We start from the raw sequence: 71,801 nt of genomic DNA, 5'->3' as shown, positions 1-71,801 counted from the left end.
CCCTTAGATGTCTTGCTCCCCCTGAATCTAGCATGGGATACTGGGAGAAGATAGGGAACAGAAATCAGGGCAAAATGCAAAATCAGAGCTCAAAGAAACAAATGAACAGAGCAAATGCAAATAAGCAAATATGAACATGTCTTTCCCCTCAAGTAGACATGTGGCATCTCTCCTCTTGGACACCAAGCATCTAGGATCCTTGAAGATTACTCTCTTCTTGAATATTCTCTCCCCCTGGAGATATCTCTCTCCCCCTGTTGAAGTGATAAGCTTTGATGTGATCTCTCTCTCCCCCTTTGACATCAATTTCCAAGAAGGGCCTTCTGGAATTTGTCATAAATGGGGTTGGTCCTTGAGTCACAGCATAAACCAGTGATATGTGATGCTTGTAGAGGATGAGATTCATTGAGTGGAGCTGGATCAAAAGTAGTGCAGGAATAAATGGCAAAATGTTTTTCCTGTTGTGAAATCGGTGGCACCGAGTTGTATGCTTCGGTTGCACCGAAAGGATTTAGTTGGACTGAGAACAACAAACTGGTGAGACCGAGTTCATCCCAGAGAAAACACTTGTCACCTCAGCTCACTAGACAAGTAAGATCTCACAAGGATTTGCAAGGAATTAACTGAAAGATTTGCAATGAATTGGATGCAGGGAATGCAAAACAAATAGAAAAGAAAAGAAAAGAAATCTAGATGAAGTTTTTTTGAAAGGGAAAACAAATATGCATGAGACAAGTGCAAGAGCACAGAAAAGAACACGAGAGAACTTCATCTAGAATTGGTCGGCGACAAAATCACCTATGTTAGAGTATATTGACTTAGGAGTCAAGTGAGATCACTTGATCATAGGTCATACTCATCGTTTAAGCTCAAAATGGGGTTACCATTTTCTGTTTTAGCATTTTGATGTATTCTCATCTTGTCGAGTTGCTTTGACTCATGACTTGGAGTAAAGCTTCTCTAAGATGGAATAACATACCTTGGGTGGTGGTGTTGATCATGATCATGTAGTTGAACTTGTGTGGTTGCTCAAGGTTGATGTAGCTCATCAAGAGTTGGGAGCACCATTCGGAATTTGAGTTCATCTACCTACATGGGTTAGTTCTTGCAAGGAAGAGCACTTGTGTATCCATAGTGACAATCATGAAACTTAACATAGAATTTGTCAAAGGATATGTTTGAATGGTTTCGTGCTTCCTTGTCTTCAACCACCATTGTGTAGAGACTTGGTGATGTAGAGATTGCTCAAGATGTGAGTGAGTTGAAATCTCATAGACTTAGATTCATCCAAGTACCTACATGGGTTAGATAACATGCAAGGTGCAAATATATCCAAGACATAAGATTATCATCATAAGAGAAATATCAAGGGTTAGTCATAAGCTCATATCTTGCATGTATCCAATGGAGTTCCTACTCCAAGTTTGAAGCATCAATGATGTTCAATTCTCCTCTTAACCTGAAAAACACTCTCTCATCAAGTGGTTTAGTAAATATGTCCGCTAATTGCTTTTCGGTGCGAGCATGCTTAAGATTAATGTCACCCTTAGCAACATGATCTCGAATGAAATGATGACAAACTTCAATATGCTTAGTTCGAGAGTGTTGCACGGGATTGTGAGCAATCTTGATAGCACTTTCATTGTCACAAAGTAATGGAACATGTTTCACATATATCCCATGATCTTTAAGAGTTTGGGTCATCCAAAGTAATTGAGCACAACATGAACCAGCGGCAATGTATTCCGCTTCGACGGTGGATAAGGATACCGAGTTTTGTTTCTTAGAAGACCAAGACACAAGAGATCTACCAAGAAATTGACAAGTACCCGAAGTGGATTTTCTATCAACCTTGTCACTGGCATAGTCCGAGTCGGAGTAGCCAACAAGATCGAAAGAGGCCCTCTTAGGATACCAAATACCAAAATTTGGTGTATGGATTAAGTATCTCACTATCCTTTTCACGGCCTTAAGATGACATTCTTTAGGAGTGGCTTGATATCGTGCACACATGCACACACTTAGCATGATATCGGGACGTGAAGCACATAGATATAACAATGAACCAATCATAGAGCGATAAACCTTTTGATCAACCGGTTCACCATCTTTGGTCAAATCAAGATGTCCACTAGTAGGCATGGGTGTAGTCATACCTTTGCATTCTTGCATATTGAACTTCTTGAATAAGTCCTTGGTGTACTTTGTTTGAGAGACAAAGGTACCTTCCTTAGTTTGCTTGATTTGCAAACCAAGAAAGAATTTGAGTTCACTCATCATAGACATCTCAAACTTCTCCGACATTAGCTTCCAAACTTTTCACTAAAATGAGGGTTAGTAGAACCAAATATAATATCATCAACATAGATTTGGCATACAAATAGTTCTCCATTGACCCTTTTAGTAAAAAGAGTAGAAACTATTTTTCCAATTTCAAAGCCTTTTTCAATAAGGAACTTGGTCAAGCATTTATACCACGCTCTAGGAGCTCGTTTAAGACCATAAAGAGCTTTGTGAAGTTTGTAAACATGATCAGGTTTCTCAGGATTAACAAAGCCGGGAGGTTGTTTAACATAAACTTCCTCCTCTATTTCACCATTTAGGAAAGCACTTTTAATGTCCATTTGGTATAAGGTGATATCATGGTGATTAGCATAGGCAAGTAAGGTGCGAATGGACTCAAGTCTAGCAACGGGAGCATAAGTCTCACCATAGTCCATACCTTCGACTTGTGTGTAGCCTTGGGCGACGAGACATGCTTTGTTGCGAACTACTTGTCCATCTTCATCTTGCTTGTTGTGAAACACCCATTTGGTACCAATGATGTTGTGGTTGTTGTCGGGCTTCTCAACCAATGTCCAAACTTGATTTCTCTCAAAGTTGTGTAGATCTTCATGCATGGCATTTATCCAATCCGGATCTTCCAATGCTTCTTCAACATTCATAGGTTCAATGCTAGAGATGAATGAATAGTGTTCATAAAAGTTAGCCAAACGAGTTTTAGAGCGAGTGATTCTCCCGGTTTGGATGTCGTTGTAGATTTGCTCGACGGGATGGTGTTTAGCAATTCTTGCTCGAACTCGTGTCAGCTTTTGCTTGGGTCTTTGTTGAACATCTTCTTCATCTTGTTCTTCTTCTTGGCCTTCTTCATTGTTGGCGTTGTCGTTCTCTTGCCATTGTGGAGAAGGAGGTTGTTGACGTTTGTCTTGGCGCACTTCCTCGTTTTCTTCATCTTGGTGTGTCCCACTTGTGGATGCTTCCGTATCAACCCTTGGTTCACCTTGTCATGAGGTAGAAGCTTCCACTTGGACTGACGAGTTACTCTCCTTCACTTCCGTTGGATGAATCTTTCCAATAGACAAGTCTTGGATTGCTTCTGAGGGATCTTTGTCTCCTACATCAATTGGCAATTGCTCTACTTGCGAGCCGTTAGATTCAGCAAACTTCACATCTACCATTTCTTCAACCTTTCGGGTGAAATTGTTATAGACACGGTATGTGTGAGAGTTTGAGCCATAACCGAGTAGGAAACCCTCATGAGACTTAGGAGCAAATTTAGAACGACGATGCTTATCAAGAATGTAGCACTTTGAGCCAAATACTCAAAAGTATCCAACTTGGGGTTTGTTACCGGTGAGGAGCTCGTATGCCGTCTTGCTGAGTAGCTTGTGAAGATACAAGCGATTTGTTGCATGACAAGCTGTCTCAACCGCTTCCTCCCAAAAGTGCTTCGGTGTCTTGTACTCATCAAGCATTGTTCTCGCCATTTCGATGAGCGTCCGGTTCTTCCTCTCAACAACTCCATTTTGTTGAGGTGTGTACGTAGCCGAGAACTCATGTGAAATCCCTTCTTCGTCAAGAAAGGTGTCCACATTTGCGTTCTTGAACTCCGTTCCGTTGTCGCTGCGAACCTTCTTGATCTTCACTTCAAATTGATTTTGGGCCTTCTTACGGAAATTTTTGAAGATCTTTTGAACCTGCAATTTATCATCGAGAAAGAACACCCACATAAATCTTGAAAAATCATCAACTATAACTAGACCAAAAAAATTTCCACCGAGACTTTTGTAAGCATTGGGACCAAAAAGATCCATGTGAAGTAGCTCGAGTGGCCTCCTTGTGGTCATGATGTTCTTCACTGGATGCCTTCCTCCAACCTGTTTACCTTCCTGACAAGCGCTGCAAAGTCTATCCTTATCAAATATGACATTGTTAACTCCGAGGATATGATTTCCTTTAATAAGCTTGTCAAGGTTTCGCATACCAACATGACCTAATCGTCTATGTCATAACCAACCTTTAGAGGATTTAGCAATAAAGCAAGTTCTAGGTTGAGCCTTTTTAGTGAAATCAACAATGTATAGATCACCTCTACGTACACCGGTAAAGACCATTTTATGATTATCTCTACAAAACACTTGGCAATCTACTTCAGTAAATAGGACATTGAAACCGAAATCAGCAAGTCTAGATACTGAAAGTAAGTTGTAGCCAAGAGATTCAATGAGCATGACATTTTGTATGGAGCTATCATGTGATATGGCCACCTTACCGAGGCCAACCACCTTACCCTTTGAGTTGTCACCGAAAGTGACATACTTTCGAGGTCCATCGTTTTCAGCAAGCTCACGAAACATATCTTTATCTCCGGTCATGTGATCGGTACATCCACTATCAAGAATCCATTCCTTTCCTCCTGCCATATATCCCCGAATATTTGCCATAAGACCAAAGTGTCTCATTGCATCATCAAGATCGAAGTCACTATCCCCATCCTCATCATAGTATCCATGTTCAATATCGTCATGTGGTGGATCAAATCCTAGAGAGGGTAGTTCGTTAGAGTGATTTTGACAAAGATCTTGTTTATGAATATTTATAGCTTCGGAAATAATATCACTTATAATTCCAACATCTCCTTTGGCACGCATAAGGTTTGTAAGCTCAAATAGACAATCACCAAACATAGGATCACTAGAATTCATCTTACTCAAGGCAATAGACTTACGGAGAATTTCATCAAGATTTTTCAAGGAATAATTTGGAAAACGTTCCTCAAGAAATTTCCATATGGTGTAGGCACACTTAAGAGTAGGCAAACATCCTATCAAGTTTCTAGGCAAGCCTCTAATGATAAGTTCGGCAGTTCTAAGATTGCGGATCATGTCAATTGACTCATCAAGGGTAGGATGCATAGGATCAACATGAGGTGCACAAGGGCTAACAATGTACTTGTTCAAATGATATTGACTGAAAATCACAAGTATCTCATTTTTTCACTCATGAAAGTACTCTCCATCAAGTATAGGTACTCTATGTCTAAGACTCCCAATAGTAGACTTATCCATCTTCCTCCAATTGTGTTTAGACCAAAGCAATGGAGACCAAAGCTCTGATACCAAATGAAAGGGATCGAGAAGAGGTGTCTAGAGGGGGGGTGATTAGAAACTAAGTATCAAAAGTTGCAGTTTTTAACTTCTTTAAGTTCAAGTGGAGTTTTGGCACAAGTTTAACAATCACAACACATATCAAGCAAGCATGCAAAGAGTATATGAGCAGCGGAAAGTAAAGCGTGCAACTTGCGAGAATGTAAAGGGAAGGATTGGAGGATTCAAACGCAATTTGGAGTCACGGTGATTTTTGAGCCATGGTTCCGATAGGTGGTGCTATCGTACATCCACGTTGATGGAGACTTTAACCCACGAAGGGTAACGGTTGCGCGAGTCCACGGAGGGCTCCACCCACGAAGGGTCCACAAAGAAGCAACCTTGTCTATCCCACCATGGTCGTCGCCCACGAAGGACTTGCCTCACTAGCGGTAGATCTTCACGAAGTAGGCGATCTCCTGGCCCTTACAAACTCCTTGGTTCAACTCCACAATCTTGTTGGAGGCTCCCAAGTGACACCTAGCCAATCTAGGAGACACCACTCTCCAAGAAGTAACAAATGGTGTGTTGATGATGAACTCCTTGCTCTTGTGCTTCAAATGATAGTCTCCCCAACACTCAACTCTCTCTCACAGGATTTGTATTTGGTGGAAAGATGATTTGAGTGGAAACCAACTTGGGGAAGGCTAGAGATCAAGATTCATATGGTAGGAATGGAATATCTTGGTCTCAACACATGAGTAGGTGGTTCTCTCTCAGAAAATGGATGCTGGAAGTGTAGATTCGTTCTGATGGCTCTCTCCATGAATGAAGAGGAGGTGGAGGGGTATATATAGCCTCCACACAAAATCTAACCGTTACACACAACTTGCGAAACTCAGTGAGACCGAATTGGTAAACTCGGTCAGACCGATTTAGCAAATCTAGTGACTGTTAGGATTTTCGGTGGGACCGACATGCAACTCGGTAGGACCGATATGGTTAGGGTTATGGCATAACGTAATCTCGGTGAGACCGATTACACAAACTCGGTGAGACCAATTTTGGTAATAAGCTAACCAGAGAGTTGGTCAGGCAAACTCGGTTTGACCGATTACACAAACTCGGTAGGACCGATTTTGGTAATAAGTTAACTAGAGAGTTTGCATTGTAATCTCGGTAGCACCGATTACTCAAACTCGGTGAGACCGATTTTGGTAATGGACATACAAAGAGAGATTACAATCCCATCGAGATCCCTATCGGTGAGACCGATTTGCCTAGGGTTTGTGGCAGTGGCTATGATATCTGAACTCGGTGGCGCCGGATAGAAATAATCGGTGGGGCCGAGTTAGACTTTTGGTTTAGGACATATGTGGATGTGAGAAAGTAGTTAAGGGCTTTGGAGCATATTACTAAGCACTTTGAGCAAGCAAGCCATTAAGCAACACCTCATCCCCTCTTGATAGTATTGGCTTTTCCTATAGACTCAATGTGATCACTAAAATAGAAAATGTAGAGTCTTGATCTTGGAGCTTGAGCCAATCCTTTGTCCTTAGCATCTTGAAGGGGTTCCACATCCTTTAGTCCATGCCACTCCATTGTTGAACTTGTCTGAAACATACTAGGTAAAAGTGTTAGTCCAACAAGAGATATGTTGACATTAATTACCAAAACCACCCAGGGAGCACTTGTGCTTTCAGTCACTAGAGATGCCCCTGCCTCCCTTGCCACCACTGCCTCCCTCGCCACCATCAGAGCCATCCTTTGTAAGCCCCCCCCCTCTCTCTCATGCATAGGTTAGCTAGTTTAATTAGGTTAATTATCTAGGTTAGGGTAAAAATTATTTAGGGCTTTGACAGAGAAGTAGTTAGGTTAACTAGTTTAATTATGTTAATTATCTAGGTTAGTGCAAAATTTTAGTTAGGGCTTTGACAGAGAACTAGTCAGGTTAACTAGTTTAATTAGGTTAATTATCTAGGTTAATTAGTGCAAAATTTTATTTAGGGCTTTGAGAGAGAACTAGTTGCGTTAACTAGTTTAATTAGGTTAATTATCTAGGTAAACTAGATTGACTAACTAGGTTAAATAGGTCGGTTAATTAGGTTCATTGGATTAACAAGCTAGGTTAAGTAGGTTGGCTAGGTTAGAGGAGAATTTTATTTTAGAGCATTAGGTCAGAAGGGTTAGAGAAATGGAGTTCCTTTGCAATTTAATTGGGTTCTGTCCTAGGCAGAGAAGGGTTAGAGATAATAATGTGTGTTTGTTTGGGAGAGAGGAATAGCTAGATCAACATAATTTGGGTTCTGTCCTAGGCAGAGAAGTGTTTAGTGAGGTCATTTTGCAAAGGTTTTTGATTTTTGAAAAGACCACTATTTTTCAAGGAAAAGAATTTAGGCAAATTTTATTTTAAAGATGATCCCTTCCTAGACTTTTATTGTTGATTATATCTTTTCATTGAAGTGGTCATGTTATATATTTTCATTGAAGTTGTTCGATTGTGCCCAAGTGGCTTTGTTGTTTCTAGGGAATGATGTTGAGTGGCCTATGTTTTGCCGGAATGTTGATTCATTTCTATTCCGGCAAATTTCAGGTTCTCGATTTGTCCACTTTTTAGCAAAGGTCATGCCAAAATTTTCCGTGAATTTCGGCATGACTTGTGCTATAAACTAGGACATATCGAGTGCTCGGAATTTGCCGCACCAGGAAGGAGTCAACGTTCCTGCAAAACAATAGGCCTTTTTATGTCATTATTCATTTTATTAGGTCTAGAATTAATTGACTAGATTTAATCATAGGAAACATGGCTAGCAACGATGAAGGACAGGGTTCTGGTGATTGCGACGACGTTTACCAGGCGGCAGACGAATTTTTTAGCCTTGCCGACGATCAACCAATGTTGTTGCTGGGCCCACTGGTGGCATCGTGGATTGAGACCGACACGCAGACCGGTGCTGAGACTGAGACCGGCATCGAGACCAGCGCTGAGACTGAGACCGGTGTTGCCTCGGGGAGCGGAGCTGGTGTAGAACCGAAAGCAAAGAGGCAACAACTTCCTAACAAACTCAGGACTACTAGACTGGTGGTCACGGAGGTGGACGACGGCAATTTTGAGCCAAAGGCGCCCGAGGAAGCACATGCGTGCTACGACAATCAAATAGGCTGCATCGTACGGACAACCACCACCATCAACGATGAGAAACTATAGAAGATAGAAATATGAGGAGCTCCCTCCTAAAGAAGTTTCACCAGATATTCTTGTTCCCGGGCCGGAATGAGAAGGATTATGAAGATCCATATGAGGACCCGGCAATGAAGAAGATGAACAAACACGCCATGACCAAGTTTAGCGACGCGTTGGCTGCCTGGAAAAATCGAGTGAAAGCAAAGATCATCGACAAGGAACCCTACTCCGAGATTGTAATGGATAATCCGACAATCACGGAAGAGCAGTTTCAAATATTCAAGGAGGCTTGCGAGGCCGAAGCTGCCAAAAAAAGTCTAAGTACATGAAGGGGCTTCAAGAGAGGAACATTGGGAGCCACCACCTCGAAAGCCGTGGTTACGGCGGAAAGAGGTCTAAATGGGCCAAGGAGGACGCGGAAGCCGCGAGTCTAGGCATCCCAGACCCCTTGGCGGAGTTCACCGTCCCGCAGGAGCGTGACGTCCTCAGGGCCCGGCACCGTTGGACCCAATGAAGAAGGTTTACCAGAAAAAACCAGTCATTACGGAGTTCATGAGACTGCTGGTAATTTTAGTTTCTCATCAATTCGACTGCACACGTTAGTCATATTTGTAAACGATCCTTGTGCCTTTTGCAAAGAGAGCAGCACCGGATTGCGGCCGAAAGCGACTCGCCGTCTGAGGCATTGGCGAGGCCCAAGTGGGACACTCCATTCAACCAGGTGTTGAACATATTGAAACGACAACCGGTGGATACTCGACCGTCGTATGGACGTGTGCACGGTGTTGAAGACGGCGCCACGTGGAAGAAGTACTACCGTGAGACCACGGAGGAGAGAAAGGAAAGACGGAGGTTAACTGAAGAAAACATCGACAAGAAGGTTGAGATTGCGGTTGAGAAGAAATCATCTCAGACAGTCGCAACAGTGTAGCTGCCTCGAAACAGGTGGTTGCAGATTTGTCTACTTCCTTGGTGACGGGCGTTTTCACTTGGACAAGGCAAAATCCAGAAAAAAATGCAGAGGACTTTCCCCTTGCTGACTTCTTGGGGAGAAGCTCGATTAGCGTTGCACCAGCACCTGCTCCCGCACTGGCTCCCGCACCTGCTCCCGCATCGGCTCCCGCACCGGACGTGCTCGGTGGTGCTTCGTCTTTGGCTGAGCACGACGCCCTCACGGTATCTGTCACACCGCCCCCCTTCAATATAAATGTATAATCTCCCATTTTCATTGCCTTTCGGATGTCTCACGTCGCAGACTTTTCTTTGCAGGCCGACGAAACCCCATGCACTATATTGTACACCATCAGCGACCAGAAGGTGGACGTGGGGAAGGTGACGATAATGGAGCCGAAGGAACCATTGTTCCACAGTCGGCCGATCCCCCCGAACGTCTTCAAGGTTTCCGTGGCCAGTGTCAAACCGGGCCACGAGAATTTGCCTCCTCTAATACTAGTGGGGGATGACGACGAGACCCCGCGGCGGCTTGGTGATTGTTGCAATGGGTGGGTCCTATTGTGGCCAAAGAGTCTGCTTCATCTAGAGGCGGCCGGGAGCACACCCACGAGCACGCAGCCTCAGCAAGGTATGAACATCAACACCCCACCTACCCAATTAGCGTCGGGTGTCTGGTTGGGTGATAGCGGACGGGGTAAGGAAGAGACTCCATTAGTCGCTAATGACGTCGCCATGGATGAGGATGAGGATGACGATGGCGCTGAACAGTATGTCTATAATGGCGCCTCCTCAGGGTTTGAGCATCATGAGTCGGTGCCTGAATTGCCGTCTCAACGTATTATGGACGACCTTCCGGTAGTAAAGAAGTCTAGGAAGAGAGCGGGGAAAGGCAAAAAAGCTGATTCTATGATCCATCCACCTCAGCAGCCTCGGCTTCAGGATCGTATAGATATCCCCGATGCGGATAAATGGCATATCCCCGGTCAACCAATCCTACCTGCAACAGCGCTATGGGCCAGATTCGGTGATCTAAGGAGACTTCATGATGATGTGCTGCGGGTAGAGAAAGGCCTCATCGCCTCGAAAGATCCAGGATACCCAATCTACGTGGTTAACATTTCGCGTACGTCGACAGCTTCCCCGCGGATAAGTTCTTCCTCTGATTAAATTACATATTCGACATGTTTCACATGAAGAAGCTGGATTTTACGTTTGTCCGCCTTTATGCCTTGCACATGAACTACATCATCGGGGTTGAGCAGATATCTCATATCTGTGTCGCTGACCCGTACTACATGCACGAGGGCTTCTTGGGAGTCTGTGCAAAGCACGGTGAATACACGAGGGATTACATCGTCAGTTTCATGCTCGCTAATAAGGACAACGAGGCGATTCTCGTGCCTTATCATCCCGTGTAAGTCATCTGCGCTGCTATCCTTCCTTCGATTTCAATCATTCATTTGCACGGTGGAGGCTAATTAATTTGAGGTGTACTTATTTTGCGCAGCGGCGGGCGCGCCGTCCTCATCATCCTCTACCCCCGATTCTCCCACGCTCTTTACTTGGACTCGTCGAAGAACATTCACAATAAGGATTACACCCAAGGATGTTCTTGACAGTGCTATGTTTTACTACCAAGCAAGGGGTGGAGAGGTCGGGGACAAGAAGAGAAGGGGCAGCAGGGTCGCCTTCAGCCATAAGACTGACTTCTGCTGCATCCAGCAACCGAACGATTCTCTTAATGATGGATTCTATGTCCTACACCACATGCTGGAGTACAGACGGGATCACCAGAACCTTCGCATGTCACCTAGATCCAGCGATGCCCATATTCTGCAATGGGCAAAGGGCATAGGAGATATCGAGGATCATCGACTTCGAGCTGAGTTCTATAACATCCAGCGCGAACTTGCCCAAATCATCATGAAGGAGGTCATCGGAAAAACAGGGATGTTCTACGGAGAAGGACAAATGTCGCAGGAAGACGTCCGAACATGGATAGCCTCTCAACGTTTTGACATGAAGCCTTTCACTAAGCTCGAGGACTATCTCCCTAACATGGATGGATGGCACGACATGGTGGAGTGATTGTCGATATATGACAATGTGTCAGTTTAGTCCATACTTTCTGTATGACAAAACTTTGAGTTATGCACGGTGAAACTTTATTTGTGATGTAATTAAACCGTCCTCCTCCTCGACTAGCAAAAATCACTCTAGTTAGGGCATTTTGGGTACGATGAACTTTGTTATTTAGGCTTATGATATGTTGTTTCTATTTTTGCCAAGTCTGTCTCTTTCTGTTGCTCAACTATATATGTTGCATATCATCGACTCATGTGACGATGCATGTGCATAGATCATAGATGGCGAAGAAGTGCTACGCCAGGAGTATATATACAACAAGTGGCCGGAGTGTCAGGCCCAGGTGTACCGGTTTCCGGTTTCCGAGCGACAGGCAGTAGTTAGTTTAGGTTCGCGCTAATGCGAGAGAGGGATACGAACTCATGTACTCAAAGTGATAGCTCTTCTCACGTATATCATTGTTTAGATGGATGACGATGTATTTGCAAGTAATCGAGACTTGTATCGCTATTTTCGAGATGATGATGAGAGACCACTTTGTGTTGGATGATGATTATGATGGTGACATGATTTGATGAGACTAATTGTATGTATATGCTATGATTACATTTGTATGTGTATGATATGCTAAAGATTATTGTATAAAGCCTATTCAAATACAAAACAAATACAAAACAAATATGTAGGGAAAAAACTAATAAAACTAGTAGTAGCGAGGGGGGGGGAAATCTAGCAGTAGCGCCGCCTTACCAGTAGCGCTTCCCTGTAAACAGCACTGCAGATAATATCAGCAGCGCCCTTTTCTAAAGAGCGCTACAGCTATTCATGTATAGCAGTAGCATGGGACAACAGGTGCTACTACTATACGTTAGCTATAGCGCCTTATTAGTAGCGCCGGTCCCCGCGCTATTGAGAGGCCCAAAACCCGCGCTGCTGCTAGGCTTTTCGCTAGTAGTGTAGGGCACTCAGAGCTCTATTGTGCTACCCCGGGCTCTCACGATGCCAAGGGTGAGCTTCCGTTTGGCTCCAAGCTTCGTGCTTCAGATGATGCAAAGAAGCAGCCAACCAGCGACAACTCCACCAGGGAACCAAAGACTCACAACAAGCAAACCACAAGAAATTCGAGTACTAATAAGGAACCAGGGGAGGAAGTGATTTCTCTGTTGAAGAACAAGCAGCAGCCGAAGCGCAAAGAAGGCCCAAATCAAGTTTATAAACCAGTGGCAAAAACCTTGTTCATCACAGATGGGAGGTCGAACGATCCTATCAGGGAGACGAGTGCAAGCATTAAGGACCCAACCACATCTAGTAATGAAACAGAAGGAGATGACTTTGCTCGTGAACCAAAGAAGAAGAAGCCTACACCAGAGAACTCGGCAGAGACCGCGGCGTGGTCCTACCCGTCATAATGAGTGTTTTGAGCTGGAACTGCCAAGGGCTTGGGAACCCCGAGGCAGTTCGGGAGCTTCGCAGTATCGTGAAGCTTGAAGGACCCTCCCTTCTCTTTGTAATAGAAACAAAAATTAAGGCAAAAGTAGTTGAGGATTTGAAGTATACGCTTGGTTTTGCAGGCAGTTTTGCTGTTGATACTGTCGGCCTTAGTGGCGGCATAGGTCTTTTTTGGTCCAAAGATGTGATCGTTGATTTGAAAAAATTCAGTAAGAACAATATTGATGCAATACTTCAAAATAACAACCAGAACGCTTATGTTTGGCATTTCACGGATTTTTATGGAGCACCACGAGCGGAAGAAAGACATCACAGTTGGCGGTTCTTGCATACTTTGTATAACATACCCCATAGTGCATGGATGTGTGTGGGAGATTTCAATGAAACTTTGTTTGCTTGTGAGCATTTCAGCAGAGCGGGGCGGTCTGAAACTCACATGAGGGCATTTCGGGGGGTTGTGGATGAGATCTCCTTCCAAGACATGGGCTGGTCTGGCACGGCCTACACATGGGACAATCATCAAACAGGAGTGTCAAATGTCAAGGCACGGTTAGACAGAGCCTTCGCCAATGAGGAATTCCGGCAAATTTTTCGTCACGTACGGGTTAGGCATATACCATCAGTTGAGTCTGATCATTGTTTTCTGACAGCAGAAATAAAAGAGGTTCTGACAGATCGGCCTAGGGCAAAGAAACAATTTCGGTATGAGAATGTATGGCAGACCCATACAGATTATGATCGCCTTGTTGCTGAGACTTGGCGAGGCATACATCGGACTCCAGGTCTCCAAGGCATTGCATCAACACTTGGTACATTGCATTCAACCTTAGAGCCATGGAGTTTGAAGGAGTTTCGGTGTTTGACACGTACTGTCAGACAACTTCAAAAGCGTCTGAACCGTGTTCGGTGTCAGGCCATTGGGACGGGGCCGTCAGATGAGGAGAAAACCATTGTTAAAAAACTAAAAGAGGCCTTGCACCAAGAGGAAGTATGGACTCGACAGCAGTCAAGAGTTCCGTGGCTCCGCGAGGGGGATCGCAATACATCCTACTTTCAGGCACAAGCAGCGCAACGCCAACGAATGAATAAAATCTCAGAGTTGAGACGAGCTGATGGCACTGTGCGTGCTAGTGGAGATGAGGACAAAGTGGAGGTGCAGACCTTTTACCAACAACTATATGAATCACAAGGTTTTGCCGATCCTCGGTTTCTGTTATTGCATGTGCCGATCAAGGTGACACAGGCGATGAACACTGCGCTTTCCAAACCCTATACTCTGGAGGAAGTCAAGATGGCGCTGTTTCAAATGGCTCCGTCGAAGGCGCCTAGTGTTGATGGGTTTACTGCAGGTTTTTATCAGCGTCATTGGGATTTACTTGGTAATGACATAACCCAGGTAGTGCTTGATTTTCTTAATGGGGGCGAGCTACCATCGGGTCTGAAGGACACTTCCATTACTCTTATACCCAAGGTCAGACACCCTCAATCAATAACTCAATACCGTCCTATTGCTTTGTGCCCTGTTCTGTACAAGATTGCAGCTAAGGCAATCACGAATCGTTTGAGATGCATTATGGACGAGGTAATCAGTGAAGAGCAAAGTGCTTTTGTCCCCCGTCGCCTCATTACTGACAATGTTCTAGTGGCGTATGAAAGCGTACACACGATGAGGAGGAGGAAGAAGGGCAAGGATTACTCATGCGCGGTCAAGATTGACATGATGAAAGCATATGATCGCGTTGAGTGGCATTATCTGGAAGCTATACTTGTTCGGCTAGGTTTCTGCATGAGCTTTGTCAGATTGATAATGAAGTGTGTCTCCTCGGTGCGTGTCAACAGTGAGCTGTTACCATACTTCACACCAACCAGAGGATCTCGACAAGGAGACCCAGTTTCACCATACCTTTTCCTGCTTTATGCAGAAGGTTTCTCCTCATTGTTAAAATACTACAATGGGATAACTATAGATAGAGGTTTGAGGGTGAGTTATATACCACCATGGGTCACACATTTATTGTTTGCAGATGATAGTTTGATCTTCATCAATGCATGCAACCCAAGTGCTCTCAGACTTAATGAGATCCTTAGGATCTATGGAGAGGCCTCGGGCCAATGTGTTAATCGTGACAAAAGTTCCATATATTTCAGCACTAACACTCCTGATTCGCTGAGACAGGTTATGCAAGCAACACTGAATATCCATGTGCAAGCATTCAGTGGGAAATACCTGGGGCTACCTAATGTTGTGGGTCGGATAACAAGTGGAACATTTGATCATATCAGCGAAAGAGCTCGTGGGAAAATACAGGGTTGGTCGGAGAAATTGTTGGCATGTGCAGGCCGGGAGACTCTTCTCAAATCGTTCGTCCAATCTATACCTACTTATCCAATGAGCACTTTTCTTCTGACCAAGAAAGTTTGTAAGAGTCTCACTTCTCCAATGGCTAAATACTTTTGGAGTAGCTCTCTTGACAAGAAATCATTGCATTGGGTGTCATGGAAGGAGCTAGCTACACCTAAGTGCAAGGGTGGTATGGGTTTTCGAGATCCTCATATGTTCAATCTTGCCATGTTGGGCAAACACGGGTGGCGGTTCATCACCAATCCCAATTCCCTTTGTGCAAGAGTTTTAAAAGGCCTCTACTTTCCCGACACTGACTTCATGCAGGCTACTATACCTAATTCGGCGCCAGCCACTTGGAGGGCGATCATGGCCGGGAGGGAGGCCCTACGATCTGGACTAATTTCCGCGTGGGCGATGGCTCCTCCATATCGGTTTGGAATGACAAGTGGATTCCAGGTACTATATCCATGTCTCCTATTTTTCGACCACAACATTCAACTGTTGAGCGTGTGTCAGAGCTTATTGATCCATCTAACTGGTCGTGGAGACAAGAACTTGTTCGTCATACTTTCATTGTTCCGGATGCTGAAGCAATATTGAATATACCTATTCGGCAAGGAGGAGGAGATGATTTTCTTGCATGGGCATTTGAAAGATCGGGGAACTACACTGTGAAGTCGGCGTACCGAGCTCTTGTGACTCAGAAAGAGCGTGCTGCTCTAGAGGAAGGGACGGCTACCGGAACCTCAGAGGAAGATACACAGTTGTGGAAATCCCTATGGAAATTTAATGTCATCCCGAAGGTTAGAGTGTTCTGGTGGAGGGTTCTTCGTGGTATTCTCCCAGATGAAGCCACTCTTAACTAACGACATATTGCAGAGATTCGTCGATGCAAAGTTTGTTTGGCTATGGACGAGAATTTGGAGCATGCACTCATACATTGCTCACATGCAAAATGCTTCTAGGAAGAAGCGTACGCTTGGTTTGGCCTCAGATTGCCTCGTCTTCGTCCAGACTCATGGGCGCGAGATATCACATGTGATCCTCGGTTTACTGATGATGACCGCGCCAAGATCACAACAATAATGTGGTCCATCTGGCACTCCAGGAACCGGATCAAGCACGGCAAAGAGGGAAAGAATCCTACGGCGAAGATCAGGGCTACCAAGGAGGCGATTGCCCTTCTTCATCTTCCACGTCGAGATGCGATGATCTTGCCTGGTTTCGATTGGAGACCACCTGATGAGGGACTCGTCAAGATATCCACAGACGGTGCCTTAAACATAGCAGATGGCAGAGGAGGTGCAGGAGGGGTGGCCAGATCCTCTTCGGCGCTCCTAGGAGCATGGTGCAAACCATATTTGGGTATTTTTGATCCCTTGATTATGGAGGGATTATCACTACGAGATGGAGCTCGATTCGCTTCACTTCGAGGATTCTCGCATGTGGTCATGGAAACTGATTGTTTGGAGATGGTGACGCTCTGAAATGCTCGCCACAATTCTCGGTCAATTATGGCTCCTTTATTGTTAGAGATAGGAGAGTTATGTAATAATTTTACTTCATTTGATATTCAGCATGTATCCAAGTCAGCTAATGTCCCGGCGCATCTGTGTGCAAAGCGTGTTTGCACTCTGAATGTGACCGATAGCTGGCTTGATGAGACTTCGGACTTTTTGATGACCAGCCTATTGGCTGACTGTCCCAAGAATGCCTTTATATGAATAAAGCTCTCTGATTTCCCAGCAAAAAAAAGAGCTCCTATGCGCCGCTTGTTGCGGCAAACAGTCGGCCGCTCGCATAGGAGTGCCCCGACTGGGTCGGCCCATGTATAGCGTAGAAAAAAATCCCAAAAAGAAGTAACAGTGCATGTATCCAAGTCAGCTAATGTCCCGGCGCATCTGTGTGCAAAGCGTGTTTGCACTCTGAATGTGACCGATAGCTGGCTTGATGAGACTCCGGATTTTTTGATGACCAGCCTATTGGCTGACTGTCCCAAGAATGCCTTTATATGAATAAAGCTCTCTGATTTCCCAGAAAAAAAAGAGCTCCTATGCGCCGCTTGTTGCGGCAAACAGTCGGCCGCTCGCACAGGAGTGCCCCGACTGGGTCGGCCCATGTATAGCGTAGAAAAAAATCCCAAAAAGAAGTTACAGTGCAGCGGCCAGGGATCGAACTCGCGCCAGCCAGTTCATTACGCGCGATGCTAGCCACTGCAACTAGGAGCTCATGGTAACTAACTGCGCGCATCACTTTTAAAGGCGAATATACTGTGATAGTATAACGTACAGATTTGCAGGATCATATTTGCTGCAGCGTACAGATTTTTCAATTGTTACACACATTTTAGAAAACATGAACGATTTTTTGGAAAATTTCAGATTTCGAAATATTTTTTGAATTATATAAAACAATTAGAATTACAAGCAGTTTTTGAAAATTTCAGAAGATTTTTGAGAAACAAGAACAAATTTGTAAACATGTTTTTTTTATAATTACAAAATTTTATGAAATGTTTCAAACATTTTCGGAAAAACTGAACAGATTTTGAAATACATAATGTGTGTTGAAAGAGTGAACAAATATGTGAAATGTTTTTGAATATTTGCACAAATTTTGAAAAAGTGAACATTTTTCAAAATTCCAAGCAATTTTTAAAAATGCTGATTTTTTTGAAAAAGTGAATAATTTCAATATACCGAACATTTTTCTAAAACACAAACAAAAGTCAATAATACTGAATTTATTTTGGTAAAAAAAATAATATTCAAAATTCCGTACATGTTTGTAGAAACGAAGAATATTGAAATTCCGAAATTTAATTAAAATCATTTTTTCTAAAACTATGAACAATTTTTAAAAACGTGAACAAAATTTGGAATCGCCGAAACAGAAGAGATCAAATTTAAATTCTGAATAAATTTTCAAAATGTGAACAAATTTTGGAATTACGAACATCTTTTGAACACGCGAACAAATTTTGCAAAATGAGAACAAAACATTAACGAACAATTTTTGTAAGCATGATTTTTTTGAAACTCTGAACTTTTTTTTAAAACGTGAACAAATTTTGAAATCACAAACAAATTTTGGAATTACAAACATTTTTTGAACACACAACCATTTTTTGAAAAATGAGAATTTTTTTGAGAAAATTGAGAACACGTGAACATTTTTGGAATTTCCGAACAATTTTTTTAAGATGAGAACGTTTTCCAAAACAAATAGTATTTGGTTTGTGAACAAAACTTTAAAAGGTGAACATTTTTTGAAATAAGGCAAACAAATTTTGCAAGTTTTGTAGAAAATTTGAAAACAGGAACATTTTTCGTAAGAAAAGATTTTTTTTTGTAAAATACGGCATTTTTTGAAAAATAAAAAATCTGAGAAAGAAAAATGAAAATGAAAAGAAAATAAAATCGGAGAAAAATAAACAAAAAAGAAATAAGTGAAGAAAATAAATAGAAAAGAAAAAAAGAACAGGAAAAAAGAAAACGAAAAGAAAAACAGAAAAGAAAAAAATTCCAGTTCAGGAACCTTCTAGAAGGTTCCCAAAACCGCAAAACCCGGCTGGAACCTCTAGAAGGTTTCCAAAACCAGGAACGCTGAAAACCGAGGCCGGCCCAAATACGACCTATCTATCGACCGTGCCTGTGCCAACCCGCGACATCTTAGCGCACAGAGCGGCGAATAGGAAATTCCAGGGTTTTCCTCTTAACTAGTGATTTTCCTCTTTTCTCTACTCTTAATAAAGCAGTTGGTGAATAGTTCGTGCGGTTTTATTTTCGCTGGTTTATTTTCGTCATCCCTATCACCGATTTTTTTTCGTCATCATCCCCTCTCTCTACTCCCACACACCGAACCGGTGGAAAAAAAATCCAGAAAAAACAACGCACATGCCCCGCTCCCTCAATCCCTAGCTAGCCATCGCTCCTCTCCTCTTCTCCACCCGCCGCCGCCGCCGCCACCGCACCTCAATCCCGAGCCATTTCCTTCCCTCCCTCTATACGCGCGTAGAGGTGTGGTGTATCTCGTGCAGGCGAGCTCGTCGCAGTGTGCGGGAGGGCATGGCGTCGTGGCTGTGTGGTGGAGGGCGCCGTGGAGCAGGGCGTTGATCTGGAGGGCGTGGGCCGGAGCGCCCGTGCTCCGGGCCGCAAGGAGGCTCGCGGGCGCGTCATCGGCGTGCGGCGCAGGGCGCCAGAGTTGATGCGGCCTCGGCCGTTGGTCTAGCGGCGCCCTACAGCTCGAGTGGGCAGGCGGGCCGGCCAGATCTGGCCTGTCTGTGGAGGCGGGTGTCCCTGCTGATGGCGCTGCTGGCCTCAAGAGGGCGGGCATTCTTGGACGTGCTCCTTGGCGCGGCTGGTGCAGGGCGTGCGGCTGCTGCGGCTGCACGTGAGGGTTGGCGCGGATCTGGGCATGGCAGCGCGTCGTGGCCGTTTCTCTGGCTCGATCTGCTACTACGGTGTCCAGGCGGCCGGAAGGAGATGGTCGGTGGTTGGAGGGGCTGTAGGCGCGCTGGTCTTACACGCAGGGGCGGAGCCAGGATTCGGACATAGGGGGGGCCAAGCAAGGTTGGTAAAAAAATGTCTAATGACAAAAACTAAGTACCATAACGATGTTTCATTTTGCCGCAATTAACACATATATTTTAGTTTAAATTTGCCCTTACAATTGTTAATAAGGTCAAAAATATTAATAATTTTATCATATGAGAACTTTTTTTTGTGATTGATCATTTGAGAACTTCACTGGTAATTCCTTTTGAATGTAGAATATCATGCAATTCAGAAACAAGTCATCTCTCATTGGAACGGGGTCGGTGCACATTAGTCTTGTTAACAATGTCACTAGGTCGAGAGCATTAAGCAACAAACACAAAATTCAAATAGATTTTTACGGTGTTTGGCGGCGCTTTTGTATTCATAACAGCGTGGCACATCACACAATCAAAAGACATGAAAATCAAATCGGCGTCATTGATCACACAATTAATTAAAAATTGAATGACAATTTCAACCACATAAGATAGTTTGAGGTGATTCGTAGATAATATAGCTGAGGGTGATTCGTAGATTATTTTCATTGGTGCTAAAAAGTAGTGCTAACCTCCGCTAGTTGGCTGGACGGCTTAAGAACTGATGAGTGCAGCTGCGGAATTGCCGCCTGATTCAATATAACTCGAATCCATTTGAATGCGAGCAGGAGAGCAGGAGGCAGGCAGCCGCCAGCGCTAATCAGCTCTCATCACATGTTAATCACACCAGGAGGGCAGGAGCGGAGGACGGGAAGAGGCCTAGACAATGAATGGGCTTCCTTTCTCACATGTTTATGGGCCTGTTTCCCTTTTCAGTTTTACTCTACGTTTAGGTTAGGGGGGGGGGGGCGGTACGTATAATTCCCTATATCTTGTCGCTAATTTCTGCTAGGTCTCGAGACTTCTGTCGATCATTAGGGGGGGCCAGGCCCCTGCTCGCCCCCCTTGTCTCCGCCACTGCTTACACGGTGAGGGTTGTCGAGGTGGGCTACTCGGGTCCACTGGTTGGATGGTTATGGTTGCCGGCGAAAGCTGAACTCCGGCAGTGGCTGGAGTTTTTCGATGGCGGCACCGGCAGGCCGTTTCCTTGCTGAAGGTATCAATGTTGCAGTCCTCACCTTCCACTGCCCCATGCCTCCCCCTGTAGTTCACTGAAAACCTGATTCGATCCAGCTTGCTTGCTTTGTACTGTATTGCGCAGCAGCCAGACATGCCCATCCGGCCCGAAAGGAATCGGCAAGCTGCAGATTGATCAAGCTAAGTAATTTTCTTATCTTTGTTTGCACGGCCAGATAGCACGCCTTCTTGCTGATTACTTCTTCCCGTACACTCACCTGAAACAACATAGATTCACTAATTGATTTCGGCCGGATGCGCTGATATAGAAAGTTAGCTTGATTAGTTAATCTTCAGCTATATGAGCGCACACATGTAACGCACAGAACGTGCAAACACGGGAAAATCTATTGGATGGCAATAGGTGTGTGACGCACCTATGTTTTTATTGTTTTGATCTGGTCAAGTTCACAGGGGTTCTTATTTTCATAAGGCCAAATGGTGTTCATCAATGCTTTGGATATGTTTCCCCTTTTTGCTATGTATGTTTTCATGATATTTCTCTTGTCCTTTACATAAAATATCTTTTCATTGCCCCTCCGATGACTACCAAATGTTGTAGTTCATCTGTCAAAAAAGGTGCTTTGCCTGATAATATATTTTTTGTTATGTTTGTTCAACAGTACACAACAACATTGATTGTGCTAGGCGTGATGGAAACGTGATGCTCGCAGACACTTGTCAAGATGTGGAAGGATGGGGACACAATGGTGAGGAACTTGGGTATATGATTGATAGACATGATCAGAATATGCATGCCACATTAGGTTGACATGTAGTGGAGAGGAGCCAAGGTAGGGGTAGTGAAGGGAGGCATTGGAAGAACAAAGAAGAAGGTTTTTGGCAGGAAATAAGGCTAAAAATTCAGTTGGACACATAGCTTTAGCAAAAATGAGCTCACCATTTTCGAGTGTTTACTACATCCTGGTCATCTACAAGTACTACAAGACATCATATGTAACTACAACCTTTCTCTTCAACATGTCGTTTATTTTGCGGGTGTCATGTCTTTCATTTTTGCGGGTAGCATTTATGTTGAAGACAATTCTTTATTCCTTTGTATGGTGAAATACAAGCATGTTAATTATTGTATGATATAGATTTTGTTTATATATACTTATATAGTATTTAAACTCAACATGTCGTTTATGTGTGTATGTGTGTGTGTGTGTGTGTGAGAGAGAGAGAGAGAGAGAGATAACCACTCAAATTAGTATTTAATGTAATGAAGGTCAGACTCTTGCCTGGTTTGCAGGAGAGAGGGAGGTGTTGGCCGGGTCATGGTTCAGTTTACTGTGGATTTTCAGTTCTTTTCACCTCATAATTATCTTTATTTATGTGTTAAGCTTTTTTTCCTTTTGGTCCTTCCCAATTGAGGCTTCTTGTGCACCTTGATTTAGTTCTGTTCTTTATTTGGTGCCAATGTCTTAGGACAATACTTTCATTCATGTATTATTTCCAGCATTCAAATTTGAGACCTTTGTTCCACTAGGTTCGTTGCATTCACCTTATTGAAGATAATAAACACTTATTGAGGAACATGCTAAGGATGGAGGAACGGACGTCAAGTTCCAGTATGCAGCTTGTTTCATTGCTCAGGATAATTCAGAATCTAAAATTTGAAGGTGAGGTAGAGGAATATTGCCATACCTGAGGGCGTCGCTATCCGGTTTATTTTTGCTGTTCGGATCGCCGCAAGGTGAGTCGAATCAATCTCGTACGCCTTAGGCTATGCCCCAACTTTCTTGATATTCGTCGACATCTTCATAGTAGGATCAGATTTGCTGATTGTTTTTCAGACTGCAAAAATCATTGTATTTCATAAATACTCCATGTGACTACCCATTTTTTGTTGGATAAAAAATAGACAGTTGGTTTTTGGGTTATTCGTGTTTGTTCTCAATTTCTCATGTCGCTCACTTCTCTGTCCAGGGATACGGGTGCCAGGACAACACCATCTTCTGCGACGTCTTGGACGGGCACGACCAGTGGGGCCACTACGCCGCCAAGGTCGTCCGGGAGTCGCTGTCGCAGTCGCTTCTGTGCCGTTGGCAGGAGGCTGTCGCGCTGGCGTCGCTCATCGACGGCGAGAAGAGGCTTAGCAACTGCCAGTTCGACCTCTTGAGGCAGTCCTACCTGGCCGCCGCCGCCGTCGTGGACGAGGAGCTCCCCGGAGCCGGCTCCTCGACGCCGTCAACAGCGGCTGCACGGCTCTTTCCATGGTGAAGCAGGGCGACCTGATGGTGGTCGCGAACGTGGTGACTCGCGGGCCGTCCGTGCGACCACGTCGGACGACGGGGACGTCACGACCGTCCAGCTCACCGTCGACTTCAAGCCTGACTTACCCCGTAAGTCGTCGTGAGAAGACTAGAAGACGGACAGTCCATTCCTGACACGGCCATTGCTCACCCACGTTCGAATCTGAATCGGAGAGGAGAAGGCGCGCATCATGCAATGCGAGGGCCGCGTGCACTGCCTCGACGACGAGCCCGGCGTGCACCGGGTGTGGATGCCCCACCGGGAGGCGCCGGGTCTGGCCATGTCGCGCGCGTTTAGCGACTACTGCATTAAGGACTACGGCGTCATCTCGGCACCGGAGGTGACACAGAGGAGGATCACCGTGCGGGACCAGTTCATCATCCTGGCCACCGACGGGGTAAGCGACAGATTCTCACACAGTCACAAAGTATTTTTATGATGTGCCCAAATGATTATGGACCGTACATTGATAACGATCTAATGGTTAGGATGATGCATCATTTGATAATTCAAGAAAAGGTCATGTCTTTACAGAAATGTTCAATTCCCCCTCAGTTTGAACTTGTAAGGTGTACTAATTTTTTTAAAATTCAAACTTACCTAATTTTGACCAAGTTTGTAGAATAAAACATAAATATCTACTATAGAAAATTAGTATCATTAGATTCATGATGAAGTATATTTCCATATTTGATTTATTTAGGGGTTGTTCAGAAAGCCTCCACGCCCTCGCCATGGAGCGGATCAGACGGAGCGACCTTCTGACCACTTCGTAGATTATAGTTGCATGCCACTCCGCTCCGGAGCGGAGCTGTGGAGTGGGAGTGAGTCCGAACAAGCCTTTAGTATTGTAGGTGTTGGATGTATTTTGCTACAGATTTGATCGAACATAGGAAACTTTTACTTTTGGAAATTTAATTCACCTTATATTTTGACAGATATGGAGTAGTAATTGCTGGGACCAGATCCATGCACCATCATCTGAAACCCATGTATTCATGAGGTGTGGTACATCTGTCATGTGATTTATGAATGTGCAACGCGTGGATTTAAATTGTTTGACCATGCCTTTCTTGTTTACCTTACTAGTAAGCGTGCACGTGCAAATGCACGTCTCGACTAATATACAAGTATATGTGAGAATAACATGCATACAAAGATAGTTTGATTGTACCAGAAAATATTACAAATCAATACTGGTACAATTTGCATATATAGCCTTTTTTTTATTTAGAGATAGAAGACAAACACATCAATTTTTGTGGCCATTCCCTTGTGAACACTAAAGGAGGTGTTTATCTTTAACAAACAAAGCAGTGTGCTCTTTTTCTGTTATGAAATAGAATTGTAATGGAACTAACAGTAGGTGATTGCATTGATCTTGAGTCTGGGACAACCAAATAACCAACTGCAGGCTATCAAAAGCGCATCTAAATGATAGCTCTATTCAATTTTAAATTCAGTAGCACAAGCATAACCTCTACAGACGTTATGCCAAAAAACTGGTGTGTAGGAAATAAATTCAGACAAACATCACAATGTTTCCTTCTTGTGTTTTTACCTGCAGTGTTCTTTTTGCTAAACAATGCTTTGACGAGGTCACCTTTAAATCTTTTGAATCACGAGCACCCAGCTATGACAAGACATAGCCAACAAACTAATTGTTCCCAGGTTTTCATCCATGCATGATGTCCACAAACATTTGATGTATATGCTACTTTCAAGACCTGAAAGTTGGACTCGGAGATTGTTAAAATGTTTAGGATTAAATGCTAATCTTGATCAGAGGCAAAATACAAACAAAGAAATAGAAATACAATTTAGAGTATGAACTAACCTCCTCCCATCAGGATTAAATGCTAATTCATTGATTGGTCCAAAATGTCCTTTAACACCACCAATCTCTTCTTCTAAAATCTGAAATTCACAACAAAATCCTGTCACAGAAATTGACAATACCTTGATGCATTCAAATTCAAATTAGAAGAATCACGACAAAATTGTTAGACCACAGTTCTATATTATTTTCTCTGTTTATCACAACCAAAATGGGTTTTAGTTTATATAAACAACAATATATTCTCTGAAGTGTTAGTTGTTTTCTTTTATTTCTTTGAAACTCTCTCAAGTTGTACTCACAACATATTACAAAGAGGTTTGTATGGTGGCTCCTGTACAGGAGTATTTATTTGAATTACATGGAGTATTTTATTTGAATAATTTGGTGTGTTACCAGGAGATACCAGCTAGCGCCATGTTTTTGTTCATTTATGAATTGGATCTTGTTTTGGTTCAAAATTCAGGAGATACCAGCAAGCAGCTATGTTTCCTAGACCATTTGTTGATCTGTTAATTTATTCTTGGTGTGTTGCTGTTCCAAGAAGCAAGTATTGAGATGTCTACTGTTTGTGAAAACCTACAGTTGACAAGGGCCAGCCCTATATCCCAAAATGCCTACAATAGTGTCTGCGAACAATAATCCCTTGGAGATAAACTGAGGCTGCTACCTATGAAAAGTCCAGCCCTACTGCAATTTGTTAAATCTGCACATCAACCGAATTCAGAAACAGAATATAAGCCAGCCCTAGTTCATCATTGTAGGCCAGCATGAAACACACTCTAAAAAAAGCCTAAAAAGCCACTATTATTGTCTTACTGCTATTGTTTGAAGTTGAAGTCTACCCTGTTTTACTCCAAAGTCAATTCAGGTTTATTTAAATTGACAGCAGCGTAGTCATCTCAACAGCACCTTAGTCAACCTGTAAAATTTACAACAAATCCAATTCGTATTGAACAGCGCCGTACTGTAATTTGCTGCAATTTATTCCAAAGAATCGACTAAATCAGCTTGTACCAGCACTTGAAGATGACTACAGTACATCAACTTCTACTCCGAGGAGTACCATCTTGTCTACAACAAAGAATTGACTACTCCGAGGGGACAAATCTGGAGAATCACTTGGAATAAATCTTTGGAAATTTTAGATTATCACAACAAAGAAGCATTTTTATTCCGTGACTCTGAATTTATGCATAAACGCAGTTTGAAGGCGAAACTGAATCCAATGGTGGACAGCGGGTGGGTTACCTGATGTGCTGGTCGACGACAGGTGTGTGGCGGTCAGAGACTTCTTCTTCTGAATACATTTAACCCAGCCATGAGCCCGTGACTAACTGGGTGATCATTTTATCCTGCAGCTAAGCAAAACCAAAAGAGCACTGCTGCCCAGCATGCCAGCTCTTTTGGAAAAAGAGAAGTGCTACCAACTTATTTTCTCCTAGCATTTCATTTGATAATGGGGTTGGATTTGATCAAAGCAAAAAGCCATGCCTTACTCTATCAGTTACATGCTTACAACTAATGAAAACCATTTGCGATTCATGAAAACTACGGCCAAGGAATAAAAGGAAAAGAAACACGGTGGTCATGGGCGCCTGAGTTTCATCACCATCGAAAAACACCATGGGAAAAGTACTATAGGGATTGAAAGGGGAAGAGATGACATGGTCGCTACTTACCAACGGATGGAGCAGAACGTTGTCTTGGAGATAGGGCGGAGAAGGGCGGGGCTGGTAGCAGGAAGACCAACGACGGCAGGCAGGAGAGCAATGGGGGATCTCGAACCGGCATGGAACTGGCGGCGTAGGGCCCCGCGCCACCGTGCCGCAGGCTCAGGCGCGACCTCGTACGCCGACAGTAGGCCCATATGCGTCCACGCCCCTGGCAGCGGCGGCGGCGGCAGCTCCCGCGTACCTCTCGCCGCCGAGGATGAGGGGCGGCGCGTAGAGCAGGTTCGCGTGAGGGAGGCGAGGCAGGCACTGGAGAGGCGGGGGGGTGCCGGGTTCCTGCGGCGGGGCTCCCCTGGCGCGCGACGGGCGGCGGCTCCGATGGGGCGGCTCCCGGGGCGATGGGCGCGGCGACCGACGGCGGCTGCAGGAGGCGGCGAAGGGCGCAGCGGGGCGGCTCCGGTGGCTGGGGAGGCGACGACCCGCAGCGGGACGGCTCCCGCGGCGGGGGCGTGCTCCCGTGGCTGGGTAGGCGGCAACCCGCGGCGGGGGCGGGCCCCCGCGGCTGGGGAGGCGGCGAACGGCGCGGCGGGGGCGGGCTCCCGGCGACCTGCGGCGGCTTCCCGTGGCTCCGGCGGCGCGAGGCGGCGGTGAAGGGCGCGGCTTCCCGTGGCTCGGCGCGAGGCTGCGGGAGGCGAACTGCGCGGGAGGAGGAGGAGGTCGTGTGGGAGGAGAAGGTGGAGGTCGTGCGGGCGACCGGTTTTGTTAATGCGGGGCGATTAGCGGTCGATTGTGGCTTGTTGCGTGGTTGATAGCGTTAAACACAGAATGATTAAGGGCCATTAGATTTTGATGATGGATGGGTGGGATTGTTTGGATCTGCCTCTCTTTTTCTTTTATAGTGGTAGTAGATAAAGCCTGGAGAACCGCTAGGCAGGTGGAAGGTGCCCACGTCGCCTTTAAATCGCGAATGCCATCGCCTGTTAATTCGGTGCCCCGCAGGGGGCATTTTCGTCATTTCACACGTTGGAGTATAAAAGGGAGCCGCTCCTGTGGAGAAGACCTAGCCGCTGCTCCCCCGCACCCGCACCGCCCCCTCTCCCCTTCCTCCTGCCTCACCTCTCTCCCCCCCTCGACCCGCGCCCGCCTCCCTGCCCCGCCGCCATCCAGATCGCTTCCGCTCGCCCTCGCATCGCCGCGTCATCTCCCCCTCCCTGCCCTCTCGGTGCTAGGCAGGACGAGCGCAGCTCGTTGGACCTAGCCCGCATCTCCCCCGCGAATTAGCCCCCACGACCGTTGTCTCGCCGCGGCCGCCGCCCTCCTGCCTCCTGCCTCCAAGCCCTAAGCCCCTGCCGGATCCGCCGCCCTCCAGGCGCCCAGAGCGAGCTGCGCGCGGAGCCCCGCGTCCTCCGCCTCGAGGCGGACGATGCGGGACGCGAGCGCGATGGAGGTGATCTTGCGCGCCTTCCTGCTCGTCCGGATAGCCGCCGGCCGCTGCAGCCCTTCTCCCCTTCCTCCTCCTTCCTCACTCTGCTCTCTTCCCCGATCCCCTTCCACGAACCCTAGCCTCCTGGTGCCGCCACCCCTTCCTTCCGCATTCGTCCTCCCCTCCCCCCCCCCCCCCCCCCCCCCCCCCCCCTCCCGCGTGCCGCGAGCCCCTCGCTCCTCTTTGTGCCACTGGTGCGGGCGTGGAGGCGAGCTTCTCCGGCGGCGGCTGCGACCTGCAGGAAAAGTACGACCGCGACAGGGCTCGATTCAATCTGTAGGAGAGAGAGAAGATGAGAGGGAGAGAGAGAAGGAAGGAGAGGAGGAAGAAAGAGAGAGGAAAGAGGAGAGGGAGGTGTGGCGACAGACGGGAGAGCGTCACAGGAAGGAGCGCCGCTGGCTCGTCGTCGTGCACACCACACTGTAGTAGAGGCGCCCCTGTACATCCCTCACGCCCGCAGGTTGCTGTGGAAGAAGACGGGCATGGCCGTGGGCTCCATGCGGCTCGAGCTCCGCGACGGCCAGCGCCATGGTTGCTGACCTCGACTGCGACGCCGCGCCCCTTGCCGCCTACTCCCCCTACGACGGGTACGTCTGCCCACCGCGCGCATCTCCTCTTGCTACCTACTGGCTGCTGCTGTTGTTGGACTGATAGTGGATTGCTTTGCAGGTACCGGCTGCACGTCATCAACCTTGACCCCTCGTCGGTGACCTCCGGTGGGTGGCTGGAGGGCACCTCGCTCGTTGAGAAGTACACCATATCGGACGATGCATACGACGAGCTCGGCAGTAAGCTCAGGACACATTCTGTTTTCAGTTTACAAGATGAATCTGGCACCCAGTAGAATTCTTATCATTTGCAAGCAACTCTGACATCTAAAATTTTGTGCAATTGTGCAGCAAACATCCGGAAGTTCAAAGAGAAGATGGTGTCGAAAAACCCTGTATCGGATGATAAGCAAGTAAGTTGCCCATGCTCTGGACTTGTTTGTTCCTTTCAAGGCTTCAACAGGCCTGTTTACTCTGTTTCTTGTCCTCTTTGGCAGTCAGACAATCAGATGGAGGAATTGTGTGCTAACATCAAGGACAGTTCATTTGCTTTACACATGTTTATCAGATTGAGTTTTTCCATATGAAGTGGGATATTGCCAACTAGCCTGCTGATGTTAGCAAGATTTAATAGTTTAGCTTGTTAAGTATTGATGATGTAGCACCGCTGGTCGAGCTACTGTTTCCCCTATATTTAGCGTCTGGTATGGCAACCTTGCTGGATATAATATAGTAGCTGGTAATTCTACCTTAAATTTGTGTTGTTTGCCGGCTAGCATATTGGCTGCGGTAATTTCTACCTATAGAAATAACCCTGATTAGTATGTATGAACCTGTGACTAAATGGGCTTGAGAAACTGCTACCATTGGCTGGGTATTAAAATATTATTTTCACAGTGCATTCTGTTAACTTTGAAGGAATATGTGGACATCCTTACAATGAAAATAAGAAATTAGTTGTGTGTGTTCCTTGATTTTTGCCAACTGGAGCATCAGTTTGGAGTGTTGCAGTGTATATTTCCTTCTATCAGTGACCTGGTTTGACTAGCAGTTTTTTGGATAGAGCACAGTGGCAATTCTTGTCGTAAAATTATGACTATTGAGCAGAGTGTAATTGACTAAGTTTATGAGGAACACGGAGTTGTGCAAAGAAAATTGGTGACTTATTAACTGGGTATTCTGCTTTCAGAGGCATGTGATGTACTTCTTCTGTAACTTAATAAGATGTTTTTTGACACAGTAGGATCCTCTTGATTTCTTCCTCCCTAAATTAATTTTTATTTTGCACCTAGGGTTTGGGATCAGATTCTTGCGAGGACAGCAACAGCAGCCGGCCAGCGTTTGTATTCGCAGAGTTCATGAACGCGCTTCTTCTGTAACTTAATAAGATGTTTTTTGACACTGTATTCGCAGAGTTCATGAACGCTGCAGGTATGCTCATCCTCCCCCATCTCTCTTTCCATCTATCTCTTCATCTACCTTTCCTCTCTCTCTCAACTAGGTGCTTCTGCTTGAATCTCTTCAGTGGGGTTTCCAGCGCAGCGACAACATGACGACTAAGTTCAACAGCCTCATATCACACTGCATCAGGTGATTCCCTCTCAATTCTGATGTATAAATCTCTTTAGGGTGAACCATTCATGGTTTTTATGGGCGGTTGCTACTATAATGCCAAGCTGATCAAGTGGTGTAAGATTATGACCCAACTAATTAGGCGGTAGTTCTCTGCGGCATCTCACATCGGTTATCTTGCATTTTTTATCTCACAGAAATTGATTGCCCAAATTTCTTGACTTCTTTCTGCAATTGGGGTAACTTTTTTCTTCAAATCCTTGCAGAAGTTAGCCGCGTAATATGGTCGCCGGATGGAAGTACAAGTTCGCACTTACAAAAGTAAAGTACATTTTTAGCGCCACTGTTGTTTCTTGCTTCACTATGTTGTTCCAGGCGGTTCTTGATGGTACGTGCTCTTGTCTGATTTGTAAAAGTGATGTTTGAAAGAGCAAATGGTTTTGGTTTTGTTATTACAAGCAAAACAAACAATAAGAAGTATATTATTTGATTATTGAGTCAATGCATTTGCCATACATTTGTAGGTATTTTCTTGCATCCTCTCTTTTCTCCAGGAATGTTGTGTAGTTTATTGATGCGCCTACATAAGCCTTTAGGTCACTGTTTATCTTCATACATGTGTTCCTTGTTCACCTTTCTATCTACTATAGAATAGCTGCTGACTGGGAATAATACTTAACAGGGTAGCAACATGAATGTTTATGTTTCCTGTACTGTTGTTTGTGATTGAGTTAGAACATGTATGTCCTCATATTCTCGCGTTGCTGTCTAAAAACTGTTTACATGGAAATAACTGAAGAGCAGTGGTTTTATTTCCCTGTATGTGTGTGTGTGTGTGTGTGTGTGTGTGTATGCGCACGGTTTGTTGCCGATGTTTTTAATGGTTTATTTGCAGGACAAGCCCGAGCCTCCTCCAGAAAGGTTGTCTTCCTGACTCCACCCAAGGTACTATTGTGTAGCGTCTTTTATATCAACACAGCCACATAACTTCTATTTGATAAACATGGTTGATTGTGCTGTTATTTTTGGCACCAGTTAAGTGACAGAATGCTTGTAGAAGGTGTTAGCATATCATCGTTTAGGCATTTCGCAATTCATAGTGGTGTCCAAGTGTGTTAATTATGTAACCATGTTGTAGTTGGCATAGTTTTTGAGAGAACACAATTAAACTTGTTGAGTAATTATTTGATTTTTTTGATAGTCCAAATCGAATTCCATAACTTGCATGATTCTCTAAGTTTGGGTGTACCTACAAAATTCTTAAATTCTGTCTCGGTCTATGTGATGCATCCTATCAATGCTAGACCATTCCCTTATTTGCGCTGCTTCTATAGGCATGGTTTAACGGAGCATGCTTGTCTGTATTTTATTCTGTGGATTTTATGGTGTGTACATTGGATTTTACTAGGCTGACATGATGAACTTACTGTTGTATAAGGATCTGACCATCTTAGTTAGGTGTTCTCCACCCAGATTGGTTTGAGTGACAAGGACATTGATACTCTTTCTGGTGGTCACACCCTGGTATGTCCAACTGATCAGTTGTCCACCAGTTTGGTGAGATTGATGTTCATATTTGTTATAGATAAAGTGCTGAAAGTGTTAAACACCCATTTAACTTTTGTGCATAGGTGTGCATGTCTTATGTTTGGCGCCAAGTTCGTACGCTTACTACCGCTAGAAAGAATGCTCACAAAGCTTCCAGAATAATGCTATATTATGCTGCGAGAAGCACAAGTTCCTCTTTTATCATGTCTGTTATCCATTTCTTTTGCTCGAGGAGCCAACCGTGCTGACAAAATGGTAGAAGGTATGAATCTGAATTTCTTAGTTCTGTATACATACAGAAAACTACATTGTTCATGACATCATTACATTTCTTTGTTGCACATTGAACTATTAACGGTACCTTCTTCTTTGAGTATAAATTATATTGAGGAAGTTCTAAGTACTAAATTGGTAATAGTTTCTTTGTGTACTTGCTCTAGACGGGCTCTCTTTTATTGATGTTTTTCCAATATAGAGTTCCATTCAATTTTGATCTCCTACGAGAGTATGCTATTTTGAACTGAAATGGTGAAACCACAAGTCGACATAATCTAATTTTAGGTAAATGACGATGAGGACATTTTCTACCATGTACGGGTGATACACGTGTTTCCAGTGTAGGGTTTAATTTAATTTAGTCCTTTTGATCACCCGTGATCACCCATGCTGAATATTGAATGAGTCAACTGGGAGGAGTTTAAGCCACGCTAAACTGAAATCATAATTAAACATAAGCACTTTTGAGTTAAATGGCAGAGAGGGCCCTGTTCTACCATGTAAATTAAATTCCATATTTGCGCATGCTATACCTCGTTTGCAATATCTGTTTACTATCCATGATACTAATCGAAAGTGTATTTACTATTTTTGCACCAATCATGATTGGTGTTACATAACCACGTGATGATAGCGCAAAAGCCGAATAAGTGCTTATTTACGTATTGTGATCACCGTCGGAGCCACTCAGGCTTGCAAACAGTGATCTACACGCCAATTGTTGCATCATGCTAGGAACCAACAAGAGAGCCACCGTAACAACCAACTGGTCCGAGTTCCGCCGCCTTGCAAAAATCCATGAAGGAGACATCTGTGCAATCAGTGTAGATTATTTGTTTACAGTGCTTGCTTTGTGGTGACCTTGAAACTCGGACCAGAAGGTTTATAGTGCAGATTATTTGTTTACAGTGCTTGCTTGGTTCAGTCGCTTGTAATCAGTGTACATGCATGTGACTTGCCCCTGTTAGCTTTTCTTTTTGCAGATTAAACCATATTGGATAACAATATAACAATATATGATATCTTCATCTGCGAAGAAAGGATACTCACATGATAAATTAAAAGATAGTTGTCCAAACATGAATAAGGAATGCAAAGATGGCAAAAGAGAGCAAAGAGTTGCATATTTCCATCCACATGTAGCCACTGGTTTGGGAAAGAAGAGGGGAAGTGGGAGGGAAATAGATCAGGAGGAAGAGGGGATTACAGTGCTTGCTTTGTTTAATCGCCCGTAATCAGTGTACATGCATGTGACTTATCCCTGTTAGCTTTTCTTTTTGCAGATTAAACAAGTAATCTATATTAGTCGAATTGAGGGTATGCTGGATGTGATATGTAATGAAGATGGTCATTATTGCCCGTTCAGAGTACACATGTGGTAGCCCCTGAGGTCTCCTCCTTGCTCGGCTTGAGAGTACACAAGTGGTTTCCCCTGAGGTATCCTTCTTGCTCGGCTTGTTCATTAAGTAAGATTTTGATTGTCTCAATTTGTCGCTTCAGTTCCACAAAAAACATGAATTGTTGTGTGTAATTGTTTAATTCGAACATGTTCAAGATGATGTTTTTAGTACTCTCAAGGGGAAACTTTGTATTTTCAACCTAGCTATTTTCTCAAGCCTTCTGCCTGCTCTTGCTGGGTTATTGAAAAGCAAAACTGAAAGGTAGTATACCTTATAGCAACACGGATGCACATGTAGCCATGCATGCCCAAGAGGATGCCAATGCATACTATATATTCTTGCAAATGTATAATATTGAAATAGAATATCATCTTATGTTTTCCAGACCCATATACTTACCCTGCAATATGTGAATGAATGCTCATATTGGCATCCTACTATAGAAAATATATAGTTAGCAACAACTATCTTATAAACATATTTAGACCTGTTATTAATTCAACATTGTCAGCTAGCTCACCCATTGGAGTAGATCTTCAAGCAGCTGTGTGTTGCTAAGAGAGATGCTGTAAAAACTTTTGCTACAAGCCTACAAGGAACTCGGTGCGAGGTGGCAAGTCGGCCACAAACTTATGTTTTGCCGAAATAGTGTTGCCCTGATACGAACTGCATAATTACTGCATTCATCAATAGCATATTTACTCTACTAGAACCTAATGCTCATATCCCGTTAAGTTAATGAGTATAAATCAACTAGGTTTTAGTGTGCTGTGAATTTTTCGAAGATGGATATTATATGGATGGTGTGGTTGAGTTTGCTTGGTTACTGGAATGCCATGCATGTGCATATCGGTGGGTGAAAGGTTGTGAGACCATCAAGATGGATTCGCTATTGCCATTATTTCAGTTTGTAGCTTTTGGGTAGAGGATTTGATTCCAGCAAGACAGAGACGATGACTATGCCAACTGAGGTTCATGTTAAGGAGTATTAGCAGATGCTCACAGGATCACTCGAAGCACATAAAGGTATCCACAAGGATGGTTGCTTTCTTATCGACTCATAATTGAATTAGTTATAGACAGTAAGAGTAGTAGTCTACATTTTTTTTGAAAACATAGTGTACCTTTGTGATCGCAGCTGTATGCAATGATCCATCATGTATTTTTTTAAAACTGCAACTCATAATTGTTTGATGTGCTGAAATGTCTATGTTATTTTTTACATTCTTTGATTGGGAGGTAACTTGCACTACTATGAACATCTCATTCGTGGTGTGACTGTAGCACATTTTGCATCAGAAAACAACTATTTTCTTGATTTACATGTATGTCATTGCTTAACACAGGCATAATAGAAAAACTTGGTCTAAGTTTATCCACAAGGAGGGAGGCAGAGCAGAGACAAACGACACATTCCGTCATGCATGTGTGTGGATTTGTATCGTCCTACTACTGTCTCGCTTTGTTTTACAGTAATAAATAAAGAGATGAATCAGATTTTCTTTGGTCCGTTAGCAAAATTTTACACATCAAGTATTTTATCTCAGATCTTGTATTTTGGTTTGGTATATGAGCTTTTGGCCCATAGACTAACATGTCCCTTAACCTGTTTGCTTGGTAATACTTTTCTGTATCAGCAAGTAGTTACAGGTTGAACAACCAATTACTGATTACGCCTTATCTCAATGCATACAACTTTCTATGAGTACCTGGTTTGCTGCAGCCCTTTGCGCGGGGGCTAGGAGAGGGAGGACAGTCCTCAGCCCCTCAAGTTGAAAAATCAAAACAACACCCTTTAGAGTTAGTAAACATGGTGGCTGATCTATTTGCTGTCTTGAGAGTACCTATGGCTACAAGCATATAACTTTTTTATTGCATTCCCCAATATTTCGATACATATTTTGTTCATTTTGTATTCATACCTTTATTAGTGTCCAATAGGAAGGAAGATGCATGAACACATCATGTCTCCAACCGGCTTAGATCATAGGAAACTATGGCACAATGCACTGCAGAATTTTCTTATTAGAGCTCACTGAAAACACATGTTCTCACCTACGGTAATGCGTTTTGGTTACACTAGGAATTATTTCATTATTGAAAACTTTCATGTGCATATATGGTCGTAAGGGGATGTGTATTTATTTATCTTCTAGCTTCATTCATTGTATTGGTTTATTTGTTTTGCACAGAAACCCATCAATGGTATGCTTTGATGGGGCTTATTTAATACAGTACAAGCAAAATTGGAAGTAGTAGCAAATCAGCCATGAAAATTTTGAGAGAACTATGCAAACCACAAGAAATGACATGCTCTCGTCAGTTTGCCATGATCTTGTGGCCCAGTTCCAAGACTATGGACTAATGTTAGCTACTATGGGTTTCAAGCTTAATTCTACTTTTCTCTTGGTCAGAACTTAGTCTCCCAACAATAAATAGTATTCGGCCTTCTTACATGTGCTGCTTCATTTTGATCCTAAAATCCAGTTCCACCCCCTTCTATCCAATACCGCGGAGAGCTTGAGAAGTACTGTCACTGGGGCAATGAAGTGAAGCTCTATCGACACGATGCAAACAAAGCTCTCAAGCACATGAAGAGCATCGACAGTAAAGTGCTGCGGGACATAAGCTACGACAAGATGCAGCTACTCCAACAAAAGTGTGAAACTCTTAAGCATCAGCAGAAAGAAAAGGACAACCTAATAGACTATTTTAGCAACAGCTGGAGCCATAGCCTCAGTGGAGATCACATGGCAGCAAAGGAGCTTTACCGTATAATAGATAGCAACTTCACGGCTGGATCAACATGCAAAGACAATGATCTGAATCATATATTGTCGCAGGTAAGATATGTTGCTGATTGTCTCACTAATACAGCCACGCAATCAGAGTATGAACTCCAACAAACAAACAAGTACTACTAGAGCCTGGATGATGATGTTAAAGGAATTTCTGTTATGAAAAATGAAAACATTCAACCCCAGCCACTATGAACAATTGCAGCACCGATGGTCCACCAAGCATAAATCCCATGAGATGAATCTCTCCCTGTCTATCTTCCTTCCTAATAGCATCGTAAATATTCTATCGTAAGCTTCTTAGAACACTATGTATGATGAATAATCCATGTGTACCAATCTGCCCCAAAATATATTTAAGTTCACTCTTTCCATACTTGGCTTACTCTCGCCCCTTGCGCCATCGGCCATCGGCGCAACGGGTCATCTAGTTTAGGTAAAACTAAGTAGTTGTGGCAGCTTTGGATGAGACAACCCAATTCCTGGTAAATTGGACATCATCAATGAGTTTGTCGAGTTTGATTGAACTCTCACACTTTGAACATGCTCTATTTAAAGCAAGGCCATTCCTGTCATAACAGATACAGTAAAATGCCAACACATATATGATTGATGTTATGACAATATACTTGACTTTGGGGGTGACGAGATCGACGGAAGCAACAGGAGCCCACAACTCTTGAGTTTAACGGCGTCTACATGCCCTGCATGTAGTTGTGCACCTCCTCCTCCTCCTGTTTTCTTGCATGTGATCAATGGTTTCAAATCTCTATTTATCACGGATTAGAATATATATTATGTAACAATGCTTTCCTACATTTGGTGGATTATTGCATTTGTATTTTTTTATTGTTATCATCTAGAAGATTAGTTCTGTATGAATGCGTTTACAATGCTTCTCAGGACGTTCCCGCTGATGCTGTTGTTCATGTCGTCCCCCTAGTGCCTAGCATCACCGGCAACAAGTTCATCGCTGTTTGAGAAGGTGCCCTGCAGGGACAACCTGACACGGCCATTGCTCACCCATGTTCGAATCTGAATCGCAGCGGAGAAGGCGCGCATCATGCAGTGCGAGAAGACTAGAAGACGGACAACCTCCGTCGACCTGTCATCGAACTTCAGTATGCGTGCTTTGTTCTCTGAAACTGAATTCAGACCTTGAGTACTACTTTTATTTGAAAGGAAATATGTGCGTGATTCCACCAACTTATGCCAAAATGCATAACATAGCTTGGTATACACGAATTGCAATCTGAACGTTTTTCTCTGTGTCGTCGTCCTACTTTCTGGTTCTTTGTTATCTGTCATCTTGTATCTCTGAATTGTTGTTGGCTGCATGCGCAGCTGCTTGAGGCAGGAGCAGTGACTAGCATTGACCAGTAGGAGCAAGAAGCAGCGACAGCTACCATTGCTGGCTGAGCTAGCTGCTAGGTTGCCTCTCTCTTTCCCTCGTATATGTGGGTTTGCAACAACCAAAAGTACCCTCGCGATTCTTTATTTTCACTAACAATCCATATTTGGATGCCTTCTTTCTACCCAGCTTCGGTTACTTGCGACGGGTTGTGGGCTGCAAGTTAGAAGAATCGGTGCTGAAAACGTCTTCTGAATGTTAAAAAACCAATGGGGGTAGAAAGCTATGGAGATAATTGATTTGTTTCCATATCTATCTTTCTGTATTCAGACTGGGGGGGGGGGAGGTGCTTCATGCTGATGGTGTATATAAGATTGGCACAGATATGAACTTCATTGTCAGGTTTTGGTGAGTAGCCTGAGCTTCCTGTTTTCTCTACAGACTCAGAATGAAAAAAATAATCAATTTCGGAGTTTGTTGCAGAATTTAGAAGATCAATGTAGTGTTGCATTTTCACCTGTCGGCATGTTTAATAGTCCATTTTCTGATGTTTTGGTGACCTGATGTATTGATTCTTGAGGTGTGTGACCAAGTGATCATGCAGTATGTACTTTCATCTGTTTCTAAATAGATGGTGTTTTTGTACATAGTGAAGAAGCATTGCAAGACTCCATCAGAAAATGGACCCGCGGTAGACTGCATCCGCATCGGCGCATGGGCGATGCCGACATTGGACAGCGGCAGAGTGTGCAAAGTCTGCGCTTCTGACGGACCTTCACCACCAACTGCCATGCTCTCTACCATCCTTCTCGCTCCTCCCCATCTCTATGCCACAGCTCGCAGGCTAGCCCAACCTCTGCTGCCTTCCTTTCTGCCTCACCTCCCCTGAACTATCTGCGCCGGCGGGACCTTCTTTTGTGAGACAGGAACTTGGGCGTGGTTCAGTCTTTTTTGGGGGGCTCAGTTCAGTCTGTGGTATGGTTCAGTTTAATGAAAGAACGAAGATGACTTGCGTGACCCGCTCCTGTGTGAGATAGAAAATTGGGCTTGCAGTCTGGGATTGCAGAGTTGCAGTTCAGTTATGGTGTGGTTAAGTTGAGAGTAAAAGATTCTCTCAAATAAAAGTTGAGAGCAAAAGAAAGAAAAAGCAAAAGAGAGAGGATAAGAAATGTGTGCTAGAGAAAAAATCCTTCCATTTTTTTACTCCCCACTGCACCTGTGCTTTCATTAGCTGCGGTTTGGGACTATCCAAATTTTAAGTGTCATTCTCCTCTCCTATGTAGTACAATTTAGTGCTTCTGCCTACTTATGTAAAGATACAACTATTTCGGAGTTTCTGCCAAGTAAATAGAAGTGCGCTTTTCCTGACGGGCATTAGTATACTTCAGTTCTCTTTTTCGTGCCGAGTATACTTCAGTTCTACTAAAACATCCATCTTATTTGTATGCAAATATTTGTTATCATTCATGTTAGGGAGGGGGGGGGAGGTGCTTCATGCTGATGGTGTATATAAGATTGGCACAGATATGGACTTCAATGTCAGGTTTTGGTGAGTAGCCTGAGCTTCCTGTTTTCTCTACAGACTCAGAATGAAAAAAATAATCAATTTCAGAGTTTGTTGCAGAATTTAGAAGATCAATGTATTGTTGCATTTTCACCTGTCGGCATGTTTAATAGTCCATTTTCTGATGTTTTGGTGACCTGATGTATTGATTCTTGAGGTGTGTGACCAAGTGATCATGCAGTATGTACTTTCATCTGTTTCTAAATAGATGGTGTTTTTGTACATAGTGAAGAAGCATTGCAAGACTCCATCAGAAAATGGACCCGCGGTAGACTGCATCCGCATCGGCGCATGGGCGATGTCGACATTGGACAGTGGCAGAGTGTGCAAAGTCTGCGCTTCTGACGGACCTTCACCACCAACTGCCATGCTCTCTACCATCCTTCTCGCTCCTCCCCATCTCTATGCCACAGCTCGCAGGCTAGCCCAACCTCTGCTGCCTTCCTTTCTGCCTCACCTCCCCTGAACTATCTGCGCCGGCGGGACCTTCTTTTGTGAGACAGGAACTTGGGCGTGGTTCAGTCTTTTTTGGGGGGCTCAGTTCAGTCTGTGGTATGGTTCAGTTTAATGAAAGAACGAAGATGACTTGCGTGACCCGCTCCTGTGTGAGATAGAAAATTGGGCTTGCAGTCTGGGATTGCAGAGTTGCAGTTCAGTTATGGTGTGGTTAAGTTGAGAGTAAAAGATTCTCTCAAATAAAAGTTGAGAGCAAAAGAAAGAAAAAGCAAAAGAGAGAGGATAAGAAATGTGTGCTAGAGAAAAAATCCTTCCATTTTTTTTACTCCCCACTGCACCTGTGCTTTCATTAGCTGCGGTTTGGGACTATCCAAATTTTTAAGTGTCATTCTCCTCTCCTATGTAGTACAATTTAGTGCTTCTGCCTACTTATGTGAAGATACAACTATTTAGGAGTTTCTGCCAAGTAAATAGAAGTGCCCTTTTCCTGACGGGCATTAGTATACTTCAGTTCTCTTTTTCGTGCTGAGTATACTTCAGTTCTACTAAAACATCCATCTTATTTGTATGCAAATATTTGTTATCATTCATGTTAGGGAGGGGGGGAGGTGCTTCATGCTGATGGTGTATATAAGATTGGCACAGATATGGACTTCAATGTCAGGTTTTGGTGAGTAGCCTGAGCTTCCTGTTTTCTCTACAGACTCAGAATGAAAAAAATAATCAATTTCAGAGTTTGTTGCAGAATTTAGAAGATCAATGTATTGTTGCATTTTCACCTGTCGGCATGTTTAATAGTCCATTTTCTGATGTTTTGGTGACCTGATGTATTGATTCTTGAGGTGTGTGACCAAGTGATCATGCAGTATGTACTTTCATCTGTTTCTAAATAGATGGTGTTTTTGTACATAGTGAAGAAGCATTGCAAGACTCCATCAGAAAATGGACCCGCGGTAGACTGCATCCGCATCGGCGCATGGGCGATGTCGACATTGGACAGTGGCAGAGTGTGCAAAGTCTGCGCTTCTGACGGACCTTCACCACCAACTGCCATGCTCTCTACCATCCTTCTCGCTCCTCCCCATCTCTATGCCACAGCTCGCAGGCTAGCCCAACCTCTGCTGCCTTCCTTTCTGCCTCACCTCCCCTGAACTATCTGCGCCGGCGGGACCTTCTTTTGTGAGACAGGAACTTGGGCGTGGTTCAGTCTTTTTTGGGGGCTCAGTTCAGTTTGTGGTATGGTTCAGTTTAATGAAAGAACGAAGATGACTTGCGTGACCCGCTCCTGTGTGAGATAGAAAATTGGGCTTGCAGTCTGGGATTGCAGAGTTGCAGTTCAGTTATGGTGTGGTTAAGTTGAGAGTAAAAGATTCTCTCAAATAAAAGTTGAGAGCAAAAGAAAGAAAAAGCAAAAGAGAGAGGATAAGAAATGTGTGCTAGAGAAAAAATCCTTCCATTTTTTTTACTCCCCACTGCACCTGTGCTTTCATTAGCTGCGGTTTGGGACTATCCAAATTTTTAAGTGTCATTCTCCTCTCCTATGTAGTACAATTTAGTGCTTCTGCCTACTTATGTGAAGATACAACTATTTAGGAGTTTCTGCCAAGTAAATAGAAGTGCGCTTTTCCTGACGGGCATTAGTATACTTCAGTTCTCTTTTTCGTGCCGAGTATACTTCAGTTCTACTAAAACATCCATCTTATTTGTATGCAAATATTTGTTATCATTCATGTTAGGGAGGGGGGGGGAGGTGCTTCATGCTGATGGTGTATATAAGATTGGCACAGATATGGACTTCAATGTCAGGTTTTGGTCAGTAGCCTGAGCTTCCTGTTTTCTCTACAGACTCAGAATGAAAAAAATAATCAATTTCAGAGTTTGTTGCAGAATTTAGAAGATCAATGTATTGTTGCATTTTCACTTGTCGGCATGTTTAATAGTCCATTTTCTGATGTTTTGGTGACCTGATGTATTGATTCTTGAGGTGTGTGACCAAGTGATCATGAAGTATGTACTTTCATCTGTTTCTAAATAGATGGTGTTTTTGTACATAGTGAAGAAGCATTGCAAGACTCCATCAGAAAATGGACCCGCGGTAGACTGCATCCGCATCGGCGCATGGGCGATGTCGACATTGGACAGTGGCAGAGTGTGCAAAGTCTGCGCTTCTGACGGACCTTCACCACCAACTGCCATGCTCTCTACCATCCTTCTCGCTCCTCCCCATCTCTATGCCACAGCTCGCAGGCTAGCCCAACCTCTGCTGCCTTCCTTTCTGCCTCACCTCCCCTGAACTATCTGCGCCGGCGGGACCTTCTTTTGTGAGACAGGAACTTGGGCGTGGTTCAGTCTTTTTTGGGGGGCTCAGTTCAGTCTGTGGTATGGTTCAGTTTAATGAAAGAACGAAGATGACTTGCGTGACCCGCTCCTGTGTGAGATAGAAAATTGGGCTTGCAGTCTGGGATTGCAGAGTTGCAGTTCTGTTATGGTGTGGTTAAGTTGAGAGTAAAAGATTCTCTCAAATAAAAGTTGAGAGCAAAAGAAAGAAAAAGCAAAAGAGAGAGGATAAGAAATGTGTGCTAGAGAAAAAATCCTTCCATTTTTTTTACTCCCCACTGCACCTGTGCTTTCATTAGCTGCGGTTTGGGACTATCCAAATTTTTAAGTGTCATTCTCCTCTCCTATGTAGTACAATTTAGTGCTTTTGCCTACTTATGTAAAGATACAACTATTTAGGAGTTTCTGCCAAGTAAATAGAAGTCCGCTTTTCCTGACGGGCATTAGTATACTTCAGTTCTCTTTTTCGTGCCGAGTATACTTCAGTTCTACTAAAACATCCATCTTATTTGTATGCAAATATTTGTTATCATTCATGTTAGGGAGGGGGGGGGGGAGGTGCTTCATGCTGATGGTGTATATAAGATTGGCACAGATATGGACTTCAATGTCAGGTTTTGGTGAGTAGCCTGAGCTTCCTGTTTTCTCTACAGACTCAGAATGAAAAAAATAATCAATTTCAGAGTTTGTTGCAGAATTTAGAAGATCAATGTATTGTTGCATTTTCACCTGTCGGCATGTTTAATAGTCCATTTTCTGATGTTTTGGTGACCTGACAGGAACAATAAAAGTGTATACATATACTAAATTTAGAAGATCAATGTAGGAATTTATGATAAAAAACATAGATATTAAAAGTATACATACCTGACAGGAACAATAAAAGTGTATACATATACTAAATATGGTTCATAAAAATAAATATTTTTTGTGCTTACCTTTCATATACTAAGGGTATCACAATAAAACTGAGAGAAAAAATAAATATACTTGGTTGAAGAAGGTTTGTTTGCATGTTTTTTTCTCATCAAATATACACGGTAAATATCTATTGTTTTTTCTCATCTTAACATATGTTTTGTTTATATTAATTCCTAATATTTTTCATATAAAAAACAGTTAGTAGGACTTGAGAAGCGTCTGAAACTTGCATGGACATCACTTAGTTTGTTACATGAACATGTCGTTACTCTTTCTTTTTGTTATCAATTTTCATTGCAAAATGGACTTCAATTATTCAGTAATTGTATTTGTGTTATATTGTTTGTGCATGTGAAATTTAACATGTAACTCTTGCAAACTTTTTCAAGAGCTCGTGGCAACGCATGGGCACTCTACTAGTATCTTTAATTAGGGAGCTCCTAACCGGCGCCTTAAGCGCCGGTTCAGGAAGCTGGCGCTCACAACCGCGCCTGCTGGGCCGGCCCACGGCACGCCTTCTATACCGTAAAAAAGATCCCATCTATACCACAAAAAAATCCACTAAAAAGTGTTGCTCCCGTGAGGATTCGACCACGCGACCTCCAGTACATGTTCAAGTCGACTAATCACTACAACAACCAATCAATCATGTGTATTTTCAACGCTCATGTATTAAATATAATTAAAGTCGCGCTATTTATTGCGCACAGATTTTGGGAAACATAATTTTTCCGGACGAAATATGAAAATTCACAGATTTCAAAATAATCACGAATTGAAAAGGTTAACGAACTAAAAAATCATTGATTTCTAAAAAGTTCACAAATTTCAAAAAAGTTCATCAATTTTTAAAAAATAGTTCATCAATATAAAAAAAGTTCATTCGAATTTGAAAATGTTCATCGAATTTGAAAAAAGTTCGTCGAAATCTATAAAAGGTTCATCGAAATCTAGAAAAAGTTCATTGAAATTGGAAAAAGTTCATGGAATTAAAAAAATGTATTTTTTGTTTTTTGTTCGTGATTTCAAAATGTGTTCATAGTTTCTCAAATTTATTCACTTTTTCAAATTTTGTTCACAATTTTAAATTGTTCAGTGTACATAAAAAATGTTCAATGGGTATTTAAATGGTTTTTAAGCGCATATCACAAAATTGTTCAATGTGTAGTTAAAAATTGTTCATATTATATTACAAAAATGTTCAATGTATAAAAGTTGTTCATCTTATATCAAAATAATGTATAAATATGTTTTAAATTATTTCAATGTATATCACAAAAATGTTCGCTGTGTAGTTAAAAATTGTTCATCGTACACTGAAAAAAATGTTCAGTGTATATTTGAAAATCGCTCATCGTTTATAATTTTTTGTTCAGGTTCTCAATAATTGTTCACGTTTTAAAAAAATCATGGAATTTGAAAATTTTTGATCGAATTTTAAAAAAAGTTCATCGATTTAATAAAGGTTCATCAAATTTGAATAAAAAAATGCACATTTACGAAAAAAAAGAAAAAGGAATAAAGAGAAGAAAAATGAGAAAAGAGCAGGAAAAGGAGAAAAAATCTCGCGACCTGAAGAAACAATAAAATAGGGAAAAGAGGTTTGTGAACAGCAAGTTGTTCTTTCCTAGTGGTAACTGCGCTGATGTCTAAACGAAACATCCCAAGTTCGAACCACCGCTCTCATGCTTTTTTAATTGATGCAGTTTTAACAGAAAAAGAAGAAATGGGCCGGCCCAGCCTGGCGCGGCGGGTATGCGCCCGTTTGCGTGCAGCAAAGAAACGGGCGCAACGGGCGCCGTTTAGGATTTGCTCTTTAATTAATATAGATTGCTTTTCACTGTAAAAAAAAAGTGCTCCAAGCTTAGCTCACGTACAACCATGCGTTTTTTTTTGAGAGGTACGTACAACCATGCGTGAACTGACCCATACAAACCTCCTAGTCCAGTGGCCCGTCCGCTTCGTTTCTCCGCTTCATCTCGCCCATGCGGCAAAGCGGAGCTTTCGGCGGCCCACGCTAGCGAGGCGTCGTCCCCGTTCTTCTTCCCCGCAGGATCAGTGCCCACTCGCCGAGTCGCCATTCACCACGCCCGCATGCGTACCGGAACAGCGCCTCAGCTACCGCGCGCGCCACGCCGGCTCTCCACCTGAGTCGGCCCGTGCGCTACCCCAGAGGCCCCGAACCATCCACCCAAGCACGCGCGCACAGGCTCTCTCGAACTCTCGCCGTACGGTGCTACGGGCGCGCATGGCCAGCCGACTCCTCTCGCTCCGGCAGGCCACAAGGAGGTGGCGCTTCCGGCCTTCACCATCTCCGCCCCATTGCCCCTCGTCCGGTAGCGTAGATGCGACGGCGCTTTCCCGCGGAACAATGAAGCTCAGCGCACCACCTCCGCCGTAAGACACAAAATCTGTCGATCCCTTTCTTGCCCGCTGATTCTTATCCTAAGTTGTCAATGAGGCTTAGTGAGTGGTTCTCGGGAGGTTTTGGTGACCAGGGCCTCGGGCTTGTGCTTTGAAATATTGATTGATGCAGTAGGTTTGCTCCGAAACAATAGCGACTTTGAAGTGTTCGATGAAATGCCAAAAAGGTGAAGTGTCAGCGCAATTCACTGCTTTCATCTATGCTATGCTTTTGCCTTTTTGGTTTAGTGTATTTGTGTGTGCACGCAAGCTGACGAACACGTCGAGCTCTTGAGTGTGGTTCTCGCTAGGCAAATACTCCCTCCATTTTTATTTACTCCGCATATTAGGTTTGAGCGAACTCAAACTTTAGAGAATTTACAATAACAAATCTATATGATGTGACAATATGTTCAATTATGAATCCAATGGTATTGATTCGGTGGTGTGTATGTTAATATATTATTCTACAAACTTGTTGAAACTTTATAAAGTTTGACTTTAGACAAACCTAATATGCGGAGTAAATAAAAACAGAGAGAGTGCAATAATGTAACAGTTCTGTTATTTCAGAGTTCTGATGCTGTTGTAGTTATACTTTTCACAAGGTTTTTGACCAAGACGACAGGTTCTTCAGTTGGCCACAAAGTTATAACCTTCAAACATGCCGTCCTGTCCATACCAGTCTACCTGTTGATAGTCAAAACCAAGATATGGCAACGGGTCCACAAAATACTGGGGCCATGGTATCCGTTGATGATTCTGACAAACCAAAAGCGAAGAGGAAAAAACTTAAAGGAAAGAGGGCCGTAACAAGGTTTTTGAAATCGTTGAGATGGAAAAAGGAAAGGGAATTTCAGAGAATGACCGCTGAGGAGAAGATTTTGAAAAAATTGAAGCTAGTAAGTTGTTATAGACTTGTCTCTTCATGAAGATTTTTTTCAAGCATAAAAGAATGATCTGTGTCAGAAAAAAAAGCATAAAAGAATGAAGTTTGCTTGACTTTCACTTGACATAACATGATTTTCTAATACTGCTGGTCAGTATTGTCATGTGAGGTATATTACTGCAAGCTGAATTTCCACCCTTGAGGTGGGCTATCTTATTAGATTTTTAAATCTATGTTTTTGATGTTGCTCTCACATTACGATGAATCTACATGTTTCTTCTCTATGCACTCTGTTGTGAAAATTTACTTGTAAATATATTGTTATACGGTTGGTTTTTTCTTATATATTCTTCACTTAAAGGCTCGAAGGAAGGAAGAACGACTTCTTGCAGCTTTGAAGAAAATTGAGCCAAATGATCCTTCAGAACCCACACATGATCCTGAGGTTCTTACACCTGAAGAACACTTCTACTTCCTCAAGATGGGCCAAAAAAGTAAAAATTATGTGCCTGTTGGAAGACGTGGAATTTACCAGGGAGTGATCTTGAACATGCATTTGCACTGGAAAAAGCACCAAACCCTACAGGTAATTGTGAAGACATTCACACCAGAGGAGGTTAAGGAAATTGCCTCAGAGTTAGCAATTCTAAGTGGTGGTATTGTGCTCAGCATTGAAGAAGGAAATACAATTATTATGTACAGAGGGAAAAACTATGCACAGCCACCACCCGAGATAATGTCACCAAAGGTTGCACTTCCTAGAAAGAAGGTATGTTCTATCTCTGCTATCATGGTCAAGATATCAATGTATGAATTGTGAAGCGAGGTTATAAAAACACGCACAAAAACTAGTAACAGACCAGCTTCAAGATTTCCAAGCAAGAGAAGCTCAGTAAGATCCTCCTGATTTATGCAGAAGCCTTAATAAGATACCAATTTATCATTCATCACCTAGGTTTAGAACATAACAACAAAAGGCATAGTCAGCCAATTATTTTCAGTTGGTAGGAATGGTGTTCTGTATTCTAGTCAGGAAGTCAGGATCAAATAGAATATACTCCAATATAAACAGGCATGCAGGATGAGAATGAATAAAGGATGACTAATAACACTGTCCTGTTATACCTTTTAGTGTCAGTGCCTTGCTTTCTCTAAATCTAGCATTTCTAATCAGGCACTGGACAAATCAAAATATAGAGATCGCCTCCGAGCTCTTAGGCGGTACATTCCCAGGCTTGAGCAGGAGCTTGAAGATCAGCACGCCCGGATGAAGTTAGTTGAAGTTATAGGACAAAGTGCGGCCAAAGACATTGCTTTTATTTCAGACTCTACAAACAGTGTGTCCGTGAATAAAGCTTCTTCTAGCTCAGTTCACAAGAGAACTGTATCCGAACTCCTGTCAGAAAATATAGAAAGGTCTGAGAAGTTGGAGGATGAAAATTCTGAGGTTGATGATGATTCAACTTCGGAGTCTATTGCATATTCAGAATCCGAGGATCTCTCTGACATGTTTGAGACAGATTCAGAGGAGCAAGCAGAAGATAGCAAGGAGCGTCCTTTGTATCTGGATAGGCTGGATAAGTTTCTCCCAGAAAAAAATGATAACGAAGCAGACGATTTTGAGGAGCATCTGCGGAAGATTGCTTCACTTTCTGATAAGGCAGATTCACCCGCAAAAGAACTGAAAATCTCCGAGCTTGATGAGATTGATAAAATATTCCTAAGAGCTAGTTCATTGCTGAAGAAAAGGTGACGGTCAAATTAATTTGTATACGATTTGCTTGAGTTTTTCTACCTAAACATTTATGTGCAGTTTACTGGGATCTTCCAAAAAGAATTGAGAAATACTGGTAAGTGGTCGCAGACTCTCAGACACTGAGCTGATTCATAAATCTTACTGAAGAGCATCCACCATTTTCGTGGCTTCATTTTCTTACTGCAATCTAGCAAGCTCATGTGATGTTGCATAATTGGTAACCTGAAATATCGCAATCAGATTATGGTGCGTGTTTACATGATTTTGTTTGCTTGGCGGCATGTGGTTCGTCAGTTGGTGTTAAGCTGTGGCCATCTTATGTACTTGTTGATTTCCTTTTTGTTCATTCGTTGTTTGTAGAAGAGTCATTATCACTGGTTGTTGTAAGTGCATGATTACAGTACTGTATGGCTGTAGTTCAAGCATGCTGTGCACGGTGATCTTCCCTATGCATTATGATCGCCTCTTGTTTACAGGCGGTTGAATGTAAAATCACAGTAAAAATTTGGAAGACAAAAGCCTCAAAAGTAGTACAGTACATGTTCTCAAAGTATTACACTGATAAACCATCTTGTTTCTGAAAGTATTTTTCCCGAATCGCCTTGCAGCTTCATATGTTCCACGGCAACTAAGCGATCGGCACAAAAGGATGGCAGAATCCCTTTGCATACATGCATACACACGTATTGGTTTACAACATACATCACACAAACTACGAACTATATATATTCAGTTCGAATATCTCATCCAAGATCGGGAACGATGAGGTAGTCCTCGTCGTCGTCCTCGGGCAGCTCCACCTTCGCCTTCTTGCTCTGGCGCGCACCGGCTGTCTTGTAGAAGCCAGCGTTGCTGGCCGGCTGCGGCGAGGCGAAGAGCTCGGGCACCTCTGCCGCGGTTCTGCCCCACTTTGGTGCCGGCGCCTGGTCGTCGTGGAACAGGTCGATGTCGGCGAACCACTCCAGCTCCTTGAACCCGAGAGGAGACGGAGAACCCTTCTGCTACAGCAAACACATGGAGACACGGTGAGATGTATCCATGGAGAACGGAGGGAGACAGTGGTACGTGATTTGCCTAGCCCCTTGCCTTGTCGCTGGACTCGTAGTCAGAGAACTGCAGGAGGTCCTCGACGGCCCAGCCGGACGGCATGAACGGCGACGACGGCACCTCCTGCGCCGCGGCCGAGACCGGCGCCGTCCTGGGGATGGCGGCGGTCGGCGGCGCCTTGGGCTTGGAGGGCGGCGGCGGCGGATGGCTGTCGGCGTGGGCGCTGCAGACGGAGCTGAAGCCGACGCGGATGCCGGTGGCGATGTAGCGCTGGTGGTTGGCGGAGAGCGTGCCCTGGACGTGGATGGAGTCGTCGCAGTCGCGGCAGAAGAGCGCCCTGTCGTCCACGCAGAAGACGAAGGCCGGCTTGTCCTGGCAGACGTCGCAACGCGGGAGCCCGGCGGCGGCGGCGTCCTCGAGCGGCAGGCGCTGGTGCTTGCTGGCCAGCTTGTTGGCGGCGTGGATCTGCACGTCGCAGCGCGCGCACAGCGCCGCCTCGTCCGCGCAGCACACCACCGTCGCCGCCGCGCCCTCGCACGCGTCGCACTGGATCCTCATGCCTTCTTCTCCGAGCTTGCTTGCTGGCTATGGTCGCTCGCTCTACACCTCAGCTCGGCTCAGGCTTCACGTGCGTGCGCCGATTAGCTGCTGGTCGAGAAATGATGAGAGACGGGAGTGGAGAGGCGACGGCGAGAAACGAGCGGCGTATAAATTTCTGCGACGTGCACGGGCGCGCACGCTGGAGCTTCGTGTGGACGAGAGAGGCTCTGCGGTTGGAGAGGCGACGGCTGGTCACTGATGAGCAGTGCCTCTCGTCGCCACCGGGAATTTGATTTGGCTTCGATTTTGGGTGGACGGGGACGGCGGGGCGGGGGGCCCGCGGAGACGGCGAAATCTCGCGGGAACTGAAGGCGGGGAGATTGTGCGGTGGCACTGAGCTGAGCTCCCCTCCCACTCCCAGTTGTCACGTTGCGGACTCGCGGCGTGCGAAGCAGGACTCCGAATGTGATGTGGGGAGATCTTTCTTTCGCTCGCGGTTTGGGCGGGCTCTCGTGCATGTGCTGTGCATGTACGAACGGGGAGACTCCAACGTCACGTCGCGCATCATGCACCGGTGTAATTGCTTGCTGTGGTACGTTCGTGATAACCGACTGTTAGGTGTGCTCTCGTACGATCGATCGAGAGGCTTGCAGGAAAAGCCGTGCTGCGTACGCTCAGAGGACGAACGTGAGGCACGAGTACAAACAGGAACGTACGTAGGTCATAGCCTCATAGGCGCACTGTGACAACGACCTCACTGGCCACTGGGTCTGGTCATTTAACTCGGCGCAGAGTTTGCTTAAATCTCACCTATTCATCGCAGGTTTAGCAGAGGTTTACCATGGACTAATGCGTTCCGTTCGTTGATATTCCTCGGCGGACACCGTTTGAGTTGGCGACACCTGTCTCTAGCTCGAGAACCTAACGGCGTCCGAGGTTGCATCCCCAGCCACATTTCGGGACGATATTTTGGGGCCAAGGAAGGTGAGGCGTGATGTGTCGTGTCTGCGCCGAACGTGCACTCAACACCAAACACGCGCCTAAGTTTCACGTCCAGTTCGTTTTCAAAGAGCGTCATGGACGTAACCGAAGGACATCATCGTCCATGGAGCGGAGACAAGGCCACCAAACAAACACCCTTTGCACGGAGCGCCGTGCTGGAGCAACCGAATGGCACAACGCACCCGAACCATGAAAGCAGGCAAGCGTCCTTCTCAAACTTTTCTCATGCTTCCATTTTTCTTCTAATTTTAAAATAAAGACACGGTCTAATTTTATTTTTTTTGGAGCACTCGAGGAATGTGAGCGCACAGAACGACAGATTCACGTTCACACCGAAGGCCCGGTCCGCCGACCGGTGAGTTCCTGTGCGCCATTCATAGCTCCTGGTGCTCATTTGTACATGCAGCAGCACTTTTTGGATCAATTTTTTTGAGACGCTTGGACCATTGAGTTACAGACCGATCAGCTGAATTCTCGAATTAAGGCCAATTGGAATTTTGCAGTGGATTTGATGGGTCCACTCAACATGTCACCCGTCTCGCCGCATTGATGAACAGAGGTTGACGCCGGGTACTAGCTTCGGCCACGGCCTCGCAGATGTCCGCACGGACAGGCTGTAATTTGGGCCCGGCGACGAGCGGAGAAGTCGAGAGCCATGTCATGTCGACGTTCGTGAGCTTCACACTGAAATACATATATCCAGACTTGTCGATGTGAAGGCACCTGAATACTTTGAGCCTCTCGTTTCAAAGTATCAGAGAAGTTCGACGAGCCTCGCCTCGTCCAGAATTTCCCAGGCTCGGATTCGTAACAACCGTCGTTTTTTTTTGAAAGGGCAAACAGTCGTTGTTGGGGCCATGTCGGCACAGTCCGTGGCTTCAGTTCGTTTCGGTGCCATGCAATTAACACGGAGCGCCGTTACGAAAATTAGACGTGTCCTCCAGTTGATTTGGACCTGTTTTTTTTTTAGATAGTCTACGAGGCCTTTTATTAATTGTGATCAATGTTTACATACACAAAAGAAAGATTATCAGGGTTGCCTAACCAAACATGACGGCCAACCCTCAACTTTAAAACATGCCTCGCTAGACTGTGAGCCTTGAAATTCGAGCTCCTAAATTCATGAACAAAACTACAAACTTCAAAGGAAGAACGATGCTCTATTATTTCATGTAGAATTGCTCCATAACTTGTCGGGTTCCTCTGTTTGATGTCATCCACCACTACCTTACAGTCCGATGCCACATGTAGTTTCTGCAAGTTTAGATCCTCAGCAAGGGCGAGAGCTTCACGAATTGATAAAGCTTCAAGAGTGGGAGGATCATGAACTCCCTTGAAAACTATGGCTGAAGCTCCCTGAAAAACGCCATTGTGATTACGGCGGATTGCTGCTGCTGCTCCTCGTCCTCTGTTTTGTGCCACCGCTGCATCAACGTTGATATTGAAAGCCATATCAGGAGGCTTGATCCACTGGCGCGGTCGAGGGGCGGATCGCCCAGGATCTTCCCTCCTAGGTTCCTCGAGGACTTTTCTGCGAGATAAAATTGAATGAATTGGTTAGTGTCTTGTGGACTCTAGAAAACGTCCTCATAGATCGCCTTCCGCCTCACTCTCCAGACCGCCCACAAAGTGACCACCATAAGCACAAAGTCCTGCTGTGAGAGCGTATCATGCAATGCAAATAGCCAGTTCCTTGCGTTTGGATCATTGTTCATGCTCATCTGCTCCACTAGACCCTCATCAGAAAGAGCCCATATGCACCTTGACATTGTGCAGTCTAGAAGTGCGTGTCTCCACAAATCATCCCTCCCACATAAGGTGCATACTTTTGTAGTTGACATATTTCTGTGGTGAAGGAGATCCATCGATGGAATCGACTGCCGTGCCAAATGCCATAGGAAGACCCTGAGCTTCGATGGCACTTTTATATGCCATATATCAGTCCATGCCTTATTGGTAGCTTCCAAAGAAGAAGCCCCCGAAATTTCCTCCAACCAATTCACCCGGTGCTCCCTTGTATTCATCACCAGTCTGCACGCTGATATGACACTAAATTTACCATTCCTCTCGGTAGACCATGCCCAGAATTCCTCGATCACCCTGGTGCAAAGTGGTAATAACATGATTGCATCGGCATCAAAGGGTCTGAACGTGGCTCTGATCAAATGTTCCTTCCACGTCGCCGATGTATTGTCAATCAACTCCGAGACCATAGTCGGTGGATTAACAGTTGGGCTATTATAGGGCGCAACGGACCTGACCGAGGTAGCCAATTCATGGTCCAAATGTTTGTTTGCTGACCATTGCCAATGCGTCTGATCATCCCTTGTTTCATCACCTCCCTTCCATCAGTAACAGCTCTCCATATCTGTGATGGGTGGTTACCAAGCTCTGCCTCTAGAAAGCAAGTATTAGGGTGAAAGTGCAACTAATCCCCGGGTTGTTTTGGTAATTCATAACAACATATAGCTCATTGAACTAATATCCATTCAAGTTTCATGTTTCAGAAAGTTCAATGATTGGCATGGCATGGACTAGAGATGTGGACCCCTTAAAATGCTAAGGACACATATTGGAAAAAGTTCAAGACTCTTAATTTTTGGTTTAGTGATCCAAGATCACATTGAGTCCATAGGAAAGCCAATACTATTAAAAGGAGATGAGGTGTTGCTTAATGGTCTACTTGCTCAGAAATGCTTAGTGATATGCTCCAAAACCCTCAACCACTTTCTCATTTCCACATATGTCCTAACCCTAAAGTCAAACTCGGACCCCACTGATTTGATTCATCCGGCGCCACCGAGTTCACTTGACATAGCCATAGCCAAAAACCCTAATCAGTTGGTATCACTAATAGGGATTTCGGTCTCACCGAGAAGGGATTGGAAACTCTCCGTTTCCCTTTGTAACGTTTTGGTCTTACCGAAATGAGCGATCGGTCCCACCAAGTTCGTAATGCAAACTCTCTGTTTCCTTTTCGTAACGTTTCGGTCTCACCGAAATGAGCGATCGTTCCCATCGAGTTTGCTTGACCAACTCTCTGTTTGATTAATTGCTAAAATCAGTCTCACCAAGTTCATGCGATCGGTCTCACCGAGATGAGATTTTGCCCTAACCCTAGCACATCGGTCCCACCGAGTGGATCATGTCAGTCCCACCGAAAATCCTAACGTTCACATTTTGAACTAGATCAGTCCCGCCGAGTTTCTCTATTCGGTCTGACCGAGTTTGGTAAAATGTGTGCAACGGTTATATTTTGTGTGGAGGCTATATATACCCCTCCACCCTCTTCTCCATTTGTGAGAGAGCCATTCCACTACTCATTTTCTGAGGGAGAACCACCTACTCATGTGTTGAGACCAAGACATTCCAATCCAACCACAAGAATCTTGATCTCTAGCCTTCCCCAAGTTACTTTCCACTCAAATCATCTTTCCACCATATCCAAATCTGTGGGAGAGAGTTGAGTGTTGGGGAGACTATCATTTGAAGCACAAGAGCAAGGAGTTCATCATCAACACACCATCTGAAGGAAATATGCCCTAGAGGCAATAATAAACTTATTATTTTATATTTCCTTATATCATGATAAATGTTTATTATTCATGCTAGAATTGTATTAACCTGAAACTTGATACATGTGTGAATACATAGACAAAACACCGTGTCCCTAGTATGCCTCTACTAGACTAGCTCGTTGATCAAAGATGGTTAAGTTTCCTAGCCATGGACATGTGTTGTCATTTGATGAACGGGGTCACACCATTAGTGGAATGATGTGATGGACAAGACCCATCCGTTAGCTTAGCATAATGACCGTTCAGTCTTATTGCTACTGCTTCTTCATGCCAAATACATATTCTTTCGATTATGAGATTATGCAACTCCCGGACATCGGAGGAATGCCTTATGTGCTATCAAACGTCACAACATAACTGGGTGATTATAAAGATGCTCTACAGGTATCTCTGAAGGTGTTTGTTGGGTTGGCATAGATCAAGATTAGGATTTGTCACTCTGAGTATCGGAGAGGTATCTCTAGGCCCTCTCAGTAATGCACATCATATGAAGAAGCAATGTGACTAATGAGTTAGTTGCGGGATGATGCATTACGGAACAAGTAAAGAGACTTGGCGGTAACGAGATTGAACTAGGTATGAAGATACCGACGATCGAATCTCGGGCAAGTAATGTACCGATGACAAAGGGAATAACATATGTTGACATTGCGGTTCGAGCGATAAAGATCTTCGTAGAATATGTGGGAACCAATATGAGCATCCAGGTTCCGCTATTGGTTATTGACCAGAGAGGTGTCTCGGTCATGTCTACATAGTTCTCAACCCGTAGGGTCCGCACGCTTAACGTTCGATGACGATATGTATTATATGAGTTATGTGTTTTGGTGACCAAAGGTTGTTCGGAGTCCCAGATGAGATCATGGACATGACGAGGAGTCTTGAAATGGTCGAGAGGTAAATATTGATATATTGGAAGGTTATATTCGGACAACAGAATGGTTCTGGAATGGTTCGGGTATTTTTCGGAGTACCGAGGGGTTACCGGACCCCCCCCCCCCCCCCCCCCCGGGGGGGGGGGGAAGTAATGGGCCTCATGGGCCATAGTGGAGAGGAGAGGCAGGCCGAGGAGGTGGCGCCCCCCATGTAGAATCCGAATTGGACAAAGGGGAGTGGGTGTTGCCGGTGTCAAAACCGGCGGACCTCGGGTAGGGGGTTCCGAACTAAGCGCCTAAGGATCAAAGGTAACAAGGAGGCAGGGGACAAGATGTTTACCCAGGTTCGGGCCCTCTTAATGGAGGTAATACCCTACTTCCTGCTTGATTGACTTTGATGAGTATATGGGTTACAAGAGTTGATCTACCTCGAGATTGTAATGGCTAAACCCTAGATGTCTAGCATGTATGATTATGATTGCCTCTATGGACTAAACCCTCTGGTTTATATAGGCACCGGAGGGGACTAGGGGTGTACAAAGTCGGTTTACAAAGGAAGGAAACTATACACGTGGACGCCAAGCTTGCCATCTACGCAAAGGAGAGTCCCTTCCGGACACGGGAGGAGGCCTTCTGTTCTTGTGTCTTCACAACCCATTAGTCCGACCCATGTCACATAGGTCAGCTCCCCAAGGACCCCATAATCCAGGACTCCCTCAGGTGCGGCCCCCCTTTCCTTCTCCCTCTCGCTCTCCCTCCACTTCCCTCTTTCCCCCTCCATTGGAAAGGAAGGGGGGCGACTAGGACTAGGAGTCCTAGTAGGACTCCCCCACTTGGGCGCCCCCTAGGGCCGGCCTCCTCCCCTCTCCTCCTTTATATACGGGGGCAGGGGCACCCCAAAGCACAACAGTTGTTTCTTAGCCGTGTGTTGTGCCCCCTCCACCGTTTACTCCTCCGGTCATATTTTCGTAGTTCTTAGGCGAAGCCCTGTGCGGATCACATCATCATCACCGTCACCACGATGTCGTGCTGACGGAACTCATCTACTCCTTCGTACCGCAACTAGATCAAGAGTTCGTGGGACATCATCAAGCTGAATGTGTGCAGAACTCGGAGATGTCGTACGTTCAGTACTTGATCGGTTAATTCGAGAAGACGTTTGACTACATCAACCGCGTTAAGTTAATGCTTCCGCTTTCGGTCTACGAGGGTACGTGGACACACTCTCCCCCTCTCGTTGCTATGCATCTCCTAGATAGATCTTGCGTGAGTGTAGGATTTTTTTGAAATTGCATGCTACATTTCCCAACAGCAGCATCCGAGCCAGGTCTATGCATAGATGATATGCACGAGTAGAACACAAAGAGTTGTGGGCGGTGATTGTCATACTGCTTACCACCAATGTCTTATTTTGATTCGGCGGTATTATTGGATGAAGCGGCCCGGACCAACCTTACATGACCGCGTTCATGAGACCGGGTCCACCGACAGACATGCAACTAGTTTTGCATAAAGGTAGCTGGTGGGTGTCTGTTTCTCCAACTTTAGTTGAATCGAATTTGATTGCGGCCGGTCCTTGTGAAGGTTAGAACAGCAAACATGATAAATCACCGTTGTGGTTTTTGTGCCGTAGGTAAGTACGGTGATGTCTGCTGGAACTACGTCGGTATTTCCCCAAAGAGGAAGGAATGATGCAGTATAGCGACGGTAGGTATTTCCCTCAGTGATAAGACTAAGGTTATCGAACCAGTAGGAGAACCTCCTCACACTATGTAAACAACACCTGCACACAAATAACAAATACTCGCAACCCAACGTGTTAAAGGGGTTGTCAATCCCTTCCAGGTACGGCGCCTCAAGATAGGCAAATAACGTGAGGTAAAAGTGATAGATAGGATAAATAGATCGCGGAACAAATAAATTGCAGCAAGGTAATTTTGTATTTTTGGTTTAATATATCTGAAAATAAATGCAAAGGAAAATAGATCGCAAAGGCAAATATGATGAAAAGAGACCCCAGGGGCCATAGGTTTCACTAGTGGCTTCTCTCGAGAAAAATAGCAAACGGTGGGAAAACAATTACTGTTGGGCAATTGGTAGAACTTCAAATAATCATGATGATATCCAGGCAATGATCATTATATAGGCATCACGTCCAAGATTAGTAGACCGACTCCTGCTTGCATCTACTACTATTACTCCACACATTGACCACTATCCAGCATGCATCTAGTGTATTAAGTTCATGAGAAAACGGAGTAATGCAATAAGAACGATGACATGATGTAGACGAGATCCGTTTATCTATTGCAGAGATATAGATCTCATCTTGTCATCCTTAGTAGCAACAATACATACGTGTCGGTTCCTCTTCTGTCACTGGGATCAAGCACCATAAGATCGAACCCACTACAAAGCACCTCTTCCTATTGAAAGATAAATAGATCAAGTTGGCAAAACAAAACCCAAATATGGGAGAAGAAATACGAGGCTATAAGCAATCATGCATATAAGAGACCAAAGAAGACTCAAATAACTTTCATGGATAAAAACATAGATCTGATCATAAACTCAAAGTTCATCGGATCCCAACAAACACATCGAAGAAAGACTTACATCATATGGAAATCCAAGAGACCATTGTATTGATAATCAAGAGAGAGAGAGATGAAGCCATCTAGCTAATAACTACGGCCCATTAGTCCGACCCATGTCACATAGGCCGGCTCCCCGAGGACCCCATAATCCAGGACTCCCTCAGTAGCCCCCAAACTTGCCTTCAATCACGACGTTGTATCCGGCTTCATGACTTCGGCTTTTGCAAGGTAAGTTCCCCATTGTGTTTCATATAGTTAGGCTTTTACATTAAATATCGTACTCTCCAGCTTCTGCGCCGTCGTCGCCTCGGCTCCTACGTGGCAGATGAATACGAAGGTTCTAAGTATTTTTACAAATAACCTCTTGACCATGTAGATAAGGAACTTATAAAACAGAGATCGAATCTCAGATTCCATTCCTCACCAGACGGAAATCCTTAGGGCCTGCCACAAGAAACCAGCCAAAGATGGCCAATGCTCCTTGCTCTTCCTCGCGTCCCCAAGGCCCTCAAGAAGGTGACTGGGAGAGCTGCTCGGTGTCTCATGCTCAATTGGCCAAGCTGCAGGTGCAGGGATACCTCCCTCCATTGGGTCTGGTCCCCGTTCAGGCGGGATTAACCACCTACAATGGCGAAGCCCTGGCAGGGAAATTCCCCAATCCCAATCAAGGGGAGCGGGTGTGCTTTGTTTCCTTCTTGCTGAGGGGCGTGGGATTTCCAATCCACCCTTTCCTTAGAGGTCTTCTGGATTACTACGGTCTCCAACTGCACAACCTCACGTCGGGCTCCATTCTACACATCGCGGGCTTTGTTGCTCTTTGCGAGCTGTTCCTAGGCTGCGAGGCCCATTTCGATTTATGGAGGAAATATTTCTGCCTCGTCCACCGCTCCAAGAAGGGATCTATTTTCGAGGTGGGCGGCGCCGAAGTATGGCGTATAGGCGGAACATGATACCTGCCCGGTACTACGAAGAAGGTATCCAAAGGGTGGCCCTCGGAGCGGTTCTACATTGAAGACATTGTCCTTCCGGACCCTATCCGGCGAGGTCTTCCTGAATTCTCCTCTGCTCCTCTAAATAAGCATGCCAGCTGGCGCCCCCGAAGCTATGAAGAAGAAGATAGTGCGGAGGTTAAGCGGCTAGCGGACAAGGTCCGAATGCTTGCCCATTCCGGACTATCCATAGTCAAAGTAATGGCGAATTCAATAACGCGATGCATTCAGCCGCTTCAATCCAGGGGGTTTCCCATGTGGCATTACAATGGTGAGGACGACGCCTCACGTTGCGGGCGCAAGGGTCCGGCTAATTTTGCCGCACTGGCCGCCACATTGGTTGACCTTTTCAAAGGGGAAAAGGAAGACTTCGCTCACCTGATGTGTCGAGAAGGTTTCTCCATGTATACCCCCATTGACTGGGTGAGTCTTCGATTATAGGCTTTGATTGATCTTTTTCCCTTAACTATAGCTGAATTTAATCCGTCTGCCTTTAACAGGAATGGAGAAAGGTCGTCGAGGGGATCTACAGCCCCGCCCATAGCCGGAGGACCATAATCATGACCTTGATCCTGTATACGAAGAAGACCCGGACATATTCGTGGATTTTGAGGATGGAGTCTTTTATCAGACGAGCTATGACGACACAGAGGTGGCCATTATAGCCAACTACTCCGACCTTTTTCTTTCCTCCCATGTAAGTACCCAGGATACATCTCTTCAAAAAGAGTTTTCCCATCGTGACTCACCCACCGCACTATATCATGCTCTCAAGGGGTGACGCCCCCACCAGCGTGCTACAACAAAGGCGTCCTCTAAGAAGACGACGCTTGCACAAGGCGCCTCTCTGAAAAGAAAGGTGAACAATGATACAGTCGGGCCCACCTCTGCGTCGAAGAGGTATAATCCTTTAGTATGTACTCAGCGGATGGATCGGATAGTGACGTTTCCTGCGGCACCATATTGCAGGAGGAGTGTACGCCAGACTAAATCCGGAGACCTAGCTGGCCATGCACAGACTGATCTAGCCCCAAACCCTGCCACAAGGACTGGAGGGGATGCGAGAGCAGTGCTGGATTCTCATCTCCCGGAGGATTCGGATAACGTATCTGTCACAAATTCTGAAGTGGAGAGTGCGATGGGTCACCGACGGCGGAGAGAGGCTATGCGTGACCCACATTTTACCGAAGAGGCTTTTAATGCTCTCAGCTCAGCGGATGCTTATATCCGAGCTGCTCGTGATGGAGTTGCTGGAGCCACTCACCAGCTTTCAAAGGATATGCGGGTAAGAATTTTTGCGCAGATTCAATAATCATATGCTAGTAGCCCCCGAGTCTTGAAGCAGTTGGCCCAACTGATTTAAGAGTCTTTACTTTGCTAGGTACTCATGGAGAGGAGTAACAAGTTATCGAAGGAGCTTGAAGAATGCCGAACAAAGCTGTCTGCTGCCACCGCCGAACTAGAAGATTTGAAGAAATCCAAGAAGGTGCCTAATGATAAGTGCAACAGCAGCTCGGAGATAACGCTCCGTGAATACAATGAGGTTTCTTAATTATGCTTTTGTCTCGTTGGTAGGCTTGACAGATTAACTGGAGGAGAGGCTAAGAGCTGCTCAAGCAGATAAGCAACATGCCGAAGGGCAAGAAGCCGCAGGTCAACGTGTATTGACATGGACCATTACGGAGAAGAACAAACTATAGGACGCAAATATCAAGCAGGTCGAGGAACTGGAGGATTTAAGAGCCCAATTATCGGATGCTTTGAAGGAGAACAAGAAGTTGAAAGGCGGCATATTCAGTATGCTTTTTAACCTATCTGTCAAATGGTCTCCTGTTGGAAAATTTTACAATTTTGCTTCTGTAGGTGTGCTAACCGGATGTCCCGAAGGAGAAGTGTCCGGATTAAAAGGCGACTTGCTGCAAGAGCTGTCCAAAGTGCATGAGCGAGCTCGGAAAGCAATGAGGAACATGGCCAAGGCTTTATGGCCATCCAATTCCCCTCCAGGAAGTATGGATGAGCTTACGAATTTATTCAAGGGAGCTCGTCGCCGTTTGGATCTATGGAAGATATAAGCATGTCGGGAAGGCGCTCGAGAAGCCTAGGCCATGGTGAAAACACGGTATACCAAGCTTGATCAGAATCATATGGTGAAAACACGGTATACAAGAAATTCTTATTAGCTTAGTGTATGACCAAGTGAAAACAACAGCTAAATTTTCTCAATAGGATTGTAAACTAGACGACCTACTAGAGGGTCTAGAGGAAGAGGAAGTTTTTGAGTCCAAGTAGTAATGTACTTCATCAACAAACTTTTCTCCAGTCGAATTGTAAAACGATTGTCATGGCAGACTTTCCACTTTGACCTCCAGAACCCGAGGTTTAGAGTGTTTCCGAATATTTAAACCATTGGTAAACACCCAGGCATGTTCGGAAACTAGGCGGTCCGGTCATAGTTGCTTTAACAGACAAGTTGTATTCGGGGAGTTATGTTACATTACATTTGATCATAAGAAACATATTCCAGAGAGAATAGTTTCGTTAAGGGTTCCTTTCCTGGGCCAGCATGCGTTTTTGCACATACATAAACTGTGATGCGAGAAAGCACAGTACACTTTATAATTTGGGGGTGTATATTGCAACATGGGCAGTTCGTCTCTTGTTCACCGAATGATTATTCCCGTAGGAACGCTAGCTTTTGGCTTCACCCGTTTGAGGTACATGTCCGGATAACCCGGTTGTAATAATCGCAGAGGTGCTCCCTTTATGCCCTAGCCAAACAAGCGGGAACGTAGGGCATAAGCACAGGAGCCAGGCAACCCAGCTTGGCAAAAACTTAAGTCATAAAGGTGCATATAATGGCGAAGACATGACACATACGATTACACAACACATATATACGGTTAGCTTGACGCTCTAAAATAATAATCAGAATAACCTTCTGTAAAAAGAAGCCCCCAGGTGATAAGGGGTATGTACATTTAATGATGTATATCCCTCGAGCGTGCGGTTGATCCGAACACTGGTAGAAGTTGTAAAAACCGAAAAACAGAAAAGAGGGGTGAGAAGGAGAAAAGACGAAAAAAGTTACAAGTGTGGATTTAGGCGTAGAATCTGCAGAGCTGAGTAGCGTTCCATGGATTTGGCTCCAAATGATTATCCGAAGCATTGCGAAGGCGATAGGCTCCTACAGTGAGAACTTCATCTATGATGAAGGGACCCTCCCATTTGGGCTTGAGCTTGTCCTTTTTCTTCTCTGGTAGGCGCAGGGCAAGTTCACCGACATTATAAGTCTTTGCCCGTACTTCCCTGCTTTGATACCGCTGGGCTTGCTGTTGGTAAAATGCGGAATGGGCCTTCGTGATGTCGCGCTCCTCCTCCAGGCCATCCAGATAGTCCTGCCGATCGAGCTCGACCTCTCTCTCTTCATACATGCGCACTCGAGGTGAGTCATGAATAATGTCACAAGGCAGTACTACCTCGGCGCCGTACACCATGAAAAAAGGTGTGTATCCGGTCGTGCGATTGGGCGTGGTACGCAGCCCCCGGAGTACGGAATTGAGTTCTTCAACCTAGTGCTTGTTTGATTCGTGCAAGGATCGTACTAGTCTGGGTTTAATGCCGCTCATTATCAAGTCGTTAGCCCGCTCGACGTGACCGTTGTCTGAGGCTGATATACAGAGGCGTAATCGAGCTTAATGCCCAAATTAGCGCATCAAGTTTTTACCTCATCAGCCGTAAAGTTAGAACCGTTGTTAGTAATGATACTATGCGAGACACCATAATGGTGCACCACACCAGATATGAAGTCTATAACTGGTCCGCCCTCGGCCGTTTTGACTGGTTTGGCTTCTATCCACTTAGTGAATTTGTTGACCATAACCAATAAATATTTCTTCTTATGGCTTCCCCCTTTAAGGGGTCCGACCATGTCAAGCCCCCAGACCGCAGAAGGCCACATAATGGGGATTGTTCGCAAAGCAGTGGCGGCATATGGCTTTGATTTGCAAAAAGCTGGCATCCAACACATTGCTATACGAGGTCTTGTGCGTCTGCTTGGGCCGTGGGCCAAAAGAAACCCGTACGGAAGGCCTTACTTACAAGGGCCCGAGCGGCGGTGTGATGGTCACCAAGAACGGCGTGTATTTCGACCAAGAGTTGCCGTCCTTCTTCTTCGGAGATACACCGCTGTAAGACTCCGGTTGTACTTTTCTTGCACAATTCCCCCTCATGGACTTTGTAAGCCTTCGAGCGTCGGACAATGCGACGGGCCTCCGTCTGATCATCAGGGAGCTCGTTCCTAGTAAGGTAGGCGAGGAAAGGTTCGGTCCATGGGGCGATTACATCAATGATTTCATGGGCCGATGGTGTTATCTCGGTGCCTGAACCCCCGACGATATCGGAGTTGTGTTCAGAATCCAGGGGTATGGTCGGCTCTGGAACAATGTTGCCGCTGCCGTCCTACCACACTGCGGATGTCTTAAAAAGCCTCTCCACGAAGGTGTTAGGTGGGATGGGGTCACGTTTAGCGCCCATGTGGGCAAGTATGTCCGCCGCTTGATTACTCTCTCGAGCCACATGATGAAACTTGAGCCCTTCAAACCGAGCTGAAATTTTGAGTACGACATTAAGATAAGCCGCCATTTTTGAATCTTTTGCATCGAAGTCTCCATTTATCTGAGATATTGCGAGGTTTGAATCCTCGCGCACTTCAAGGCATTGTATGCCCATGGAGACAGCCATCCGGAGACCGTGCAATAAGGCCTCATATTCGGCTGCATTATTAGAATATGTGTACAGTATTTGGAGCACACAACGGATTGTGTCTCCTGTGGGAGATGTCAAGACGACACCAGCTCCTAATCCGGCTAACATCTTAGAGCCGCCAAAGTGCATCACCCATTTGTAATATGTACCGTATTCTTTAGGGACCGGCCTCTGTCCATTCGGCGACGAAGTCAGCCAACACCTGAGATTTAATAGCTCAGCATGGCTTGTAAATTATTTCAAATGGTAAGAGCTTAATGGCCCATTTGGCAATACGGCCGGTGGCGTCCCGATTGTTTATAATATCGTTAAGTGGTACTTCGGAAGCGACCATGATGGATCACTCTTGAAAGTAGTGCTGCATCTTGCGGGATGCCATGAAGACCGCATATGCTATCTTTTGATAATGTGGGTATCGGGATTTACATGGTGTAAGGACCGTTGATACATAATATACTAGTTTTTGAAGTGGGAATTTGTGTCCCTCCTCATTCCGTTCGACGAAGAGCACCGCACTCACTACTTGGTGAGTTGCAGATATGTAGAGCAGCATCGGTTCGCCGATGTTTGGTGCGGCCAGGATTGGGTTGCTCGCTAACAAAGCCTTTATTTCCTCCAGTCCGGCTGTGGCAGCGTCCGTCCACACAAAGTTGTCAGTGCGGCGTAGCAAACGATATAATGGCAACGCCTTTTCCCCTAATCTGGAAATAAAACGGCTTAAAGTTGACATGCACCCAGCTAACTTTTGGACCTGCTTGAGGTCTGTTGGTGTTGCCAACTGTGACAAGGCTCGTATTTTAGCGGGGTTTTCTTCGAATCCTCTATTGGAGACGATGAACCCAAGCAGTTTTCTAGTTGGAACACGAAAACACATTTTTCCGGATTGAGCCGTATGTCATATGTTCAGAGGTTGTCGAATGTAAGGTGTAAGTCATCCACCAATGAATCGACATGTTTGGTCTTGATGACTACATCATCTATGTATGCTTCCATAGTTTTGCTGATCTGTTTTTCCAGGCATGTTTGAATCATACGTTGGTAAGTTGTGTCGGTGTTCTTGAGCCTGAAAGGCATAGTATTGAAGCAGAAGGGCCCGTATGGAGTGATGAATGCCGTTGCGGACTGATCGGATTCTTTCATCTTAATTTGATGATATCCGTAATATGCATCGAGGAAGCACAAGGGATCGTGCCCTGCAGTTGCGTCAATAATTGGGTCGATTCAAGGTAGTGGGAAGGGGTCCTTAGGGAAAGCCTTGTTAAGGTCTTTGAAATCGACACACATGCGCCATGATTTATCCTTCTTAGGTACCATGACTAGGTTTGCTAGCCGGTCTGGATGTTTGATCTCTTTGATGAACCTGGCTTCGAGTAGCTTGGCTAGCTCCTCCCCATAGCCAGTCGTTTGGGTTCGGAGAATCAACGAAGAGTTTGTTTGACTGGTTTGTATCCTTTCAATATATTGAGACTATGCTCGGCCAGTTTTCATGGGATACCTGGCATATCGGAAGGGTGCCAGGCAAAAATGTCCCAGTTCTCATGCAAGAATGCGCGTAATGCGGCGTCCATCGTCGGATCCAGCTGTGCCCCAATGGAAGCTGTTTTATTGGGGTCTATCGGGTGGACTCGAAATTTGACTATCTCGTCTGCCGACTTGAAGGAGGTAGACTTTGGTCTCTTATCGAGGATTACATCGTCCCTGTCTACTGTGGAACTTAGAGTGGTCAATTCCTCGGCCGCGAGGGCCTCGGATAATGCCTCAAGGGCCAGAGAGGCAGTTTTGTTTTCGGCTCAGAGAGCGATGTCCGGATCACTGGCGATAGTGATAATTCCATTGGGCCCGGGCATTTTGAGCTTCATATACCCGTAATGGGGTACGACTCGGAAGCATGTGAATGCGTCTCGCCCCAGCAGAGCATCATACCTGCTGTTGAATTGTGCCACATGGAAGAGTAACTCTTCAGACCTATAGTTCTTCGGTGTGCCGAATACCACATCGAGTTTGAATTTTTCCCGAGCATCTGATTTCTTGACTGGGGATAATACCGTGAAAGGTTGTGTTACTTTGCTCAATGCAAATCCTGTCCATTTGCATTTTATTGAGCGTGTCCTCGTAAATGAGGTTCAGTCCGCTACCATCGTCCATGAGCACTTTAGTGAGGTGAAAGCCGTCTACGATTGGGTTTATGACCAAAGCGGCAGGTGCCCCGACTAAGAGGGCTCTTGGTTCGTCATCAGCGTTAAAAGTGATCGCCGTGTCATTCCAAGGGTTTACTGCTGCCACATGACAGACTTTGGCGAGGCCGCGGAGTGCTCTCTTGCGCTGATTATTTAAAGGAAAGGTCTCGAAGACCGTGAATACTTCGGGATCATTGTCCTCCGAAGAATAGTTCTCTGGAGTGTTGTTAGTGAGGAGACCCTCGCCACTTTTGGCCACCTGCCGGAGTATCCAACATGCTCGAAGGCTATGCGTTGGTTCACTGTCCGGTGTCATGTGAATTTTGCAGGGTTTGTCGAGCCATTCCTCAAGGACAGTTTTATGCCCCATAATGGGTTTAATTTTCTTGTCCACGGGATGATGATTAGGTGCTCCGCGAGGGTGTGTCCTCTTTGCTCGTCCTGGGGATGGCCTAAAGGCCTGCGGTTCCCAGCGGGCTATTTGGGTTTTCCAGGCGCGTTCCATTGCGCAGTACTTCTGTACTATGTGTGCAAAATCGGCAAAGTGCAGTACGCGACGACGGTTGAGGGCATTCAGGATTCCCTCATCCATGCAATTGTTGCAAAATACCGAGATCGTGTCGTCATCGCAGCAATCCTTGATCTTGCTTTTAACAAGCAGGAATCTAGCCCAAAAGTGGTGGACTGTTTCCTGGGGCCGCTCCGCACATACATTAAGTCGCATATGTCCAGAGGACCGGAGTTTCTTGGGGAATATTGTTTGTGGTGGGTGAGTGGGATCGAATCCGAACCCTGACCCACTGAGGAGTCCGGATTCCAAAGAATTTCTGAGGTTAAAGGCCTGGGCTCCGGAGCATCCGATGTGTTTTTAGGCTCAGCGCCCGATTCCATGTTTGGAGGACCAGAAGTGTCTTCCAGAAGACGAGAGTCCGGCTCTCCGTGTTCAGAAACCCGAACATACTTTGTCCTCAACATGGGGGAAGAGTCATCGTCGGCTTGTTCCTCCATGATTGCCACGTGATGGGTGATCGGCGGAGATTTGATTTCTCTCTGATCGGGTTTAAGCCCAATCCAATCGTAGTCAGTTGCGACCCCCAGTGCGGCGATGCGATCTAGCAGTTCGTTTAAGGCCGAAACATCTGCCGAATCCATCTTTTCAGAGTATTCAGGGCCGACGCGGAGGCGATTTTTGGCGATGAGTTGGGCTGCTTCTGGCTTAACGGTCGGGCGAGCGCCCATAATGAAGCTGCCGAGTCAGAGAGTTTGCCCTAAAGCCAGGGCCTCTCCGGAAGTGATGTTGTCTCTGATGACAAGGTGAGCCATCAATCCTTTTGTCAACGGCGCAGAGGAACTCTCAATGAAAGCACCAATGTCGGTGTCAAAACCGGCGGATCTCGGGTAGGGGGTTCCGAACTATGCGCCTAAGGATCGAAGGTAACAAGGAGGCAGGGGACAAGATGTTTACCCAGGTTCGGGCCCTCTTAATGGAGGTAATACCTACTTCCTGCTTGATTGACTTTGATGAGTATAGGGGTTACAAGAGTTGATCTACCTTGAGATCGTAATGGCTAAACCCTAGATGTCTAGCATGTATGATTATGATTGCCTCTATGGACTAAACCCTCCGGTTTATATAGGCACCGGAGGGGACTAGGGGTGTACAAAGTCGGTTTACAAAGGAAGGAAACTATACACGTGGATGCCAAGCTTGCCATCTACGCAAAGGAGAGTCCCATCCGGACACGGGAGGAGGCCTTCTGTTCTTGTGTCTTCACGACCCATTCGTCCGGCCCATGTCACATAGGCCGGCTCCCCGAGGACCCCATAATCCAGGACTCCCTCAGGTGCATCCCCCCTTTCCTTCTCCCTCTCTCTCTCCCTCCACTTCCCTCTTTCCCCCTCCGTTGGAAAGGAAGGGGGGCGGCTAGGACTGGGAGTCCTAGTAGGACTCCCCCACTTGGCGCGCCCCCTGGGGCCGGCCTCCTCCCCTCTCCTCCTTTATATACGGGGGCAGGGGCACCCCAAAGCAGAACAATTGTTTCTTAGCCGTGTGCTGTGCCCCCCTCCACTGTTTACTCCTCTGGTCATGTTCACTACCAAAAAAATACACTTCCGTGATGATACGTGTTTGTCATAGTAGGTCGCGTTTTTTGTCATGCATGTACATCCATGACAAATTTATGACAAAATCAAGATAGTCATACCTGTGCTGTCGTAGAATTGTTTGATGACATTACCAAAATTATCATCATGGAAGTGTCCACTTCCATGACGATAAATCGCGCGTCACAGAAGTGCTTTCGTCAAGGGTGACCGACTCGTGGCATCCACCATAACGGAACGCCGTTGAGCTATCGGGTCGGGTTTTGGATCCGATAACCCGTTAACAACCCCGACCAATGGGGATTTTCCACGTGTAAAATCATCATTGGCTGGAGGAAACACGTGTCGGCTCATCGTTGGGACAGATGTCATCCACTCATTGGATAGAAGGCGCCTATGATACGTCGACACATGGCACGGCCAATCAAGTTTAAATGGGCCGGCCCAACTAAAGGCCCACAAGATTTGGCGGCCCATAATGGGCCGGCCCAGTTAAAGGCCCACGAGATTTTGCGGACTATAATGGGCTGGCCCAGCTAAAGGCCCACAAGATTTCGCGGGCCATAATAGGCCGGCCCATGTAAAGGCCCACAAGATTTTTGTGTGCCATAATGGGCCGGCCCAGGTAAAGGCCCACAAAATTCTTGCGGATCATAATGGGCCGGCCCAGCTAAAGGCCCACGAGATTTCGCTGACATTAATGGGCCGGCCCAGCTGTAGACCCACAAGATTTTGAAGACCCTAGTAGGCCGGCCCATTAATTGGCTGCCATGTTTTGGGCCAAATGCCGGCCCATAATTGATCCGGTCCATTAATGGCCTGCCACGTTTCGGACCTAGTAGTGGCCCATATAAGATCCGGCCCGTTAAAAGCCTCCCACTTTCTGGGCCAAATCATGGCCCAGATCATGTCCGACCCTTTAAGAGGCTTTGGGCTCAATTATGGCCCATATCAGATTCGGCCGTTGACTGGACGCTATGCTTTTGGGCCCACTTGCTAAAGGCCCATTTAGTAATTCGGCCTGATATTAGTTTCGGCTTGTTAAGGGCCCATTTAACATTTCGGCCCTATATTAATTTCGGCCTGTTAAAAGCCCGTCATATAGTTGGGCCTAACTACAGCCCGGTTTGCATCCGGCCTGCTCGCAACCGATATGTGATTGGGCCAAACAAGGATCGAGACAACTTAGGCCTGTTAAAAGCCCATGAACTGATTCGCACAATCATGGGCCGGGGTCCATTTCGGGCTGCCGCCGGCCCGTGAGCTATTCGGCACGTTTCAGGCCCAGCCTACTTCTCAGCCTCCTAAAAGCCCATTGAGTTTTCTTGCGAAAAGAGGGCCGGGGGTTACTCGGCCTATTAAAGGCCCGAATCTACTAGTGGGCCAGTTTGACGGGGCCCATGATGCGGATAATACATCGTGATTGCATGACGGTCCGATTATGTACCGTAATTTTACGGTTTGGCCAGTTTACTGCGAAGACAAGATATATATACAGTAAAATAACTGTAGCATCGTGAATAAGAAAAAACCTAGACTATACAATAAAGAAATTACGTCATATTACATCCACTGGGCATCAAAGTTCGCCACTATGATAATAAAGCACAAGTAGACAGCAGATTACATACACTGGGCATCAAAGATCGCCACCAGTGCAAATAAACACGCCGACAAAATAATATACAAAACCGACAACACTTCAATAGAGTTCAAGAAAGGTTAGCCCTGCTGGGGAGCTGCAGCGCAAGCAGCTGAGCAAGATGATGAGACTACGCTTGTTCAACACTTATATCTTCCTCACTCTGAAAGATAAACAAGCAGACAGATGACAGGTTTTGCACATAAAAGTATCAGTGCTGACAATTCATCACATTTCTTACTGACGAATAAAGTGACACAGTTTAAAATTGCATTAACACATTATGGTATTGTTCAGGTCAAGACATGGCAGGAATTGACATTGTGAAGGAGTTGGCAGCTTCACGACACCACTGGATTACAGATCAAGAACTCATAAGTATCAATGGTTAGTGTGCTGTCAATTTATCCCATTTCAGATTGGCAAATAAAGAGGCGGTTTAAATATTAGTAGAATGATATGACATTGTTCATAGTTAAGACATTGCAGAATATGACATTGTGCTGTAGTGGGTAGGTTCACCACACCACTGGATTACAGATGAAGAACAGAAGCATACATGCAGTGCAAAAGAAGATCACTTGCTCTGTATAGTTTAATTTACATGGTATGAAGAAGGAACTTGGTTGTACAACTGAAACCTTAAATTGAGAAGGACAAACTTTTGTTTATGAACTACATAATAAACTTTAAACATGCAATTTGATGCAAACACCAAAAATAAACAGCTGTTGCAGTCATGCCTAACCAAATATACACAACAAAGTTTGAAGGCTTGAGAAGGACAAACTTACATTACTGGTGAAGACAGGCTCTATAAAGCCCTTGTCCATGCTGATGGGGGGGGGCAATTCAAGAAGTTTAGCACAAAATGTTCTTCTTAAGCATTGCCTTTATTCTACATTTTGTTAAGAGTAAATATAGATGTGATAATATACGAAAAAATGGAGAATATTTAAGATAAGATGAAGAGTGATGCTACATAACCAAGTAGCTATAAATGTATGTGCAGCGATACAGGCAAAAGGCACAACCAAGAGCAATGCACAACTAAACTTCTTCAGTACCAACCTTATGGTAAGAGTAAATATAGATCTGATGTGTAGAAAATGGAGGGCAAAGGAAAATAAGCTGCAGAGTGATGGTACATGAACAACTACCTGTCAATATAAGTACACTGATAAAGGATAGCATGTACTTACAAGAACAATGCAGAGCTAAAAAAATTCATTGGCATTGGATATATTCTACACTAATGTAACCATTCATACAGATCAGATAATTTGGAGCGAACAATTGATAAGCAAGCTATCATGCATACTGCTGTCACATAATGAACCAGGTATGTATGCAAGTACAGTGATACAGGACAACAGGTACTAACAAGAGCAAAGCAGCGGGCATCATATTTGTGATATCCTGTCGTTCTTTTCAAACCGGAATTCTTCTTCAAGCTGATTTCCTGCAAAAAAGATCCGTAAGGCACATGCGGAAAAGTAGAAGTCAAATTTTCATGTGATTTCATAGACAGTACCTCATCCTGGGAATGAGACCAGTGCATAACAAGATTTTTCCATTCAATGTCTTCTAAATTTAGCACAGGAGACTTCACCGGAAATTCATTTATAGACTTGCCATCAAAGTGTGATTTCGTCAGGTAACACCGATACTGCTGCAATGCTTCCTTGAAAAGCACAAGCAAGCTTTGCTCGTCATGACTATCCAGATTGACCCTCACCTAGTTAAAACAATGTAATGTAAATCTTGATGTGTTCGATCAGCAGAAAAGAGGAAAATAATAACCATGAATAATAGCACTTACACGTAAGTTGGACAGGAAGATGTGAAAATGGTGTTTGTCTTCACTATAATCTTCCCATGATGAGAATATATGCACGTAGTCCCTAACAACATTGAAAGCATTGTCTTTTAAACTGGGAATAAATGGAATGGGGTTCCAATCTGCAGGAATTGGCCGTCTCTGCAGTTGGGATAGGTCTTCGGCCGGTGGACTTGCTATACTTTTTGCTGGAGTGGGATTTTTCTGTGGTACGGCTGGTGCTATGGCAAATGAAATCGGTATACCTTTTTCTGGAGTGCAGGTCCTGTGTGGTGGGGCTAGTGGTGTGGCCAGTGAAGTATGGGTATAGTCTGCTGGAGTCGGTCCTATGTTTTGTGTCACTGGTTGTACAACCAATATAAGTGGGGCGCTGTCTGATTTCTCTGGCACCACCACATTTTTCAAGGACTTTGCTGGTGCTCCTCCAGGTTCGGAAATCACCCTCTTCCTTTTTGATGTCTAATGAACAAGAACAGCATTTGAGTGGAAAAACATGGTATGACGATAGATGGAATATGTATTGATAATGGATGGGCATAGCATC

At 44.9% G+C, this 71,801-nt stretch overlaps 2 protein-coding genes, 1 long non-coding RNA gene and 1 pseudogene across 6 annotated transcripts; 3 read left to right on the top strand and 1 right to left on the bottom strand.

Moving 5' to 3' along the window:
• Positions 1-20,956: 20,956 nt before the first annotated feature.
• On the top strand, positions 20,957-22,920 carry LOC123045868 (uncharacterized). 2 transcript variants are annotated; one of them, XR_006421632.1, is made up of 4 exons: positions 20,957-21,012; positions 21,090-21,177; positions 21,656-21,742; positions 22,525-22,920. It is a non-coding gene; the product is annotated as an uncharacterized lncRNA (long non-coding RNA). The 2 variants fall into 2 exon arrangements; XR_006421631.1 differs by having other exon boundaries at positions 21,656-21,989.
• A 35-nt stretch (positions 22,921-22,955) lies between these two features.
• On the top strand, positions 22,956-37,306 carry LOC123039282 (probable protein phosphatase 2C 48; annotated as a pseudogene).
• Positions 37,307-45,035: 7,729 nt separating this feature from the next.
• Positions 45,036-48,261, top strand: LOC123045866 (uncharacterized CRM domain-containing protein At3g25440, chloroplastic). 2 transcript variants are annotated; one of them, XM_044469090.1, is made up of 4 exons: positions 45,036-45,452; positions 46,051-46,360; positions 46,709-47,116; positions 47,522-48,261. In XM_044469090.1, the coding sequence occupies exons 1-4, from the start codon at positions 45,304-45,306 to the stop codon at positions 48,098-48,100; spliced, it is 1,446 nt and encodes a 481-aa protein (XP_044325025.1). In that variant the 5' UTR covers positions 45,036-45,303; the 3' UTR covers positions 48,101-48,261. The 2 variants fall into 2 exon arrangements, with proteins under 2 accessions (XP_044325025.1, XP_044325026.1); XM_044469091.1 differs by having other exon boundaries at positions 45,038-45,452; positions 46,067-46,360.
• A 357-nt stretch (positions 48,262-48,618) lies between these two features.
• On the bottom strand, positions 48,619-50,109 carry LOC123045867 (B-box zinc finger protein 24). Of its 2 annotated transcripts, none has more exons than XM_044469092.1 (2): positions 49,190-50,109; positions 48,619-49,104 (listed from the first exon to the last, which is right to left on the bottom strand). In XM_044469092.1, exons 1-2 carry the CDS (start codon positions 49,706-49,708, stop codon positions 48,847-48,849), a joined length of 777 nt encoding a protein of 258 aa, XP_044325027.1. In that variant the 5' UTR covers positions 49,709-50,109; the 3' UTR covers positions 48,619-48,846. The 2 variants fall into 2 exon arrangements, with proteins under 2 accessions (XP_044325027.1, XP_044325028.1); XM_044469093.1 differs by having other exon boundaries at positions 48,619-49,101; positions 49,190-50,079.
• Positions 50,110-71,801: the final 21,692 nt, after the last annotated feature.

Source organism: Triticum aestivum, chromosome 2B (assembly GCF_018294505.1).
Source record: "Triticum aestivum cultivar Chinese Spring chromosome 2B, IWGSC CS RefSeq v2.1, whole genome shotgun sequence".
Classification (NCBI taxonomy): domain Eukaryota; kingdom Viridiplantae; phylum Streptophyta; class Magnoliopsida; order Poales; family Poaceae; genus Triticum; species Triticum aestivum.
Note: the sequence above shows the minus strand (reverse complement) of the source record. Positions and strands in the feature narration are given on the sequence as shown.

Bases quoted from the DNA above. Each gene is read 5' to 3' on its own strand.
- LOC123045867 (XM_044469092.1), bottom strand. From the start codon at position 49,708: ATGAGGATCCAGTGCGACGCGTGCGAGGGCGCGGCGGCGACGGTGGTG. The intron at 49,105-49,189 runs GCAAGGGGCTAG...TGTTTGCTGTAG, and splicing joins ACTACGAGTCCAGCGACAAG to CAGAAGGGTTCTCCGTCTCC.
- LOC123045866 (XM_044469090.1), top strand. From the start codon at position 45,304: ATGGCCAGCCGACTCCTCTCGCTCCGGCAGGCCACAAGGAGGTGGCGC. The intron at 45,453-46,050 runs GTAAGACACAAA...ATGCTGTTGTAG, and splicing joins CTCAGCGCACCACCTCCGCC to TTATACTTTTCACAAGGTTT. The intron at 47,117-47,521 runs GTATGTTCTATC...ATTTCTAATCAG, and splicing joins TTGCACTTCCTAGAAAGAAG to GCACTGGACAAATCAAAATA.